We start from the raw sequence: 72,089 nt of genomic DNA on the forward strand, positions 1-72,089 counted from the left end.
GGATGAAGCCGAAGGGCAAGAGAAGGAGGGAGGGTCACCCAATGTCTCTCCTATAAAAGGCCACACCTTCCAGGAGGCATCGTCAAGTTGTGACCTGATTGACAGGTTGGGCTTCACCCCTACCCAAGTGAAAATTGACATAAACTCTTAACTGCCACACACCATAACCCATGTTTATTGGAGGCTTAATTGTGAATCACATATATGGAGTACAGAGTCTTATTCAAAAGACTTGTTTTCAAATTACACTGCCCCCAGGCATTCTTTTGGGCTACAATAAATGAAAAACAAACCAAAAAAAGCCAACCCAGTTGCTACTATATCCATTCAGACTCATATCGACCCCATGTGGGCCACAGTAGGTCTGTGCTCCATCGAGTTCTCAGTGACTGGTTTTTCTCCAGGGAGCCCTGGTGGCATAGTGGCTACTCATTAGGCTGCTAATTGCAAGGTCAGCAGTTCGAAACCACCTAGAGAGAGAAAGACTAGGCTCTCTACTCCTGTAAAGTTACAGTCTCATCAGGGGCTCAAGTAGAAAGCAAATGCTTTGAGAAGGATGAGGGAAACAAATGTACGAAAGTGCTTGCTTGACACAATGGACGTATGTGTGGATTGTGATAAGAGTTGTACAAGCCCCCAATAACATGATTTAAAAATAATAAAAAACAATAGGAAATGTATGTAATAATATCCATTGTTATCTAATATCTTGATACTTGAACTAAGTAAATATAGATGATAGAGTCCAAAACAAATAAAGAGAGTCTCTGAAACCAGTGGTCTACCCTGTGCTATAGAGTCCCTGTGCGTTGGCATCAGCAGGATGGGCGTGATCCTCTTTCTTATTTGTTTGTTTTTCTTCTAAGACACTTGGAGGTGGACTTGAACCTCCAACCTCTTGTTTGTCAGTGGAGCATGGTAACTGCACACTCAGGCACTCCATGATAAATAAGAAAATCATAATGCCCTCACCCACCCACACTGCTTGCCTCATGAAGGCTTTGCCTCTCTCCAAGCCCCCTCCTCCCATTCAAGGAGGGCCTAGAGAGGCTCAGTTCCCTTAGGGTGGCTCCAGGGGTCTGCTCTGTCCCGTGGCTCCTAGCCCTGTCTCCCTGTTTCTGCTCATCCCCTTTATAAGACAGCAGTGATGCAGGACCTACTCTAGTCCAGTATGACCACATGTCAACCTTAACTGATAACATCGACAAAGACTCTGTTTCCAAACAAGGTCCTAATCCCAGGTTCAGGAGTTTCAACTCCAACATGTCCTTCTTGGGAGACACAATGGAAACCATGTTACGTTTTTAGTTAGGTGCCACCGAGGAGTCAGTTCCCACACATAGTGACCTTATGCTCAATGAAGGAAGCACTGCCCAGGTCTGCGCCATCCCTGCCATTGTTCCTGTGCCTGGGCGCAGAGTGGCGGCCACTGTGTCCGTCCATCTCCTTGAGGGCCGTCCTCTTTTTAGCTGCTCCTCTACTTGATCAAGCAGGATGTCCTTCTCCAGGGACTGGTCTCTCCTGACAGCATGTCCCAAGTGAGTAAGACACATTCTCACTCTCCTTGTCTCTAAGAAGCCTTCTAGCCGGACTTCTTCCAAGATGATCCTTTCAGCAGTCCACGGGACTTTCAACATTTTCCTCCAGCCCCACACTTCAAATGCATCGATTCTTCTTTGGTCTTCTCTATTCAATGTCCAACTTTCACACGCATATGAGGAACAGAAAATACCATGGCTTGGATCTACCCATAGCAGTGAACAATATCAGTGGACTTTTATGAGTGAAGGTGTGATTTTGAGCGTATAAAGTACAGCTACAAGGATCACCCGATTGTCCTTGCCATGGGTCCCCAAGGGCGTCCGGTTTATAGGCTGGGAAACGGACCCTCTTAGGAGGTGGCAGGCTCATCCTTCCGTCCTGGCTCCCGCCCATGTCCAAGCCCTGCTGTCTTGAATGCAGTGCGTAGCATCTCTGAGATGCTGCGTCCTCACCTCACCTGCAAACGAGAAGTGTGATAACCACGCCTTGCAGTGAAGATGGCACACGATACTATAAGAAGGGCTCAATAAATGTAGCCGTCATTGTAGCTGTTTCTACAGGGCGCTGCAGGAGCTCACATGGACGTTTGGCAGCCTCATTCCCAGTCAGAGATGGAAATAGGCCGTGGGTCTATAACATGGGGGATGATCTGTATATTCCTTCTGCCGATGTCACGGAAACAGGACAGGACTCTTCTACGGGAGCTTCCCCTGGGTCCTGTCCTGCTGCACAGATAGTCCTGGTGGAATTAGAGAACTGTCGACACACCTCTAGGGCCAATGTGACAACACTTCTCTCTGGGTCAATTTTCTCTCAGATGAACCCTAACTCTGTTCCACCGTCTGTATGTGTTGGTGAAGTAAATGGGTCTGGTCCCTGCACATGTTCTGCGGTTTTGCGGCCCAGGAAGTTAGCAGATGTGGTGACTCTTTTCTCAAAAGGCGTGTCCTCTGTCCACGTTGTACCTCGAGTTGTATCAACATCGATGGGTCAGACGCCTCTTTTCTGTGGGCTCTCTATTTTCATTGACTCCCCAGCCCCTCAGGTCTTTATTATTTCTCTCTCCTTTTTAATGTCTCAGAATCAACTTTCTCTCCTCCTCCCCTCAAGTTCCTTTAGGTCAGTGGTTCTCAACCTTCCTAATGTCAGTCCCCTTTCATACAGTCCCTCGTGTTTTGCTGACCCTCCCCAACCATAAAATTATTTTCATTGCTACTTGTGATAGACTTGTTGTGCCAACATGGCCAATGAACACATATGGGATTGGTTGAAGGGTGGAGAGATAAATAGCTCGGTGAGCCTCTCCTGTCTCTCTCTTGGTCTTTGATCATCTGACAAGTATGCAGCTGCCTTGCTTGTTCTGTGCCTCCATTTGCAAGCTACACTGCCTGTCGGATGCCTACCTGTGGACTGTGTCACTGTAACTTGAGGTTCCTTCAAGGCCTGCTTTGCCACGCCACTAGAAGGTACAGCTCTTGAGCTGAGGACTGTCAGACCCTGTCATCTGGCCAACTCTTGGTGACCTGCTTGCTTTTTGCTGCCTGTGGCCGGATAGCCTGAACTAGTCCATGGAGGACTGTCCCACAGCCCACAAGACTTGAAGGACTGTCGGTGTATTAGCTGTCTCATGGGAATGAGTTGCACTGAGCCATTTGCACTGCTTTATAGATTACTTAATGGTTTATTTCTTATATTATCTATCTATCTATCTATCTATCTATCTAAATATATACAAAATGATTAGTGTCCTGGTTTGTTTCTCTAGAGAAACCCATCTAACACACTACTTCATCGTGGTAATTTTGCTACTGTTATGAATCGGGCAACCCCTGAGAAAGGGTCATTTGACCCCAAAGGGGTTGTGACCCACAGATTGAGAACCCTGCTTTAGGTGAAGACAAACATCATTTTTGGGTGTTCTTTTGGTAAATTTCCTGCTTGAGACTGTTTGTCAGCCACTTCTCGCAAATGCTGAAGGTTTACTTTTCATTTTCATTCAACACAAAATACTACTTTCATTTTGTTCCATCACTGATCCATGTCCTATTTAGAAATGTGATTTTTTAAATGAATTTATTTACAATCATTCCATTGAGGGCTCTTACAGCTCTTATAAAAATCCACACATCAGTTGTCTCAAGCACATTTATACATATGTTGCCATCATTATTTTCTAGATATTTACTTAAAAAATCCTTTTATTGGGGACTCATATAACTCCTATCAATCCATCCATCCATCCATCTAATGTGTCAAACACATTTGTACATTTGCTGCCCTTATCATTTTCAAAACATTTGCTTTCTACTTGAGCCCTTGGTATCAGCTCCTCATTTTCCCCTCCCTCCTCCTCCCTCATGAACCCTTGATAATTTATAAATTATTATTATTTTGTCATATCTTACACTGTCCGACATCTCCCTTCACCCACTTTTCTGTTGTCCATCACCCAGGGAAGGGGTTATATGTAGATCCTTGTAATTGATTCCTCCTTCCTACCCCACCTATCCGGTATCACCACTCTCACCACTGGTCCTGAGGGGATCATCTGTCCTGGATTCCCTGTGTTTCCAGTTCCTATCTGTACCAGTGTACATCCTCTGGTCTAGCCAGATTTGTAAGGTAGAATTGGGATCATGATTGTGGAGGGGAGGAAGCAGTTAAGAACTAGAGGAAAGTTGCATGTTTCATTGTTGATAGACTGCACCCTGACTGGCTTGTCTCTGCCCCGAGACCCTTCTGTAAGGGGATGTCCAGTTTTCTAAAGATAGGCTTTGGGTCCCCATTCCACACTGCCCCTCATCCTCAATGATGTGATTTTTTGTTCTTTGATGCCTGATACCTGAACCCTTCGACACCTCGTGATCACACAGGTTGGTGTGCCTTTTCCATGTGGGATTTGTTGCTTCTGAGCTAGATGATCGCTTGTTTACCTTCAAGCCTTTAAGACCCCAGACGCATATCTTTTGATAGCTGGTCTCCATCAGATTTCTTTACCACATTTGCTTAAGAACCCGCTTTGTCTTCAGCAATCGTGTCGGGAACGTGAGCATCATGGAATGCCAGTTTAATAGAACAAAGTGTTCTTTCATTGAGGGAGTAACTGAGTGGAGCCCCAATGTCCATCTGCTACCTTAATACTAAACCTATAAATATATGCACATAGATCTATTTCCCCATCACAATATAAAAATATATTTATATATATACATGTATTTAGATCTCTATAAATGCCCTTTGCCTCCTAGTTTTTTCCTCTATTTCCTTTTACTTTCCTCTTGTCCCACTATCATGCTCAACCTTCATTTGGGTTTCAGTAGTTCCTCTGGGTTACATTGCCCTTGATCAAGCCCTAGCAGGCCTCCTACACCCTCCTCACCACCGATTTTGTATCACTTGGTGTTCCTTTGTCCCTGGGTTTATTAAAATCTCTTCCTTCCCCGCCACCTTCCCCTCTCCCATGGTCCTCTGAAACTGTCAGTCCTGTTTTTTTCTTCTCCAGATTGTTTATCCAGACTATCTTATTTAGATGGACCTGCAGAGATAATAATATGCACAAACAAGACAAAGCAACAAAACAAAACAACAACGACAAAAAAGAAAAAGAAAGCCTGCAAGTAGTTCAGGGTCTGTTTGTTGACATTTACGAGTGTTTTCCAGTTGAGTCTGATGAGGTCCCATGCCCTGACCCCAAAGTCTATTTTTGATACTCCTTCGGGACTTCCTTGCTCTGCTCCCTTTGCTGTTCTGTTGCACGCCCTTAGTGCTTTGCCTCGGTTTGGTGGGGTCAGATTGGGGGCAATTCCCACACTGTGTCTCTAGTGTTGTCCCCTGTAGGGCTATGGGTCAGTGAGAAATGTCGTGTCTCATAGTGGGGCTGGCCATATGGTCTTCTCTGTGGATTGGCTGCTGTGAGCAGGAATATCATCCTCAAGGTTTGGTGGGCCAGGATGTGCTCCACTCTCTCTTCCTTCCCCTTCATTTGCTCTCATGTGCTCTGATCAGACATGTCCCTCTCCCTGAGCTGTAGCTTCAGTGCTGTCCTCTGAAGTAAATTCTTCTGGGGCGGCTTAGACATTTACTTTCTATTGAGCTCTTGGTGTCAGCTCCTCTTTTTTCCTTTCTTCCCTTCCCCCCACCCTCATGGAAACTTGATAAATTATACATTATTATTATTTTCTTATCTTACACTGACTGCTGTCTCCCTTTCCCATGGTTTCTGTTGTTCACCTCCCTGGTACAGGGATACAGATATGTGTCGATCATCATGATCGACTCCCCCTTCCCGCCCTCCTCTCCCCACCTTCCCTCTACCCTCCTGATATCACTACTTTCATTCCTGTTCTTGGATTCCATGTGTCGTGTACTCTTATGTCTTATCTGGACCTGTGCACATGCTCCGTTCTAGCCCACAGTGAAATGCAGGACTGGGGTCAGGGTAGTGGGAGAGTGAGTCTTTGGAGATTCTACCCCCCAGCCCCCTGAGGATGTTCCGTTATTTGTTTGTGATTTAAATCCGTGGTGGCCAGAGAACACACTTTGTATGCCTTGAATCATTTCAAGTGTACTGATTTTTTTTTTCAGGTCCAGAATGTGATCGATCTTGGTAAATGTTCCACGCTCCCTTGGAAAGAGGATGTGTTATGTGCGATTGGATGATGCGTTCCCTTAAGTGCAAACCAGGTCGGGTTGGTTGCTAGTGTTGGTGACGTCTTCTCTACCCTCACTGATTTTCTGTCAGCTTGCTGTCTCTGTTTTGGAGAGTGAAGGGGATTGAAATCTCAGGCTGTATTTGTGGAGAGTCTCTAGTCCCTCTTTGGGATGCCCAATCAGTTTTTGCTTCACATGTTTTGAAATTCTGCCATTATTGAAGATTATTATGTCTGAAGGAAGAATTGGTATTTGTATCATTGTCAAATGGCCTTCATCCTTCCAGGTAGCAGTCTTTGCTCTGAAGCGGACTTTTTGTGAGTTTAATCTCGCCACATCGGCTTTGTTTTCACCAGTGTGAGCCGACTTTCTTGTATTTAATCTTGCAGCCATCTTCAACAGTTTATCGTGGGTGAAAGTTTGCAAGGGGAATTCTGTTCACATTGAACGGTGCTTTATGAAAATGGGTGGTGGCAGAGGGTGAGGCTGCTGCTCTCTAATCTCCCCTCTGCTACTCTGCTGTGAGCTCACACTCCAAGGACAGGTGGGTGCCCAGACTCAGACTCGAGGCCACTGAGTCCATTCCGAATCACAGTGACTTGGTAGAAAAGAGTGGAACTGGCCCCAGGGCTGATAGACACTGTGCATCTTCACGGGCGCAGATCCCTCATCTTTTCCCAGTGGAATGGCTGGTGGTTGGTGCTGCGGCCTTTGTTGTGAGCAGCCCCATGGAGCCTGCTAGGCCACCAGAGTTCCTGGTGTGTGTCCAGGACAGACTTCATCGCAAAGTAGGGTCCAGTCCCCGGTTGTCCCCACAGTGGCACTACCCACATCCTGTCTGGGGAGAGATGAAGTGTGCAGGTCCGAGAGGCGGCCACCTGGCACTGGATAAAGGATGGGGAGGTATTCCCAGTGGTCCTGTGCATTGAAACTCACCACAAATGCCTCTTGGGTCACGGGCTCTAGGGAACAGAGAGAGCTAGCCAGTGGGGCAGAGGGTCCACAGCCCACAAAAGGGGGAGAGGAGCCATATGTGGGCCCGGATGAGGCCCCCTCTGCCCACCCTACTGGACCCCAGTGCTTCTGCCACTCAGCATCTCAGAACCACAGGGGGCTGACTTTCTGCCTGCAACTCCGAGTAGTGGTTTGTGGGCTTGTGGAGCCGAGACAGGGTGAGTGGCCAGGCAGGGTTTCGAGCATGGAGGCAGGAGGTGTTCTAGCAGATTGAAGTGCTGAGTTTCTTCATGGCATGAGTGCTGGGACTGGTGCCATTTCCCCCAGACAAAGGCCCCCTCACCCCCACTACAAGCAAGAACCCAACCAGAGTCAGAGTCGGGATGGCGGGGACACGGTGATGTGTCTGTCTTGTGGGGCTTCCTAGGCCCCGTGTGAGGTCCCATGTGTGGTATGAGGTGGCCTCCCCTCCAGACATGCTCCAGGTCCGGGGTTCTGTGACACATAGTGTGGGGGCTTCCAGGGTGTCCTGGCACAGGTACCTCCCTGGCTGGGTGGTCTGAGCCTCCTCAATCCCCAGCTTGGCCACTGCTCCTTGAACCTGCCACTCACCCAGTGTGAGGTTTCCCGGGGCCTTCATGGAGACCTCCTCCCAGCAGACCAGGCCATCAACACACAGGGCTCCTCCCAAAAATCCATGGAAAAATTCCGTGATCTATTAATTCTACTTGCCCCCCATGAACTTTTTGAAGCTCCCACCTTCCTCTATTATCTATCTCATCTCGCCCTCTCTCATTATTAAATTCTCTCTTGCCACCCAGACGCTGGGCAAGATTTATTCTCTCAGGATGACAAGCCTCATCCTTTGGGGAACACTGGCTGACAGATAGATGACCGGCTGAATGAATACAAACAGCTCTTTGCGATCACTTTATTCATGGAATTGAGATTTACTGAAAATATCCTGGTGCTACGGGCCAAGAACTGTCCCTGGAGAGGGATAGCTGAAGTCTAGACCCTCAGGGCACATTTGGCCTCAGGGGTCTGTGTGCCTGCGATAACAGTTTCCCAAGAGCAGGTCTGATGGGGGCCGAGGCTGGGCTGGGGTGGGAGGGCGATTGTTTGAAGAATCATAGACTGGAACAGCTTGTGGGCAGTGCAGCCCAGTGTCAGCTGCCCGGGGGCATTTTTCCCTCTTTGCAGTACACCCCAAGTCTCCCCGCTATGTCAGGGAGGCAGTGTGCAAAACTTCCCGGGGGCAGGGTGTGTGTGTGTGTGTGTGTGTGTGTGTGTGACCATCTCTTATTAATACTCGCTTGACTCTGTTTCAAACATCTTTACTTAGCACTTAGCGAGAGCCCAGCTTTTCCCATCAAGGCCATTAGTTATATCAGTGGGCTCTCTGTGCACTCTGTGCCAGAATAAGCCCCTCCCTCTGCCCCCTGAGTCAGGGGCAATAGATCCTGGGCTGCATCATTGATGGCCTATAAATTAAAGGATGGCTGGGACACCTGGCTGCGGGGTCTGGCTGCTGGCTCAGTAGATACACAGTGTCCCTCCTATTGGGTGATGGAGGGGGAGGGGGGAGGGAGGGGGTTTGCTCTCCTTCGGAAGCCCCTGATAGATAGTACTTACTGGTTGTGGACATGCCTCTACCACATGTCTATTTCTCTGAGGCCCTCTGCCCCAAGCTCCTTGGTTCCTTGTTCCCGTCTCTGGCCCGTGCTGTCTGGGCATTTAATGACTTGGGTGGTACACCGCCCACATGTCTCAGGCTGTTCAGTGGCAGCAGAGCCTGCTTTCAAAGGGCCTCCACCCCCAGAGCGTTTGGGGTTTCATCACGGCACAGAGCGGCAGTCTTCCAGAGACAGGGTGTTGCTCTCGCTCCTCCAAGGCCACAGAGCTGCATTGAGGCCTGATTCCATCCCACCCAGGTTTTCCGGGAGACTTGGCGCCACTGCTGGGGCTCCCGCCTCCCCACAGCCAGTCACATCTCCTCTGAAAGCCAACAGGGCCTGGGCAGAGCTCCCGATGGGAGAGTCGTCACTGCATTTACAAGGAGGACTGTCCTTCAGGCCATCTTGGCCAGCTTTCCATCCAGAGCCTTGTGCTGTCCCCATCTTTGAAATGACACTCTTGCCAACTGTCCCAGGGCGTCTCCCTCTGGCCACAAGCACTCCATGATGAGCTGGGAGGGCATGGGGGTGGCACAGGAGTGACTCGGCTGCGGTACACAGGAAGGGTCACCTGCCCGTCCCTTTACCGGGCACAGGTGACCACAGCATCCTGACACTGCTGCTCCAACTGGAGTCTGATTGAGTCAGGCCAAGCTGCGGGAACCCCGCAGCTGGACCTGCTCAGTCTCATCTATGCCTGATGCCAGGCCAAGCTCTCAGGACCCCTGGCCAACTTAAAGGCGTGCCAGATGAGTCGAGTGAATCTCAACGTAGGGTGGGCCCTTCTGGGCAGCCAGTCTAGTCCTTATCCCATTCCCCATTTCTGGCAACCAGAACCCACTCCTTTCGTACCCACTGGGGACAAGTCCTTGCTTCCAGACCATCCCTGTCCTCATTCTTGCCTTTAGTAAGACCCTTCCCCCTGGTTGGACAGGCTTGTGCCTGAAGTCCAGCCCCTGATGCAGGTCTTGCTGATAATAACGCCTCTCCTCGGTCACTCACTCACTCATTCACTCATTCATTCATTCACTTACTCATTCACTCACTCATTCATTCACTCACTCACTCATTCATTCATTCACTCATTCACTCACTCACTCATTCACTCACTCATTCATTCACTCACTCACTCATTCACTCACTCACTCATTCACTCACTCACTCACTCATTCACTCACTCATTCATTCATTCACTCCCTCACTCATTCACTCACTCACTCACTCATTCACTTACTCACTCATTCACTCACTCACTCATTCACTCACTCACTCACTCACTCATTCATTCACTCACTCTCTCACTCACTCACTCATTCACTCACTCACGCACTCATTCACTCACTCACTCTCTCACTCACTGACTGACTCACTCATTCACTCACTCTCTCACTCATTCACTCACTCATTCATTCACTCACTCACTCACTCATTCACTCACTCACTCATTCACTCACTCACTCATTCACTCACTCACTCACTCATTCACTCACTCTCTCACTCATTCACTCACTCACTCTCTCACTCACTCACTCATTCACTCACTCATTCATTCACTCACTCACTCACTCATTCACTTACTCACTCATTCACTCACTCACTCTCACTCACTCACTCATTCACTCACTCACTCACTCACTCATTCATTCACTTACTCACTCATTCACTCACTCACTCACTCATTCACTCACTCACTCACTCATTCACTCACTCTCTCACTCATTCACTCACTCACTCTCTCACTCATTCACTCACTCATTCACTCACTCACTTACTCATTCACTTACTCACTCATTCACTCACTCACTCATTCACTCACTCACTCATTCACTCATTCACTCACTCACTCATTCACTCACTCACTCATTCACTCACTCACTCATTCACTCACTCACTCATTCACTCACTCACTCATTCACTCACTCACTCACTCACTCATTCACTCACTCACTCACTCATTTACTCACTCACTCACTCTCTCACTCACTCACTCACTCATTCACTCACTCACTCACTCACTCACTCACTCACTCACTCACTCACTGCTGCCCAGTCAATTCTGCTGCATAGTGACTCTCTAGGACAGGCTCTCACTGCTCTTGTGGGAATCTTCAACGCATCCTTGTGTAGAAAGCCTTGCCTGTCTCCAGTGGAGTGGCTACTGTTTTTGAACTGCTCATCGTATGTTAGCTGCGACTGCATAACTACTGCACCATGGGGCATACATGCATTTTGGAGCATGACTTGGTTGTCACTCTTGTTACCTAGCTTTGTCTGCTGTGGTTGGTACTAATCCTGAGCTAGAACCCACTGCTAATTAACAGGCTTTGATCTGGAAAACAATATGCTGGCCTAGTTGCCTCCCTAGCACCTGGAACAGGGTCAATCCACACTGTGGAACACGGAACTTTGCACTGTGCAGGGCCATCAGGCTGTGCCACCCCGCTGCAGCGCATCTGGATCTTCCTAAACACCTACTAAACAGCGAAGACCAACTTGGGAGGTGAGAAATTGAATGAAGAATACTATATGCCCAATGTATTGGATGCAAGCATATTGAATATGGATCAGATAAAAAACATCTGCTAGACACTTAGCTGTGCACTTGACATAATGGGACCCCAAATCCCATCAAGGGAGGTGACTTTATCATCAGCATCAGCATTATCATCATTACTGTTCCAGCTGCCCAGACTCAGGGCTGGATGACCTGCACTGAAATCTCCATGCTGCCTCTGGCTGGCTGGGTGTCTTGGATGAGTGCACAGTATATATATGTATATGTATATATATAACTGTACATTAGGAGGGTGGGGGTTTACATCTCACACCATCAGCTTTATAGTCCACAGTTTGAACTGCTCATCAAGCCCCACCCTCCCCACAGTATACCCTCACCCAATCCTTGATTTCTCTTCTCCCCTTGGTGGACGACTACCTCCCCTTTCACCCAAGTTGACACCCCCCCACAGTCTAGCCTGCTGCTCTACCGTCCTCTCTGCGTCGCTCTCGTTCATGAATGAGGCTGCGCATGCCCGCTTCGCGCACGCGTTTTGAGTTCCAAAACAGTGGGTGCCGTGGAGTGCATGGAGCGGCACCTGACACGCCTTGGGGATGTCAAGCGACTTGCACAGCAGCACAGAGCTGTAAGGGGCCGGGCTGGCACCTGTCACGAGGACCGTTCACTCTTAGCCCATCTCCTCCTCCTCTGCCTGCCACTGACCCCCTTTCTCAGCCTGGAGAACCTGGGGTGAAGCCTGGACCCCCGTTAGGTGGCAGCTCTTTGCAAGACCCAAGCTTGACTTTGACTGGCCTGTGCCTGCCCCCCTTCCTCTACGAGGGCTATGCTGTTGCCCTGCCTGTCAAGAATAGCTTGTGTCCCCGGTGTCTTGTTAAGAGACTGGCATCGCCTTTCAGAAGCACTGGCGCCGCGACTGCCAGCTGGGCGCCCCTGAGCCGGGCAGCACGGCTCATGCAGCTGTGGGTTACTCGTCAGTAACAGAGAAGGAGGAGACTCACTTCACAGGCTGTGGTGGCTATGGTTACGGAGCAGAACAAAAGGAAACTCACTGCCATCGAGTCGATGCTGACCCACAGCAGCTCTATAGGACAGGGGAGAACTGCCCCATGGGGTTTTCGAGATTGTGACTCTTGACGGACAGAGAAAGCCTCGTCTTTCTCCCACCGAGTGGCTGGTGGTTTTGAACTGCTAACCACCGAGGAGTATATATGAGAACATGCCCTTAACCTTTCTCAGAGTGCATTTTCATGTTTTCAAAGTGACCTGGCGATGCCCAATTGCACAGATTGAGAGAGAATCCCTGTAAGGTGCTCCGCAGCAGCCTGGCACCAAGCAGTCACTCAAGGCAGGCTGGTCACCATCAGTACCATCACCACCTTGAATGTCCTGTGCAGGTGCCAACCCGTGCTCTTCTGTTTTACCAGGTTAAAAGGCATGTGTGCAGCCACCCAGAGATTCTCTACTCTGGACAAACAGCGGGGATTTGCAAGATGGTTGCCCGGTGACAGGGCAAGGTGTGTCACAAAGCAGATTTCTCCTCTGTGTGCAGCTAACTAGTCCCCAGGGGGCCTCGAACCCGTGACCCTGTCTTCATTAGCCATGTGAACTTGCTGGCCCAGGCTGCCCTGGGTAATAATTCTTGCCCGCTCACAAAGAGTATCTTCCCCCACTGAACCCCAGGTTCATACCAACCTCTGACCCCACTCACTTACAAGGTAATAAGCAACAGAGGCCGTCGTTCATTTCTCCAGCCCGCATTTGTCAGGGGACGTGCTTGGGTTTCCGCGTTCACCGTGATGCCATGTGCCTGCGCCAACACTGTGGGGCCGTGGCATCCTGCCCCAGAGAAGAACAAAGTCAGGTACCCAAGAGCCCTTGGGTTTGGGCCATTCATCACCTGTCCTCTTCTCTCCACACCTGATCTTGTTAGGGACTTACATTCAGAGGGCTTGGAGCCGATGACTCTGAGAAAGCCCAGGCCCCGGGTCCCCCTTGCTTTATGAGCCCATTAGTCTGCTGATGGGTGACAGCCCGGCGAGGGAGCCCCACCGACAGATGCAGAACACATGCTTGCTGTCGTTAGGGGTGCCACTTCTGCTGCACACCCAGCATTGCTCAGCCTGGTATAGTGCCCCATGCTCATTCATTCATTCGCTACGCCAGGTCTTTTTGAAGGCCGTGTACAAGCAATGTTCTGTGTATACACTGGAGACAAGAGCAATCTCTGATGCCCGTATCATCCCCCCGCCTGCATTCTCACTGCAAGGCTCACCATTGCCAAGCAATAGGAGAAGAGCAACTGGCCTGGGAAGAGAATGGAAGACAGGCTTTCTTCCATTGGACAATCATGCATGCATTTATTCACTAAACAAATGCTGCTTACTTACCCACTGGGCCATGCACCCACTGATACTGGTGCCCAGAAATGGGTAACAATGACAGGTGCTCCATCAGCAGAGCTGAGGAGACTGCCATAGACGATGACTGAGAACACCTCCCTGCAGACGTCTCAGGTGTCATCTAGGTTGGCCGGGCCCAACGTGGTGAGACTGCATTCCAGACTGAGGGAACAGTATGGGTTAAGCTATCGCGTGGGAGAGAGATGGGCGTTTAAACATTGTTAACGACCAACCTATTGTGTTTTAGGTGAAAGTTTACCCAGCAAGCTGGCTCTCCATTGGGTAACTTTTGTATCCATTGAGTGACGGATATTGTTGAGGTGACTTTTGAAAAGGCCCACCTTGTGGGAGAGTAGACAGGGACGAGCAGAGTGACAGGAGGTGCCGTTGGGGACGTTTGAAGGGTTGAGAGATGTAGAGTCTCTGTGAGCCTTGATAAGAGATTTTCGTTTTTCTTAAAAAAAATTAATTCTACTGCATGTCTCTTACGTGGCAGCCTGTATGCCTGAGGTTACTCAGGAAAACAAGCATGTCTGATGAGATGAACTGACCTTAGCGTCCTGTCCAGGGCCACCATTCCCGCTCCCCGGTAGCCAGTGTGGGGGAGAGGAAATCTGAAGGGGACATTGTCTGGGGCTGGAGACATCTCTCAAACACAGAGACTGGGGCAAGGTCTTCTTGGGCAGAGACGAGACTAAGCAGAGGGCAAGGGGATTTTCAGAGTTTTCACAGGGCTTCTAACACACACACACACACACACACACACACACACACACACACACACACACACACGGTGAGAAGTTCAAACCAGGCCTTGGCTCTAGGGGAGGGCCCTTCTTGATCAGTGGCCTCACAATCTCCTGGTCACTTCTTGGCTTAAAAGAGGATCTTCCCCTGAGGTCTGTGCTCCCTTGTGTCTCCTCTACTCTTTTTATAAGACACCACTCAGAGGGGGTTAGGTTTTGGACCTTCCCAACTCCTGTATGACCCCATGAACATATAATAAATAATAACAACAAAAATAGTAGTTTTAAAAACTCACTGCCCCGGAGCCAATGCTAACTTTTAGGTAGAACTGAGCTTCAGCGGAGAGGGCACCATGCAGGGGGAGCACGCAGCAGTGGCACCGGGTGCCTGGGAAGAAAATGAGTCCTAGTTCACTGTTTCCCAACAGCCTGGGGCACAGTGAATGCTCAGTATGTGTTTGATGAATGAATACATGATGGCAGGAACCCACACACCGTGCAGAGTTCAGAGTGCTCTAGCAATAGGAAGGTGATCACTGTGAGGGGGGGAGTGCGGCGACAGAGAGGACACAGCCCCTCACAGGTCAGCAAGCATGTGATTCCTTCTCTGCCACCCTCCCAGTTTCCACTGACCTTTGTGCTCACCGGTACAGTTTTGTCTTGCTTCTGTGTCTCTCCAGATGAATTCTTCTCCCGGCGATGAACACATAGAAAGGGCACATGGACATTTCTCCCACTAATAGCCATTAGGCACCTGCTAAATTCCCAGCTCCACTTATGGACTGGGGACCCTGAACCCCCTAACTATGCAAAGAAAGGTCCTCAAGTTCCATGAGTCCCAAAACTTGGACCCTCAACTGATGCCAGTCAGTGATGTTTGCTCTGAAGATAGGGGTTGGGGTGCGGGGTTGATAGACCAAGGTTTGAGAAGGCAAGTTGTGTGAATTTTCAGGATTTTCTTTAATCTGAGTTGTGTCTTTCTCTCCCTTTAAGACAGGCTTTCCCCAACAAAACTCAATCACATCGAGCCAATTTCTGGAAAGTATTTGTGCTGCCCAATTCCAAATCTTTTTTTATCTATCTATCTATCTATCCATCTATCTATCCTTGCCTTTTTGGTATATTTGTTTTTGTGAGCTCCAGCAGTTTAATCTGGGCACTATTTACCAGGTTACCAGGTTCTATCTTTTTTTTGAAACCATTTTATTAGGGGCTCATACAACTCTTATCATAATCCGTACATACATCAATTGTGTAAAGCACATCTGTACATTCATTGCCCTCATCATTCTCAAAACAGTTGCTCTCCCCTTAAGCCCCTGGCATCAGCTTCTCATTTTTTCCCCTTCCTCCCTGCTCCCCCTACCTCATGAACCCTTGATAACTTATAAATTATTATTTTGTCTTATCTTACTCTGTCTGATGTCTCCCTTGACCCACTTTTCTGTTGTCCTTCCCCCAGGAAGGAGCTTATATGTAGATCCTTGTAATCGGTTCCCCCTTTCCACCCACCCTCCCTCCACCCTCCAGGTATCGCCACTCTCACCACTGGTCCTGAAGGGATTATCTGCCCTGGATTCCCTGTGTTTCCAGTTCCTATCTGTACCAGTGTACATCCCCTGGTCTAGCCAGATATTTAAGGTAGATCATGATAGTGGGGCGAGGGGGAGGAGAATGAAGCATTTAGGAATTAGAGGAAAGTTGTATGTTTTATCACTGCAACACTGCACCTTGACTGGCTCATCTCCCTGAAACCCTTCCGTAAGGGGATGTCCAGTGGCCTACAAATGGGCTTTGGTCTCCACTCCATAGTCCTCCTTATTCACAGAGATAGGATTTTTTGTTCTGATGATGCATGACACCTGACTCCTTCCACACCTTGTGATCGCACAGGCTGGTGTGCTTCTTCCATGTGGGCTTTGTTGCTTCTGAGCTCGATGGCCACTTGTTTACCTTTAAGCCTTTAGACTCCAGACACTATATCTTTTGATAGCTGGGCACCATCAGCGTTCTTCACCACATTTGCTTATGCACTCATTTTGTCTTCAGCGATCCTATCGGGGAGGTGAGCACCCAATGATATGTTTTTTTTGTTCTTTGATGTCTGATACCTGATCCCTTCTATACCTCATTATCACACAGGCTGGTCTGCTCCTTCCACGTGGGCTTTGCCTCTCTCCTCCACCACATTCCTGTTCTGCTCATCATGAGTGGAACACCGCAGTCAACCTTGTAAGTGGTCACAGGAACGCCAATGCTAATTTGTATTTTATTTTCCTGGAATTTGTCCCTTTTAGTTTCCGTCCCTCAGGACTCTTCAGATCTGACCCATATAGATCCATTGTTGGATTGATCACGTGACTGACTCCTCAGTCATGCTAACATTTATTCAGCAAGATCTAAGTACCAAGCATCCTTTCAGGGGTGGAGAGCACAAAGGGGAGATGATAAAATAGGCCTCTACACATTAGGGGGGCAAACCTGTGTCCCCACGCTTTCGCTCCACTCCTTTATCTCATCAATTTCTCCTTCAAGGATGAACCACCTCCAGTTTTCAACACCTTTACATACACGAAGACATTATATGTCTGCATTGTTTGGGCCGTACTCTCTGAACGATCTTTGGCTTATTTGAGTTTCTTAATGTATTTCCCTAAACCTGAGATCCACCCTGTGTGGTCTGATCAGCGAGGGTTACACCAGGGCTGTCACCTCCACCATCCTATGCATTAGAGTCCCATGAATGCAAGCTAAGATCCTGTGCCAGTTACATCATCTGTCAACTTGAGCGGTTGACCACTGGAAGGGGAGGAGTCTAGCCTGTCCATAAGGTCATAGTCAACGGTGCCTCTGTGTGCACATAGACTTCTGAGGATTCTGGGGACTTTGTGTTGCTCCCTGGAGGCTGGGCACACACTCTCCCTGTGAGACATTCCTGTTGACAAGCCACTGCCACTTGGAGACACACTGATGGAGCCAGAGCCCTGGGACTGGAGGAGCCACATGGAGATCCATGCCAGTGCTGAGATGCTTCTACCACCACTGGATCCACAAGACTGTCCACCCACTGGCCTGTGGTTTTCCTGAATTCAGCATAATTGCATGTGCTGTGTGAGTCTGAAGAAGAATTTATAGACTGGTATGGGACATACAGCCTAATATAGAACTTCTAGACTTGATCTGGACCGGGCTGGGATGTTTTCTTAATATACAATTGCTCTTTGATATAAAGCTCTTTCTTATACACATATGAGTGTCTATGAATTTGTTTCTCTAGTCAACCGGACTAATCCAGATCCCATTGGCTTTTGGACAGCTGTAGGCCACCAATGACCATAATAGTGATTGCCCACATGGTGTTTCCTAGATGTCAGTCAGTGTTCTAAATATGTCACATGGACTAAGTCACGTCCTTCTCCCAATAATTGTGTGAACACATACTAACATTTTATGGAAGGAGAAACTGAGGTGCAGAGAAGCTAAATCACTAGCCATAGGCATTGGTCCTTAAGTGAAAGTGTATTCAGGAATGGACAAAGGAGAGACAATGGAAGTGCTTGGTGTGGCTCCCAACTCCAGGATGAGGGGAGAAGTCTGTGCGCCCCAGAACAGCAAAGACCCTGGGAGCACATCCGGGCGGTGGCAAGACTCACCTAGGGAGGGCAGGGTGGTTCCATCGAATCATATGGAACCCAAGACAGCCTAGCAAGGAACTCCCTCAGCTTGGACTTGTCCCAGAAGCAGCAGCAAGCTGGCGTAGTTGGGTAGCTTTGGGACTGGGGCATTTCTGTAGCTTCTGATGTGAACAGGAGACGGTGACCATGCTGCCCTCCAAGTACTTCCAGACTACAGAGGTAGATGTCTCTGAATTGTCTTGTCACCCTATGAAGGGACCTTCCAAATGGCCCCGATGGTTGAATTAGGCTTTAATGCAGATGTGATTATATTTCTAGTGGGCTACATCACGGAAGAAGGGACAAAGGCAGGGACAGAAGAGGCAAGCAGAGGAGGCAAGAAGGAGGGAGAGAGGAAGCCCAATGCATTTGTTTCCCTTTGATCTCTCCTTTCTCCTGGCTCCCACCTCCTCAAGGCACCAAGTGGTCTCAGCTGGTTTTCTTTCCCGGGTGAGTGAGAACAGGGCTGTCTGCAGTTAGTCATGGGGAGCAAGAAGACCATTAGCTGCAGTGATTGATTGCAGGTCAACCCAATGCACTTCTTGCCTATCACTGAAGCCCTTGAAGCCGCGTGATGAATGAGAAGCCAGGTATGGGAAGGGGAGGCTCAGAGGGCCTGGGAACCACATTGAACAGAGTGAGGCTGAGCACAGGACACGGTGGCTCCGACCTGGGCTCCCCACTAATGGCCACTGTGTTTGGGTGGATGCTTCTCTCTGGGTCTCAGGTTTCCCATTTGTCCAGTGAAGGGAGTGGGCAAGATTCTGTTCATTTGTTTTTTAATGATCAGACTTAATTTTGATTAAAAAAAAGACTTTTAGGCTTATAGAAAGATTAAACAGAATGTATAGAGAACTCCCCACATGCTGTCCTTCCCTGTTCACAGTTTATCTACTCGTGACAACGTGCACTGGTTGGGATGCTTGTTTTAGCTGCAGCAATAGTGTTGATCCTACTACAGTAGCAGCCAAGCCCTGGTACTTATCCTGCTGCATCTGTGCTCTCCCTGGGGACCCATGAGAGAAGGCCATGATGTCACCTTGATGGCTTGCTTTCAGTTCCCTTTCTTGTCAAACCCCATGTCCCTCCTGGAGCTGCTGAGAGACACTGGCTCACTGCATGCTCTGGGTCCCTGCCTCTCACCCTGCCACTGCATTGACTGTTGTTATTGATCAGGGCCCTCGAGTCTGTTCTGAATCAGCGACCCTGTGAATAACAGCTTGGGACACTTCCCTGTCTCGCTCCCTTCCTACGACTGTTGCCCCTTGTTGGAGTCCCTGTGTCACTCCATCTCACGGAGAGCCTCCCTCTTTCCTCTGACCTTCTGTTTTACCAAGTGTGATGCTCTTCTTTAGGGATGGGGCCTTTCTGATAGCGTGTCCAATGGACACAGACTTGTTTCTATGGTGCATTCTGGTCAACGCAGACTTGCTATTCTTCCAGGACTCCTTGCAATTCTCAATTCTTGTTCTTCAGCAGCACGCCCAGGCAGCCATTCTTCTCTGCCCTTCCTTGTTCTCTGTCCAGATGTGGTGTACAGATGATGCCATCGAGTCAGTGCTGACTCAGTGTGACCCCTGCGGTGGGTTTCTGAGACTGGAACTGTTAACGGGAGTAGAGAGTCCAGTCTTTCTTTCTACGAGCTGCCAGTGGTTTCAAACTGCCAACCATGCAGATCACAGCCCGATACATACCCATTACGCCATAGATAACTGGATGTACCTCACCTCACGCTTTCTGGTCACCTCTGAGTCACAGATTACAATGATAGTTGCTGATGAGCTGACTCCCATGCCTGGCAACTCCCCCATCTCCTGGTAGATCTGCATTTTATAGGTTACTCATGACTAAGTGTTTGGAAGTAAATCACAGGCCTTTCTTGTGTGGCACCTCTAGGTGGACTTGAACTGTGAACCTTTTGGTTCATAGCTGATCATGTTAACCATTTGCCCCACCCAGGGACTCTGAGCAGTGCATTAGAGCATGTTGGATTATGGAAACCTTAACTTCTAACATGGAGGTCAATGATGAACAGAGTCACAGGTGAATCATGACAAGAATTTCCTAGTGTCTTAGTGTTAATTTGAAACATGACTCTTGTATGAAAAGTTTACACAGCCCTAGGGACGAGTGGAATACAAGATTCAGAGGACTGAATTCAGAGGACCAACTAAGGCTCCCATGTTAGACTTCCAGGATGACCTGTTCATTTTTGCCCGCCACTAGGCAAACTGTGAACAGCACTTCTTTCTGCCTCTCCTTTTGTCCAGGCCACGCATTTGCACTCCATCGGAGACCTTCTGGAGAGCCGAGGGCCTCTCTCTCTGCCATAAAGCCTTGGTTAGTAAGGAGCTACCTTAAATGATGACGTTCTTTGGGGCCCAGGTTGGAGCAGGAGAGGGTAGGATGGAGTAGGGAAAGAGATTTGAATTCAGTGGAGGAAGGAGGGAGAGGTTGGGGAACCCACCAAGGAAGACAAATGTCGAAAAGGAAGCTCTTCCTGCCGGCAGATGTGCCAGTGGGGCAGAGCATGCTCTTGGAGCACTGGCTAGATCCCCCCAGTCAGGGGCCCTGGGGGCACAGAAGCTACCCACCAGACACAGGGACGCTGGCAGTGGGATGTGGAGCTAAAGAGGCTGGAAACTGGGCAGCAGTAGCCTGAGAGCAGGGCATTAATGTAATCCGTGAAGACAAAAAGGAAGGTTTTACAGAATGTGATCTACAGAAGAAAAGATGCTTCCGGTGCGGGGTTTGGGGATCCTCTAGGGGTGTTTGTTAACTAGACAGATCCCCAGCTCACAAAGTAGGTCTGCAAAATTCAATGAGTCAATGTACACTTAAGTGATAAACCAGATGTGACCCTAGGAGGAGCAGGATCAAGTAGGTGTCTTTAGGACGGTGTGGCCCAACTAGGTTGAAGGAAGAAAGCTCAGACCTCTACAGAAGCCTTGGTCGAGACTGGAACACTGGTGACATTTAGGATCAGTGTTGGCTCACTCACATCAAAATCAGGGGTTCCAGAGAAAGACGGGCTGTCTGCTCTAGCAACGCCACTGTGGAAAGCCTATGTAGGGTTGCGATGAGTTGAAATTGACGCAGTGGCAGTGGGTTTGGGAGGCAGATTGGGAAGGAAGATGCTTTGACTCTGAAGGACTCCTGGGCTGACTGAGGTTGTTAGTTGCTATTGCGTTGGGTCCAACCAATGGCCTTATGTAACAGACAAAATATCGCCTCGCCCTGCACCATCTTCATGACAACTGACATGTTCGGGTCCCGTCTTGTGGATATTGTGTTCATTCATCTCCCGGAAGCTTTACCTGATTTTTCACTGTCTCTCAACCAAATATGAAATGATTTTGATAGAAATTGGTTTTCCCTGATGATAAGTCAGAAGTGAGAGAGATAACACCTTGCTATCTTTTCTTCTAAGGAACATTTTAGTTATATTTCTGCTAAAACCAATCTGCTCCTTCTTTGGGAATCCATGGCATAGTCAACATTTTCCATGAACATCACACTTTGGGTATTCAGTAGAACCCCAGACCTTGAGGCTAAACCCTTCTAGAAGGAGCATTGAGATGTGATGCAGTTGAATTCCGAATCCATTCTTTCCATAAGAAATAATTGACTGAAAATGGATTGATACGATCTTGACTACCAAGTTTTTACCTTAAGCCTGCCTTTTTATACAAAACATTATACAGGCATTTCAAAGTAAATACATTCAGAGTTAAATAATATAATTTAAATAAGAAACACAACATTAAAAAAGATGTTATCCACAGCAGTATGGCCCATACCTGGAAATTGATGAGGATCTGGATCTGTGGACATGGATATGGAGAGGAGGGATGGAGAGAGTCATTGTTTGGAAAGGGAATCCCTTTTTTTCACTAGGACCTGGTTGGCTTTCTTTAAAATAATAAAAAAAAATCTGTCTGCTGTGGTCTGCTGTTCATGTTTCCTTAACTATTTTCTAGAGGGGTTTACTAAATTATCATCAACAATATCGATAACACAGTAACACAGTTCCTTATCACGACGATTCTTTTCAAAAACCTCTTTCTCAGGACCTGTGGTTTTTATCTAAAAACAGTACAAAAAGCCACAAAAACTAGGGAAATGATAGCAAAACGCTTGGAATACAGCTGCAAAAGGTTTAAACAACGCGTACTAACAACGCCAACAAACACTGAGTGACCAAAACACAAAACTGCTTTTGTTTACACAAATCATGCGTCGGCTTGGATTCTGGCGTTTTGTTCGAACTCCGACGCACAATTTTATCGACATTTCTTGCTGAAATCTGATTATGTCACGGACTGATGTACTGGGGTTCTACTGTCGTCCTCTCCAGCAGCACTGTGAAGGCACCTGTTGTGGTAACCGCCGGGCCTGCCAGGTGTTCCAGGAACACGAGCACCTTTCCTTCCTTTGCTTTCCCTTTGGGTGGATCCCGACCCATCTCCCATAGGTAGGAAGTGAGGATTTGCATCTTGGTTTGATGTCTAGTTGTCCTCAAAGCCCAGCCGTGTTTTGACGGTCTACCAGCCTCAGGACAGCCACACCTCCGCACTGATGCAGATCATTGGGTATTCTCTCAGCAAGCATTTCTGGTCTACTTCCAAGGCCCTGCAAGAGGCTTCCTCTTGAAAGAAGGTTCCATGTGGAGAGGTGATTTTGTCCTGATCCTCAGCTGGGACCAGCTGTTTCCAGCTTAGGACAGACCTTCCCTTCCAGTTCTTTATTTATTTCAGGAAAACCTTCATGTTGGGGGTCAAGGTTTCTGGGCTATCCAGGGATCTGTGTCTTATTGGAAGGGACCTTGGAAATGGTCTTGGCTCCGAATGCTGTTTCAGGGATAGGGAAGTAGAGAGCAGTGGTGGGAAGGAAGTCCCTGCAAAGAGCACAGACTCATTCTGGGAATAATGCATTGTTTCTACAGGTTGTTCAGGAAGGATTCTTTGAAAGGACGGATATGCACGCAGCATCTGTAGTACGTGGAATGACGGGAGGTGATATCTCACTACCAGAATAAGAACCAGACTGTGAGATGACCAAACCCCAAGAGAGAAGAGTGATAGGGTCCTGAGAAGGACAGGAGAGGCCTTGTCCTTCCCTGCTGGCGTGACTCTCAGGTGCTCCTTTCTCCTTCATGTTCTTCCTTCCCCCCTCCCTTCCTTGGTGCACCCCCCTGCCTTCTCCTTAGTCCCTGCCAGGAGTTCTTGCTCAGGTCCTGTGATTACCATCTTGTTGTTCTTTGAGAGTGGTCAGCAGAACTGGTGACCTTAACCCTTACATGCTTTCTGTCTGAGTATCAGGCAGCTATGAAGCAGAGGGCATGGTGCAGTGGACCCAGGCTCTAGTCTAAGATGACAACATCTACAAGATGATTTTGGGGGGATATGTATTAGATAATACTGACAACCTCACTCCCCTACCGCATAATTCCAGTAGGTTATACATCCAGAGCTTGCAGTGACTCCTTCGGAAGCTTTTCCCCAGGAGAATACCAGAGATGAAAGCCCATCACCTTTACCAACTCCCTAATATAGGGCCTGGTCGTCAACATCCCTAGCCTACTTGAGTGTTGCTTGTTTGGATCAGAGCAGTACTGGCCTTGTTCCTCTAGTGCTACCGACAGGGCTGAGGTCCTGTGGGGAAGTAGGGTGCTGAAGACAACGGGGTCTCAATCAGAGGAGAGTCTCTTAGTCAGAGGGCTCTCTGATGCTTATACATTGGGAACTGGAGACACAGGGCTGGGTGGAGCTCAGCTCTCGGAAGGGAATGTCGTCTCTGGCAAACACAGTCATATGTAAGCGATCATTCCTGACCTCCATCTGCAAAGAGGAGTCCAGTACTCAGAAACAGACAAAACCAACTTAAGCTCACAGCCATCCAGTTGATCCTGACTCATAGCATCCCTATAGAACAGCATAGAACTGCCCCTGTGAGTGTCTGAGACTGCTGAGTGACTGATGGTTTTGAACTGATGACCTTGAGGATCACAGCCTAAGGTGTAACCACCACGCCACCAGCATTGACTAGAAACAGGCAGGGCCTATGAATAAGTGAATACGACTAACCAGAGAGCTCAGAAAAGCTGGCTTGTTTTTATAAATAAGCTTTTTTAAAATGTGTGTACAAATGTGTATGCGTGTGTGGAATTCTCATTGCGATTTTACTGGAAAGAATGCCAAAACTATTGAGTGCCCACTGTGCACAGGTGTAGTGGATCTTTGAGATAAATGTGTTTGTCTCCATTTCAGAGATGGAATCCTGAGGTTCAGAGAGGTTCATCAATGGGCCCCAGGAACAGAATATTTTAGTGAGAGAGGATGCTCAGCACTCTTTCGAGCCCCCCCACGGGCCAGTCATAAGGCAATGAGCTCGGGGGCACAGTCAAACCCATCTGTGTTTCCTATTATTCATTGTCACAAGTCAGCCTGGATGAAGTGTTTTCCGTTCACTGACAATCCTGGAGGGCAGAGGCTTGAGCTGAGTCTGATGGAGAGAAAATCAAGGTGTTGGCAGGCTGGCTCCTTCCAGAGGCTCCGGTGGAAGACCCTGTTCCTCCTCCACCTTCTGGACGCAGCCTATGTTTGTGGGCTCCTGGCCCCTCCTCATGTCCTTCCAACCTCTTGCTTTCCTCGACCCATTGACTGCTCACTCTGGCCTATCCTCCCTCCTCCCTCTGAGTAAGGCCCTTATGATTATATTGGGGCCACCTGGGAAATTCAGGCTCAGAATGCTTTTAACCCAACCAGAGCTGCAAAATGAACTGAGTTCACAGATTCCAGGGAAGGGGATCCCGTCGGTGTTGTTGTAGGTCATTGTCAACCCGACCATAACATGCAAGTGATATTTGGAGTCAGTGCACTACCAGGGGATCCTGCCCTTTGGAAACCTGCCTCTTGCACAGAGGTCCCTGTGTCATGAAGACCCACAGGACTGGCTGGCGGGGAAGGCTAATGAGTCCTGACCTGAAGGACGCGCTATTCGGGCGGTTTTAACTTCCAGCTCTGCACCGTGATCTCACGAAGCCTTGTCACACTCGCTGGGTTTTATTCGGTCAATACTCTTATCATCTCCATTGTGCAGACGAGGAAAACACAGCACAGACCGGTTAAGCAGCCTGCCTCAGATCTCTTAGGGAGGAAGTGGCCCACGGGGAAGCCTGGCTGTCTGCAGCGGCCTTCACCCCGCTGGCCACCGCCTCCCTGGGGTGTGAGCCCCAAGGGGACAGAGCGGTCTCTGTTTTGCTGAGCCTGGCATCTGCAGTGTGGGTCTGTCCATAAGGTATTTGACCAAGGTAGACACTTAATCACCATGGGATGCTAATGAGCGCATGAGGCATCAAAACCCAGCAACGTGACCATGACCATTTCTTCTGAGCAGAACCTTTTAGCCAGAGAAGAGGGATGCAGGATTTGAGAGCGTGCCCTAGGGAGCCCTCTTAGCAGAGCGGGGATGGTTGGCCTGTGAGCCACCAAGTCGGTGGTTGGAGATCACCAGCCGCTTCTCAGGAGAAAGACAGGGCTCTCTGCTTCCTCAAACAAGAAATGTCTCAGCAACCCACAGGGGGCACTTCTACCTTGTCCTCGTGAGTCTCTCTGAGTTGGCTTTGAATTCATTTCGACAGTGAGTTCTAGGCGGATGGCCACTTGGAGCTTGGGACTTGCCCTGTCAGCTGGGGGGGGGGTCTGTCTTTTCCATGTTCATCCTTGTGTTTCACCACTGCTTCTTGTCAAGGCCACCTCTCCCTTGTCCTTGTCCTTCCCCCCACCGCCCATGCCCCCCAATCAGCATTTTTTGGGTTGTTGTTGCTGGAGGCAGCTGTTAGGCATACATCTGTTTACTCGTCTGCAGTTTGCCCTTGAGAACCATATCAGTCTTCTATGCTTCTATGAAACCAACCCCAGGGCTTGGGCACTGACGTTCCTTGTCTGTTTGAGAGTGTCTCAGCCTCGTGTATCGCTGGCTAGGAGAGGGCCACCCAGCGAGAAAGACAGCACAGCAGGTCCTGTCTTAGAGCCAGGGTCCAAGGGCCCACACATGACTTGGGTGTAAGGAGATTGGTGGTCTCATCTGTGGGTGATGGGAAGGGCAAGGAAACACCTCTCACTCCAAAGGGCTTCTCCCTGTGGGCCTGGGGGGTTCCTTCCTTTACATGATAGGCTTTACTCCCTGGGGAGGGACAAGCTTTGAACTTGATCATGATACTCCTTTTTGTCACTCCAGTAAGAACTCATTAAGCAAGTGACTGAGGAATCAGGCACTTGAAGGTATTAAGGGAATCAGCAGTAAGACCATCTTGGAGACCCTGTCTTTGATGGTAGATTCTCTAGGAACCCAATTGTAGGCAAAGCCCAGGATCTGGCTTGGTGATCTCCACATCTTACCACGTTGCTGGCAGAGCCAAGTCTGGGGACTTGTGATTCCCATTTCCTTATCAATGTCCATCACCAACCCTGTTGCTGTTCGTTGTATTGGGTCAGCTCTGACTCTGGCGACAGAGTGAAACCTTGCCCTGTCCTGTGACATCTTCATGTCCTGGGGAGCTCATCTTCCAGCACGGAATCTGACACTATTCTGTTTTCATTGGCCAATTATCATGGCTAGCAGTGTTAGAAATACTGGTGACATAGCTTCCCACATCATGGTAACATAGAAGCCACCAGAGTACAACAGACTGGCAGACAGCTGGTGGCCTTTTAGCCATCATCGAACTAAGATTCTGCCATTGAGCTGATTGTGACTCATAGTGACATGTCCACTTGATAAATGGAATGAAAGGGTGCAGCCTAGTCTAGTCTGTCAATCAGGTCACAATACCCACCAGGAGAATCCTGGGAGCTTCCTCTCAGCTACACATTCCTGTGGACAAGCCACATGGAGCCACGCTGATGGAGCCAGAGCCCTGGAGATGCTTCCTCCACCACTGGAGCCACAGACTTTCCACCCACCAGCCTGTGATCTTCCTGCATTCAGCATCATTGCATGTGCTGTGTGAGGAGTTTATGAACTAGTATCAGACACATGGGCTAATATTGAATTTATGGGCTTGATCTGGCCTGGGCTGGGGAGTTTTATTGATGCATAATTACTTCTTGATATAAGATTTTCTCTTGTGCACATATGAGTGGCTCTGGATTTGTTTCTCTAGTCAACTTGGACTAACACAGTGACCTTACAGGACAAATAGAACTGCTCCACATTTTCTGACACTATAAATCTTATCTTTTTCCTGCAGAGCGGCTGGTGGGTTCGAACTACTAATCTTGCCATTAACAGCTCAACTTGTAACCCACTATGCCAGCAAGGCTCCCTCCCAATAACCCAAACCAAACTCGCTGCCCTCGAGTCAATTCTGACCCTCTAAGAAGGCTTAGATCACGTCCGACTTCTTTTGTATCCAGCATGGTTCACATCCCTGTGTTCTTTAGTAATATGTTTGATGCTCAATTCTTTGTGGTCCGAGAGGTGGCACAGTACGCGCTGGGGTGCGGTGCTGTAAAGGTATGCCTGCCTTTGGTTGCTAGGTGAGCCTCCACAATCTCTCTATTGATTGGATTTGTGGCTTTGCCAACTTCCTTTTAAAGGCTTGTCTTCTGCGGCTATACCATCTATGTCCAGCAGGTGGAGGTGTTGCTGCATGGAAGTGGAGTTCCGCATCCAGCAATGCAGACATCTCTCTTTGCAGGGGGAAAAAAAAAAGAAAAGAAAATGGTGTTTTTTTCCTTCTTTAAAAAATGAGGAGAGAGCTTTCTAACAGAGTATGTCCTTCTAAGCTTTCGGTAAGTGCTAAAGTGAATTTTAAAGAAGCCATGACTTTTCCTGGGTTTATACTCTCCTTTTCTCTCTGGGCTCTGAGTACTATCCCCCCCTTCTCCTCCCTCTTTCCATCCCTGTTCCTGCCTCTCTCTCATTCCTCCCTCCCTCCCTTTCCTGTGTTGGCATCACTTCCTTACCGCAAACACAAGGACTTTCAAAACAATGCAGTGTAGTGTAGTGGCGGTTAGGTTGTATTTGTTAACTGCACGTACAAATCCATCTTTAAAAAACAATGCACCGGGGTTGGGGGTGAGGTGCGAGGTTGGGGTGGGGGAGGAGGAGAAAAAAGACTAGAAGGAAATATGCCAGAACATTAACAGTGGTTGTCTAGGTTGATCTGGTAGGATCACAAGTGACTATTTCTTTGGCATCTTATGAATGTCATTTTAAAAATGACCAGACAGACATCGACTTTGTTTTCGGCAAACTCATATTTCTTCTAGGAACCGTACTATCTGTCTAGCTTTGTGCCACCCTGGCAATGTGGCATTTCTGAGAGATGCTTTTGTCTGTGCATCCTCACCTCGCCCTCCTGGCTTCTCCTCTCTCTCCTCCGGCCTCTCTGGCCATTACTTCTCTCTGGTCTCCTTAGCTGGCTTCTCTTTCCGGAAGTGCCCCGGACAAGCTGCTGCTTCTGCTCTGTCTCAGGATCAGGACCCTGCCCTGGTGTGAATCTCATCCACTTCCATGAGAGTGGCCTAGGTGCCCATGGCCCCAAGCTGTACCCCAAACTTGAGTGGTTGGGTTCTGCCCCAGGCCCTTCTGTTCATGGCCTGGATGTGCCCTGCTATTGGATTCCCTCCGGTTAATTCCAACTCATAGCGACCTTGTGAAATCATAGAACTGCCCATAGTGTTTCCAGGCTGTCATCTGCAACGAGATTGCCAGGCCTTTTCCCCACAGAGGTCACTGGGTGGACTGGAACCACCAACCTTCCAGTTAGCAGGCAATTGTTGAATTGTTTGCACCACTAGTGCTCCTTAGATGCACTATAAACAAACAGCGACAACCCAAAGACCTCATGGCCACAGAGCCAATAGCAACCCTATATGATAGCGTAGACCTGCCCTTGTGGGTTTCTGAGGCGGTAATAGACAGACTCTTTTACGGAATAGACAGCCTCATCTTTCTTCTGCAGAGCAGCTGGTGGTTTTGAACTGCGGACCTTGTGGTTAGCGGCCCAGTGTGTAACCCACTGTGCCACCATGGCTTCAGTGCATGCGCCATGTGCTCCTCAAACACTGACCGCCACAGCGACACTCATGGTCTGTTCCTGGTATGTGTCTCTCTCTCCCATTCCAGCTTTCTGTTCCAGGTGCCATTGAACACCTGGCCTCTGAAGTCCGAAAACCTCCTAGGTATTTTTATCTTGTCCTTCTTTCGTCGTCTGCATGAGTCGCTTGCCAAACCCTGACGAAGCAAAAGGGCTGAGTCTCAAAATTGCTGTAGGTCAGATGAGAACTTTACTGTTTGCCCCCAAACTGTAGGCTTACTGAGAGTTGGGTCTTTATGATAGGCACATATATATCAGTCTCCCTCAGGAGCTGGCGGACTCCTAGAGAACAAAGAGCTGCCTTTTTTTCAGTTCCAGATTTTTTTTACAAGAATATCCACATTCCCTGGAGCCCTGGTGGCCTAGGTTGCCATCTGAAAGGTCTACAGGTAGAAGCCACCATCCACTACACAGGGAAAGACAGTTCTTCCTACGGTTATACACGGTGACAGTCTCAGCAGGACTGCCATAGGGCAGCCCTACCTCCCCCTCTGGGATTCTATGAGTTGACCTTGACGCGATGGCATTGAGAGTGCGGTGCATCGACAGTCGAGGCTCCTTGTGTATTAAGGATTTCACCATGCAAGTTGCCTTGAGTCCATTCTTACGGTTGCTTGGGTGGTGGTGAACAGAACTGCACTTTAGAGCTTTCTGTGGCTGATCTTTTCAGCACATCACCATACCAAGCCTTCCTCCCAAGACTCCCTGGGTTGCTTTGAACCTCCAATTTACCTCTAATATGTCTTTTCTCCCATTGAACTCAGACTGTGACACCAGGTGAGATGTGGCTTCTTAGTAGACAACAGGGAACAAGATCGACTGTACCCCTGCCATCTTGGATTGTCCAGTGCCTACTTGGGAGGCCCTCATGGCGCCCGCCCACGTGCATGCGCGCGCGCGCACACACACACACACACACACACACACACACACACAAACACCTACACGTCGAGTGAGTTCCAGGGGAGACCCAGGAGTCGGGAGTATAGATGAAGGTGCGGGGAGGAGGGATTGCCCAGAGATGGAAGCAAAGCGGAGACCTGAGACAAAGGAGGAGGCCCACCTGCCGAGCCCCCCCCCTCAACACACACACACACACACACACACACACACACACACACACACGCTAATGTGTATCTGGCTTGCATTCCACTCAGGAAGACCCCTTGTGGAATTACCTTTCCATCAGGGAATTTCCCAGCATGGCGCCTACCAGAGAGGCTCCAGGCCACACACAGTGAGAAGCCACCGGGTCTGAAGTCATTACACAAGGTTCTCTGCATTAAGGCAACTGATGTCAGGGCCCCCAGGGGCCCAGGGAGGGAGAAGTCTCTGTGAAGAGACTTGGGTCCTATCCAGGAGCTGCCAATGACAAAGAGACTTTTCTCACCAGCCTGCCCCCAACCCTGGCCTAGAGGCAGGCCTCTCAGTTGACCCTCCTGCTGAGCCCCTGTGGAGACCCCCTCATCAAGCAACTTTCAAGGCAGGAGGCAGTAGGACAGCTGGGAGCCGCTGTTAGCTTCTGGCAATGGCCCAGCATGTCTTCCTATGGCCTGGAGTGGCTGGGGGCCCCTGAGTTGACCTGACATTGAACTTCGCTCTGGAGTCCAGGGCTAGGAGTTGCCTCTATGTCAGCCCCGATAGCAGCATGTGATTGTACAATCTTTCCAAGCCGTTCTGGGGATGGGAGCACTATCAGGGGCCGGCCATTCTGCAAATCCATTCAGGTTTTCCCAGGGCGGGATGGTGCAGGAGAGAGCAACTAGATAAGACACTTGCTTTTGTTCACAAACAGCTCAGGAGGTCCCATCTGTGATAGCCAAGCTCAGGGGGCTGGGGGTGGGGCACTGAGGCCCAGAAGGGTGGCTTTAGATAAGACGCTGGTTGAGGATAATCGGTGTTTCAAAGGCAAGAGGGACAAAACATCCGTTACTGGGGTTTGTCCAGAGGTGAACTTTTCATTCACAGAATTGCAGAGTGGAGAGCTGCATCGGTCCCAGTGTAACCCTTTCTCTTTAAAAAAGGAACCAATTACAAGGATCTACATGTGGCCTCCTCCCTGGGGGACGGACAGTAGAAAAGTGGGTAAAGGGAGATGTCAGACAGGGCAAGATATGACAAAATAATAATTTATAAATTGTCAAGGGTTCATGAGGGAGGGGAGAGCAGGCAGAGAGGGGAAAAAATGAGGACCTGATGCCAGGGGCTTAAGTGGAAAGCAAATGTTTTGAGAATGATGAGGGCAATGAATGTTAAGATGTGCTTTACACAATTGATGTCTGTATGGATTGTGATAAGAGTTGCATGAGCTCCTAATCAAATGATTAAAAAATACGAGTAAGAAGAGGCCTGGAGAGGCCAAAACAACACATCCCAGGTCACCCCGCGAGTCGGGAGCAAAGCTCTCTGCAGAGCTTGGCGCTTCTGATGGGTAACTCAGGTCTTTATTGCACCGCACAAGCACAGAGCCCATCCTGAGTCCGATATTTGTCTCTCCACTCGTCCCTCTCTCTGTGTCCTCTGTCCTCCCTCCCTGATGAAGCCATCTGTGCCTCCGTTCCTTTCGTTGGCCTATCCACCAGGATGCAGGAGACGAGGATACCTCTTTCGGGAAGGGCTCAGGGGAGGGAAGAGGCATGTGAGCGCCTAGTGGAGGCTTTGGCCAGGCAGCCAGGAGAGGCACAGATGGGGCAGGTTGTTATGAGCAGGTACAAGGCTTCCCAGAGAGGAGGGCATTGCAGCGAGCCTGCAGGAGGGAGAGGATTGCATGTGCTGAGGGGGAGGAGGAGGAGGAGGAGGAGAATCCCCTTAGTACCATGCCTGTATCAGCGTGAAGGATGGTTTGAAGAAGTGAAATGTGGGCCCTGGGTATGTTCATGACCATCGAGTCGATTTCAACTCGTCGCCACCCTCTAGGACAGGGAAGAACTGCCCCTGTGGGTTTGAGACTGAATCTCGGAGTAGAAAGCCTTGTCTTTTCCCCTCAGAGCAGCTGGTGGTTTTGAACAGCTGACTTTGGGTTAGGAGCCCAGTGCATAACCACTGTCACCAGGGTTCCTTGTTGGTCCCAGAGGATCTAGCTGTGACAATCAATCCAGATAGCAAACTAGCAATCATACCGGCTTCCTGTGTTGCTAGAGGGCCTGGCTGCTGTCGGGCACTGTAGGAATGGAAGCATGGAGAGATCCCACCCCTTTCCTGAAACAACCGTCCACCCAATGAGAGAAAACCGCTTATATGCAAATTCCGCCATAAAAGGCAACCTGAAACCTGAACTCAAGACTGTGGTCTCTAGTCTAGTCTGGCCACTGAGGTGGGGTGCTGTTTGGGGCAATGGTGAAAGTATAGTTGTCCTCCTGCCCCAGTGAAGAGGGGAGGGACAGTCCCGGGAGACCTTCCTGTCTTACCTTGAACCTACTTCAAACTAGCTTGTAACATGGTGGTGGTGGGTGGGGGGCAACATCAGCCCCATGCCCTAGGGTGAGTATGAAGCTCTCAGAAGGTAGTCTGTGGACAGGACTGGGTGCTGTCCCTGGATAAAGAGTCTGTCTGAACACATGCTTATTCTTGGCTCCTGTGTTCCCAGATTTCCAGTTTTTTTTTTTGGCGGCGGGGGGGGGGGGGGGGGGCGGTGTTGAGGCGGGTAGTGGTGGGTGAAATCCAGAACTGTACAGGCAGTCATGTTACCAACATGGACTTCACCCTCAGTGTCATGCGTCCATGCTGACTCGTAGTGACCCTACAGGACAGGTAGGACTGGCCCTGTGAGTTTCCCAGACTGACACTCGGTCCCGGGGTAGACGCCATCTTTCTCCCGCAGAAGGGCTGATGCTGGCCAACACTCACCTTGTGGGTCACAGTCCAGCATGGAAGCATTCCGCCGCCAGGGCTTCTTCAGACAACTCCTGTTTGTCCTGTAACGGTGCTTCAAGTTACCCCTGCCCTGAGAGAACTGACTCACTCTCTCACCCCAGGCTCACTGCTACCGTCCTCCTTACCCGCAACAACATGTGCGCTTTTGCCTTATGAAGTTCTCCAAGCCCAAGTCCAAACTCACCACCATCGAGTCAATGCTGGCTCCTAGCAAGCCTCTAGAACAGGCAGAACTGGCCCTGAGAGGCTTGGAGATGGTAACGCGTCACGGGAGTGGGCAGCCCTCTCTCCCTCCTGTATAAAGGCTGGTTATTTCCAACTGCTAAACTTGCACTTGGCAGCTCAACACTAAGGTGAATCTACAGGGATGGCAACTGGATGAATAGCTTCTTAGGTTTAGGGCCTAGTTTGGGGGGTGGGGGAGCTAACAATAAAAGAGCACAGAATTGAAGAAATTGTCCCTAAATTAATTGTGCTGATCGTCACCTGACTATTTGTAATAGCTTTAAACCACTGAGTTGTATGGTAGATGAAATACACGTCAACAAAACTGTTAAAGTGAAATAAATAAATAGGGATAAAAAGAAGAGAAGGGGGGGTGTCATTGTGAGTCGGACTTGAGACTTGATGGCAGTGGGTCTGGGTTCCTGGTGACCCACGCTCCATGGCGTCTCTGGGAATATCTCAGGACCTGGAGCCGGACAAAACCTCACTGTGCACTGGTCTAGACCCCCATGCTGTCCCCGGTTCTCTGACCTTCACGCTTCCTCTCAGGAGATAACGCCCCCCACTTGGTGCCATGCCTGCTGCCACGTAGAAGGCTCAGATTCCAGTCTGTGGAAGGAGCTTGTCATCCAGGTGTCTTGCGCCCTTCCTGCCTGCTCTTCCCGTGGGCCCTTCCACAACGTATGGATTCTGCCAGTTATGGATGGGGTCAGTCACTGAGCAAACAATGTTGGAGCCCTCTCTTTATTTAACCCCTTTCTCCCCCTCCCCTTGTTCCTGCTTGGGACTACTTCGGGAATCTTAGTGTGACTTCAATTTTCAAACGCACGAGGGAACGTCAAACAGAGGGTGGAGAAGTGGAGTGAGTACCTAATGGGCTCTTTTGGGGAACTTTTGGACATCCCCTGGGACACAGGACTCCCAGCTGCGGGACGGGCCCCTGGGAACACCCTGCACAGCCGTGTCCGACTGGCCGGCTGGGTGCGGTGCGTGGATTTCTCAGCCCTCCTTGTCTTTCCTATCGGGCCATCAGCAGGGTGAGGTGGACTTCCACCTTCGCTGCTCGTTCCCAGGCCGCGCGAGGATGACAGGGTCGCCTGCACCCAGCGCTGGGTCCCAGGAGATAAGGACTCCTTCTGCGAACCAGCTCAGGGATCCCCATTCGGGTGCCCCCCCTGCGGAGAAAACATGCGCCCTGCAGTTGTGTTCGGAGAACTGGCCAAACGGCCCGATGCCCTGCACATTTCCGAATCTGAGATAAAGCCGGGGGTCGTCCGAAGGAAGGGCTGAGCAGGAGGGGCGGTGTCCTGGCAATCAGCCCGTGGCCTGCAGCAGCGGCCTGAAAGTGGGTGGTCTCCGTGCAGGGAAAGGCCACGCCCACACCAGAAGAAGGGCTGGGCCCTGACCAGGCACTGGTCTCCCTCCTGCCGTCCCAGGCATGGCCTCCTGAGAAGTGCCGGCTACTGCTCGTGGAGAGGCCGTGGGAGCCGCAGGTTTGCACCAAGACTGAGGTTGAGGCTGGTGGGGCAGACAGGCCAACGTCCCAGATTCTGGGAACATCACATCACTCAACACCTGTACGCCTCAAACTCGGGCATAGAAAATGAGTAGACCTGACAGGTGGTTATAAAAATGGGGTTTAAGATGCCATCAGGATGCCTTGGATATTCATCCCCTCACCTCCCCCCACCCACACACAAAGACATCCCAGGAACCACATGCATATTTACAGCTTATAAAAAGATGGAGGTTGGATTTCCAGGGTCCTGGTCATTGAGCCCTCTGCCTGTCACCACCTGTAGCCCTTCAAGCCTGTCCATGAACACCCGGCGTCCCCAATACCATCTGAATCTCCTGCAGACCCATGTGCTCTGTGGCCTGTCCCTGGTCCACCAGGTGGTGTGAATGACTCCCTTGATGTCAGGAGCGCAATGGTAGTGTTCGGGGCTGATGGTCAAACTATCTGGCCACGAGCCACCCTCGCCTGCCCATCAGAAAGAGCTCTGGTTGGTTAGCATATACTGGTGAAATGTCAGTCTCGTCTATGATCAGAATCATCTCTGAAAAGTTTTCAAACTCTACTCCTTGCAAACAAACAAAATCTACTCCTCGGATCCCGTTTGAATGGAACAACATCAAAATTTGGGGCCACTCATTCTGAAAAATAGACACAGGCAACAGAAATGTGTGTGCTTCCCCCAAAGGAAGCAAACGGCTTTCTTATCAAAACAGACAACCTTCATTCTGGCTCTCTGGTGGGGTGGGTGGCCTCCAGGAGGAATGGGCACAATGAGAAAGATGGAAGTTTATTTCCAGCGCAGGACGGGCTAGAACACCACCAACAATATTCTGAAGACCTCGGTCAGAGACAGGCCCCTTGCTTAGCGTTCCACGAGGCAGGTGTGTCTGAGTCCCCCTGGGGCGGCTCTAATATCTTGCCCCAACATGATGCCTTAAAGTTGTGGGGGGTTATTTGTTTACTCCTCGGGAGTCTAAAGCCCAGAGTCAGCGTGCTGGCCGGGCTGTGCTCCTTTGGAAGGCTCCAGAGGTGACTCCCTCCTGCCTCTCCCAGCATCTAGAGGCTCCTGGGGTTTCCTGGCTTGTGGCTTCATAGTTCTGCCATGTCTGTCTCTGTAGCCACATGACCTTTTCTGCTTCTCTCTGGGTGTCTCCTCTGAGTGCGTTTTATATGGACACCTGTCACTGGATGTAGAGCCCATGGCCGTGATGGTTCAATGATGAAGTCCCCCTCCCTCAGGTGCTAGCCCCACCCCAGGTGCTAACCCACAAGTCAGTGGTTTGGACCCACCAGCCCCTTCACAGGAGCCTGATGAGGCAGTCCACTTGCTGAGAGGAAATTGGGTGTCTCCAAGGACACTCCGCCTCCCCAGGGAGTCCCTTTCCAGACAGCCTTGGAAACCCGAGGGGGACAGTTCTCCTCTGTTCTACAGGGTCATTACCGATTGGAATTGATTTTACAGCAGCAGGTGAATGGGTTAGGATAACGTAACAATGAACCCTGGGGGCAAAATGGCTAAATCCTAGGCTGCTAACTGAAAGGTTGGGTCATTTCGATTTGGCCTCATGGGTCATTAGGAGTTGGAATTGGTATGATTTTGTCTCAAGAATCTTAACTTAATGACAATAGAAAAAAACCCTCTTCCAGTAAAGATCACGTTCATCGGTCCTGGAAGACATGGGCATGTCTTTTTTGTGTGGGGAGGGGAAGGCACTATGATTGGGCTTTTAATCACAAGGCCAGCAGTTCCAAACCACCTGCTGCCTGCCCAGAGGGAGCAAGATGAGGCTTTCTACTCCATAAAGAGTGACAGTCTCAGACCCCACATGGGAAGTTGCACTTTGTCCTATGGGTTTGCAGTGAGTCAAGAGAGGAAGTTGCTCTCCGTCCCCTGAGATCATTGCTGATGGTCACACAGCTGCTGGGTGGTGAAGCGGAGCTGGGGTGCACACTTAAGGGTGTCTTCTGCTCCTTCCAGAGAGGGGTGGACCATGGCCAACGGGGACCCATCTTGCAAGGCTCGGCCTTGCCCCTAGGGGCGCTCCAGGCCCGTTCTTATGGAGGTGGTTCCTGGTTCTGAGGTGTTGATCTGAGCTTGTAGAGCCATCAAAACATTCTTCTCCTCTGTCACTAGCGCAGTGCACAGCACAGCTGACAGAAGGAATCCCATGCCTCTTAGAAGCTCCTGCCCACGTACCTGGACAGTGTCCATGTGTCAGTCTGGGTGAGGTGCTGTGGCAAAGGGCTCTTTTGGAGACAGTGTGCCTTTGGAGACGCCATGCTCCTGCCTCTGCCCTCTTGTTCCCACTAACTATTTGAGGCTTCAGAGAAGCTGTTCGGGATCATTTTTCTAGGATGCAATGTGGAGTTGGTAAGACGCACTCTTCCTGGTGATCTTGGAAAGCATCTGTCTTTGGTGGATTTATAGGGGTCCTATCTGAAGACATGGTGCCCTGGTGGTTACACATTGGGCTGCTACCTGCAAGGTCAGCATTTTGAAACCAGTAGCTGCTCCTTGGGAGAGAGATGGGGCTTTCTACTCCCGTAAAGAGCTGCCGTCTCAGAAACTCACAGCAGGAGTTTTATTCTGTCTTACAGGGTCGCTCTGAGTCAGCATCACCAACTTGATGGCAGAAAGGTTTTTTTTTTGTTTGTCTGAAGGCAAGGGAAAGAAAGTACATGACATTGTCTAGCCTCTTCCAGTCCAAAAATTTTAGAAAAAGAAACAAACAACAACCATCCTTTATAGGGCCAGGCGTTAGCCCGCATTCGAACTGCGAGGGCAACATGAGATACAGACAGTCATCTCAGTACAGAGTGCTTACGACTGAATACAGAGCAAGCAACGGTTTGCTAGAACATCAATTAGAAGTATGGACGTTATATATACATTTCTTTGTAATGTCAGGGTAGTGTATTTTACGGGGATCGGGAGTTAGCACAGATGAATGGGAGGAGACTTTTGGAAGTAAGAGGGAGGTGGGGTCCAGGAATTAAGAATGTGGGAATTAAAGGTGACACAACATTTTCACGTAGCATACTTTTCTGCCATGAGGGCTTGTGAATAGGAATGAGCCTGAAAGCAAGAGAGAAGACAGATCCTGCACTCTGGCTGACTGGCCGGCTTGGAGAAGGTATTGGTCCCTCAGGGGTAGAAGTCCTGCCCAGCATGTAGGAGGCCCAGGTTGAATTCCTGGCCAGTGCACCTTGTAGGCCATCACCACCTGTAGGTGTAGATGAACAGGTTTCAGCAGAACTTTCCATCTTGGATGGGCTAGGAGGAAAGGCCTGGCGATTCACTTCCAAAAATCACTCACGAAAACCCTACAACAGAAACGTGGGTGAAGGGAGACCGTGGATGGTGCAAGATATGAAAAAGAATAATAATAATTTATCAAAGGTTCATGAGACTGGGGGATGGGGAGAGGAAAAATAGGAGCTGATAACCAAAGGGCTCCAGTAGAAAGAAAATGTTTAGAAAATGATGATAGCAATATATGTACAAATGTGCTTGATACAATTTATACAATCTGTACTCTTGATGTATGGATTGTTATAAGAGCTCTAAAAGCACCCAGTAAAATGATTTATGTTAAAAAAAAAGGGAAAGAGAACTCTGTAGATCACAACGTCGATCTACATGCCCTGTGGGGAGGGTGCAGACCAAGGCACAAGTTGCTTCCTGGTGCCTGAGTTTGCCACGGGGCCAGGCCTGCTCGACAGCATCCTGCAGCTATGGCCTTGGAGCTCACTGGGCCTCAAGGCAGAGGGATGAGGGAGGCCCGAGCTGTCTGACTTTTGTAGAGCTGCCACTTGGAAGTCAGCCCTCGTTAAGCTCACTCGTGGTCATTTGCTAGTTGTTGACCTTGTCAGACCTAGTGGACCTGAGTCCCTGGGCTGTAGGAGGGCAGTCACGGTATCTCCCTCCTCAGGTTGTGCGTGAGGACAGGACATGAAGCTGGGCTCATGAAGCACTCGGCCTGCTGTTTGGTGCGTAGTAGGCATTTCGAGTTTCTGCCACACACTGGAGGAAGCCCAGCCAGCCAGCTCTTTTTTTGCAGTGGGAGTAGTTTGGGAGAGCTCCAGGTGGGCGCAGGAGTGTCGCTGTTCTGGGAAATGACAAATGCTCTCAATGTCTCAGCAGGAAGGCACATTGAAACTTGATCTTTTCCATCAAAAAATAAAAAATAAAAAAACCCAATGGTCCATCCAGGCAATGCTTGGTGGAGCATTGGAAAGCTCTCCTTTTCTGTGACCGTGGGTCCGGGGCTGGGCTGTTGGAATGCTCCTGGCCCCTGATTTCCTCTGACTGCCCTGGTGACCGCCCACAGACAGGCCAGCTCCCAGTCATCTGAAACACCACTCAGGGGGCAGGAATGTGCAGGCTGTGCCAAGCGGGAAGTGACTTTCATGTGACGGGCCGGGCCCTGCACCACTCTGGGACTCTGTAACTAATCCCCCCCAGCCTTGGCAGCCGGCCAAATTCCTAGGATGTGATCAATTGGCCAAACCACCTCAGGTCAGGAACAGGAGAACGCTGTATCTGCAATCCGGCGTGACAGTTCCCAGGCTGTGAACGGTCCCTGCCCCGAGTTCCGCTCTGCTTTCCCTTGTTCTCCCCAGCCAGAGCTGGCTGGGGAAGAATTACACAAAGAAACCTTGCAAGTCCAAAGAGGCGCAGGAGATGTCACCGGAGGTGGGACTCCATGACTGGGAGGTGATGGCCAATGGCAAGGGTTCAAGCTTGTTTTCATAGAATGCAAATCAAGTGACCGGAAGTCAAAGCCGTTGGCAAGGCTCTGTGGACACCTCTGGCACATTCTTCCCTGCTAAAAATCAAAGGCCACACCTGCTGTTGTCCAGCCATGATGGCTCCCTGGGTCACCCCCACCCCCTAACCAGGGCTTTCCAGGGGTTGACTTTTGGGAAGGAGATGAGCAGGACTTTCTTGCACGGTGCCTCTGGGGGGACCCAACCCTTCATTCAGCCTTTGGGCTAGCGGACAAGCATCCTGACACTGGCTTTTAGGACCAGCCAGGCTGCCAGCTCACTGGGACACCACAGCCCTGCTAACTTCTCAGGAAGTCAGTTTCTCCATTTCTAAAACGAGTTGGCCTCAGCATTTCCTTCCTTGTTTAACATTCCTTGCTGGGCTCGGTAAACTCACAGCGGAGGGACCCATGGAAGAGTTATGAAGGAGATCTTAATCTTATGTCTTGCTTCACGGCTCCTTTTGTGGTTGAGAACTTTCTAGACAGGTGGCTTGGCCATGGCTATTTTTGGCTGATGAGTGATTGGAGGTCTGAGTCCCACCCAAGGTGTCACAGAAGAAAGGGCCGGTGATCACTGCTGAAAAATCGTCCATTGAAAGGCCATGGAGCCCACATTCCACTCTTGACACGCGTGGGGTGGCTGGTTCGTGGACCCCTGTAGTGTAAGAGCTCATCATGGGTGTGTGTAAAAGAGATGATCGTAGGTGGAGACTCCGGGCTGCTTCCACCGGTATTTGCTGCAGGATCATTTACAATAGGAAGCAAACAAACAAAACAGGAAACAATAGAATTGCATCTTACCAGTAGAATACTCGTCACCCAGTGTAAATGATGTCACTCAGTTGATTCTGGGAGTCAGAAGCTTTGTCTTTCTCCCTTGGAGCAGCTGGTGGTTTTGAACTCCTGACCTTGTAACTAGCAGCCAAATGTATATCCACTACACCACTAGGAACATTTAATCAGGAGAAGGCGAGACTACTCCTGTAAAGAGTTACAGTCTCCAATTCTACCCTATGGTGTAATGAGTACCAATTCTGTCCTGTAAGGTCGCTATGAGTTTATTGACTCGCTGACAGTAAGAGAGCGAGGAACATTTAATAAAGGCAGGCACCATGCATTGCTCTGTGAAACAAATGAGACCAAGTAGTATGTTTTGTATGAATTCATTTTTGGTCCAAATTGATCATATATTCATTTTGTTCTGAGTTTTAAGAAGTGCTCTTTTGCACACGGGGTGTATGCGCAGGCGATAATTCCAGTGGCGGGAATGTCACGGAGCATCCGCTTTCTTCAAGGTGGTTGCTGAATAGACTACAGAGCATTTTCAAATGGACACAAACCGTGCCTTCTCCAGGAATAGCTAATTACCCCCTGGCTGTGCCGAGAATCCAACCACAGCCGAGCCTAGCTGCCTCAGGATGCCAGCTCGCTCCGCATCTGCTGGACACCCCTGCCAGGCCGCTGTGTTGGGAGCCAGCAACAGGGTGATGCTCACCTGCAGGAACCATAGCCTGCGGGCGTGGTCTGCCAGCTGGGACACAGGGAGCTGAGGAGTCTAACAGGTGGGCTGGTCAATCCAGGAAGGGGCAGAGCGGTGCAGCAAGAATGTCTGTTGCCCTTACTCCTGCGCGAGGGTGGCACCAGCTCTTGGGTAAGACTCTGGGCAGGATGCTTTGCAAGTTGCCTGAGAACCACAGTGCCTGGGCTCAGCACTCGGTCCCTCTTACAACACAGGCCTCCTAACCGGAGTTTACCGCAGGTTCCCACGTGGGGCTGGAGAGCGACGGAATCACATGCTCAGACGAAGGTGCGCAGCTGTGGAGGGCCGGAAGGAACGCATGTCTTCATGTTCAGAGGACGGCATTTGTTCCGTCTCTCCTGGCCTTGTCAGGGGTCCAGAAGAATATCAATAAACCAGGCCTCCTTACTGTTGGCGAGCGAGGTCAGTTTATTTCATACACAGAGTCGTGTTTTTTTCATTAGAATTTTCACATGTAAGTGGATTTTGTTTTGTGGTTGATAAGTATGTGTGCAAGTAATAGTGTTGATTTATATTTTAAAACTTCAATAGCAAGTTATTATTTATTTATTTAGTAAACACATTCAAGGAACAGACATGGCCAGTTAGTAGCAGCTCAGTTAGCCCATGGCCAAAGGCTTCCAAGGATGATGCCAAGGATGTGGCAGTCCAATTCTCCGCTGGCAAGAGTCAGGGCTTTCCGGGAAGAGACCAGCGGCTCCAGTGTCTCACCTACTGATGGAGTGACCACATCTCAGTGGCCCCTCAAACCCGTGTGGACATTGGCTTCATCTGGGGAACTGCAATCACAGCCCATGCTGCACCCGTGCCAAAGAGTCAAGTTGTATCCGGCCTGCGTGTGGGCGGGGCTTTAGCAGTGAGCCCCGTGATTCTGATGTGCAGGGGGCCCGGCCCTTTGTCTCCAAGCCACAGTGCCCTCGTTCTAAGATATGGATGCACGAGGAAGGTGGGTTGGACATGTCACCGGGAGGGACAGGTCCCATGCGAAGGACACTAGGTGTGGTAGAGGGTCAGAGAAAAAGGGGGAGACCCTTCGGGCAATGGACTGACACAGAAGCTCCAACATAGCAGCGAGTGTGAGGATGGGTAGGACGGGGCAACGCTAAGGCTCCTGACGCCAACCACAAGAATGTCTGCTAAACTTTGGTCCCCTGTGTCATTGAGAAGACAGCAAGAACAGCAAGAGAAACAGCCAGGACATTTGAGGGTAGGCTCATTTCTCCTTGAAAGGGCCTGCAGAGCCTGAGATCGCTGGGGTCCAGACACAGAAGAGAGTGTGGGCGCAGCGCCTGTCCGGGGCTGCTGGTGTCACAGGAGAACACGGAACAAAATGACAAGCAAAGGGTGCCCGGCAGAAACACGACCCTCCCAGTCCGGCTTCTCAGACAGCCCATGTTTTCAGAGAGGGTCAAGGGCTGGGAAAACACGGCCGAGCTGAGAACCGAATCCAGGAAGTGAGGGCCACAGCCATGGATTCCAGGCATGACCTCAGGCAAGTCCAGTCCCCTCTTTGGGGCTCAGTTTCCTCATCTGGAGGGTAAGGGCGGGCTGGTTGCCCCTCCGGCCCCCGTCCAGTACTAAAGTGGCCATGTGTGGGGGCATCTACAGAGGCTTCAGGAGCCCTGGTGGTGTAGTGTTTATGCATTGGGCTGCGAACTTCAAGGTCTACAGTTTGAAACTCTCAGCCTCTTGGTGTCTCAGAAACTTGCTGGGCAGTCTACCCTGCCCAGTAGGGTCACTGTGAGTCGACATTGACTTCATGGTAGTGACATTTTGAGACAGAGGCCTCTAAGTCCATTCTTGGCTTTTTGCCTACCAGGTCCCTGGAGGGTCGGTAGATGGCAGTAGAGTCATTTGGATTTGGATTTGGGGGGTTGTCTGGCCTACCTGATGCCCCCCTCCCACCCGGGGAGAAGCTGGGAAGGCTGCCCTGGAAGGAGCCGGCAGCTGCTTCCTGAATTGGCTCAGAAAGGGGCAGAAAGGGGCAACTCAAAAAGGAACAGCGTCTCGTAGGAGTTCGCAACCCGATGGGGTAAACTGCACATCAGGGCTAGGCTGGTGCCCAGGGCAGCTCCTCTGTCCCCTTTCACTGGGTCACAGGTTCCCATTTCTGGTGTTTGTCCTGGGTTCCTGCAGGGGCGCCTGTAAGGGAGGCTGGAGGATAGACTGTGGAATGTATCCATTATATAGAATATGTGTGTTACAGGCACAGTCAGACTGCTGGGGGACGAGAACAGACCAGGTCAGCAGACGGGAGGACTTATATTTGCACATCTTTTTTTATGGTTACTGGGTATCCTGGGCGTCATTTGTTTTTTTAATTACAAAGGAAGCCTAAGAGAAACAGCCAATGGTGTGGACACAGTTTGTACGTAAGGATACTCACAACAGTGTTGTTTCCAACAGAGAAGAAAGAGAAGGGAACAACATGGAATATCCTGCATTCGCTACTGAGGGCGTCAGGGTGGGATACTTTATAAAGGCAGTCTTAGCTTGCTTCTCTGGGAAACAAATGATATCAAGTTGTGAGCTCATTTTGTAGAAAAGTGCAAACCAGCAGCTACAATGAAGAGAGGCTCATTCCGATTGACAGATGGCAGCCGTCTGTAAGCGGCGGGAACACAGAGGTTGTAAAGTGTGTTCATGGAGGCGGATTCATGTTGGTCTTGAGACAACCCCTTGAGCTGCTAGAAGGGACAAGCATCACCTTTGGTTGTCAGATGAGATAGATGAATGGTGGGGACAAAATGGGAGCCTGGCATTCCCCAAGGAACTTGTCACTGGACTGAGTCCTGTCCTCTTTCTGTTCCTCAGGGTGTGTCAGCTGGAATGGTCCACTTTTGGATCCCCTCTGACATAATCGGTCTCATCATTCCCTCAGGATGAAGGCTCAACCTATGAAGATCCACTAAACCTTCATCATTCCCTCATGATGTTCCAGGCACTGCAACTTCAGTGCTTACGCAGGTGCTAAAGATAGAGGCGGACAACAACAACCAGTGACCCTAACCCACTGCTTTCTATGCTCGTTACACGCTTGTGCTTTGAAAAGAATCATTAATAAACTCCTTCACAACAGCCCAAGTAGGTAAGTAGTGCTTGAACCCTATTTTACAGATGAAGAAACAGAGGCTTAGAGAAAGGCTGTAACATGACTCAGATCTCTTGGTAAGGTGAAGCTGAGATGCAAAGGCAGGTACTACGGTTCCTTCTTGTTTAAAACAGCTTGATTGCGGGTAATTTCCATACTATGTAACCTCCCCCTACCCTTTTAGAGGTTATGATCCTTGAGTTTTGTTGTTTTCACAGAGATGTGAGACTATCCCCACGATCAACGTTAGAACAATTTTGATCACCTGCTCCCATGAACAGCCTGGACCACGTCATAGTCTGCTGTGTGTCCCATGTGGAGATGTCACTTCTGCCTTCCAGGAGTGAAGCAGAGCTTGGGAGACTGGAGCACAGGTCGATGACTACATGACAACACAGCCAATGGGAGGTTAGGTGCTGTCCAGAGAACACAGGATTGACAGTGCAAGGTACAGTGCATAGCCAGAGCTGCTGAGAGAGAGAGAGAGAGAGAGAGAGAGAGAGAGAGAGAGAGAGAGAGAGAGAGAGAGAGAGAGAGAGAGAGAGAGAGAGAGAGAGAGAGAGAGAGAGAGAGATCGGTCTTTTGTTCAGGGTCGGAGTTTTCTGTTGGTTAGAGCTGAGAATGGATGCATCTAGTGTTTCCAGCTTGGGAGAAAGACAGGGCTTTCTATTTCCACAAAGAGGTAGTCCCGGAAACCCACCGGGGCAGTTCTAACCTTCCCTGTAGGGTCGCTCTGAGTCAGCATTGACTTGGCGACAGTGAGGGAGAGGGAGCCTTCCTGGAAGTTAAAACAATGTCTACAGAGATGATACATACTTGTACACGAGAGGTCAGTGACTGTGCTGTTTACCAGATGGGCTAAAGACTCCTTTCAGGCCTTGTGGGAATTTGCTGGGTGGGCAAGGAGCATCGAGCACAATGCGGGACAAGCAGCGGCTACGTGATGAGGACACTTGGTTGACTCCATTACTATTCCCAGGGCCAACACTGACCCAGTGCTCAAGGCGAGCAGGCTCTTTCTTGGTGTAGAGGTTGCCCAGACTTCCCAGAAGGAGCGGAAGGACAGAGGAGCCCTCCACCTGTGTCGCCGCTTGCTTCTTATAAAGAGTTGTCTCAGCTTCTTTGGCTTTAGGGTGCTTAGCAAGACCGGTCACAGCTGGTTCCAAACCCAGCGGCTGGAGAGTTACTCTGGGAGAGCTCCGAAGACCGCGGTTAAGAAGGGAAGGCAGATTCAACGGGACCTTCTCATCTGTGCAGCATCCTGCTACACAGAAGCGCTATGGCATGCCTCTCTGCGTGCCAGATGGTATGTTGGGAATTTTCCACTTATTTTACGTAGGACTCACGAGAAACCGACCAGGGTCACATTCTCTTGCGTGGTGACGGGGGGCCAGAGAAGGACAAGGCAGCTGCTCAACGTTGACCCAGCTAGGAAGCGACAGGCCTGGCATGCTAATGTCTCCTTGGCTGGCTGAAGCCTTCCCCGGTTTTAACACGTTCCATCTGTGACCTCAGTCCTGGGCAAGCCAGGGCAGTCGGGTACCCCCAAACCCAGGTCTGCTGGCTTCTGTCTGAAGAGTCACGTACTTGTGGAGAAAGCAGCGCCTTCCCCAGCCTTCTCTTGGCAGCAGTAAGTAGGTCGTTGGGATCCCCTTCCTATCTGCTCCCAAGCGGCTGCCCTCTCACCCTGCTCCCGCCAGCCTTGTCTCCTCCCAGCTGTTTCCGGGTCCCCCTCATTTGCTGCCCTTCTGGGGGGTGATAGTTTCTCTTGTTTTTTTGGCAGGCCCTTTACCGTTTATCTGCTTGGCACTTCCCCACTGCTGGTTACAAAGGATCTGGATGCTGGGGCTTGGGTTCCAGCCCAGCCTCTTCCTGGCTGGGCCCTGGGGGAACCACCTTCCCTCCCCCTTCGCTTCCTCATCCATGACCAGGTTGCACACACATGCTCACCTCCCCACACGGTCAGACAGTTTGACTCCAGCGAGAGCCATGGGCACCGATTTCAAACCTGAAAGGCACTGCACTTGCTGGTTGGCGTGTCTTTCCACGGCTTCCCACTTTCCCTGCCCACCTTTGCAAGCACTCTGGCCCTGCCTCGCCTGGCTTAGTGTGGATACATTTGGAGCCTGTCGGCCGGCTGCCCATTGTCTAACGTTTCTTCTCTGTGTTCTGCGGACGTAAAAGTAGGGTTTTGTGAGCGTCTGGCATATTAATCTGTGAAATGGTTAGTTTGTTTAAATGGGTAAAATGGTTAATTTGTGAATGGTTCATCCTGTGTCTGGACTGCCCTTCTCACCTTGACAAGGGGATTGGAACCACATTTCCGGAGTCGACATTCTATCCACAACATCTGGAACACAGGCGTACGGTGTTGTCAGTAAGTATCCATGGCAAGGATGGATCAATCAATGGAGGCCACCCAGCAAGTGGAGAGAAGGTGATGGGGAAACATTAGAGCTGGTGGGAAGATTGCTTCGTCAAGTTAAAAATATTCTCCACACACAACCCGATTGCCCACAACTCACCTTAAATATATCCTAGAGCAAAGGGGCTTCTAAATAATGAGTGTGCTAATGAATGTGGTCCCCTCATCGCTCTACTTTTACTTCATTTACCCTCCGCCATCTTTTACATTAATTACTAGCCCATTCTGACTGGTCACCCCTTGTCCCCCACTGCGCACAGAAAATGCACCATTTCTGACTTGAATAGTTTAGAACCACCTGAGTCATTTCCCTCCTCTCTTCAAACCCATCCAGAACTCTTGGGCTTCTTCAATCCTATCTCACTGGTTCCTTCTTCCCAGCCTCCTCTGCGAGTTCTCCTTTCTCCCAAGGCCCCTTACACTGGGAAACAGCAGACTTCCAGCTTGGGTAGTTTCTTCTTCATCAACACTCCATCCCTGAATCGTCACAAGTGGAGCAGTAGGTAACATCAGGATAAATGGAGGAAAGGTTGAAGTTGTCAAGGGTTTTGTAATGCTTGGATCCATAATCAATACCAATGGAAGCAGCAGTCAAGAGATCAAAGGACACATTGCATTGGGTAAACCTGCTGTGCAAGACCCCTTTAAAATGTTGAAATGCAAGGATGCTGCTTTGAGGACTAAGGTGTGCCTGGCCCAAGCCATGGTATTTTCAATCACCACATATGCATGTGAAAGATGGGCATTGAATAAGGTAGACAGAAGAAGAATGGATACATTTGAATCATGGTCTGCCCCAAAGAATCGGACATTACCAGGGACTGCTCAAAGAGCCAACAAATCTATCTTGGACCAAGTATAGCTGGAATGCTCTGAGACAGAGGGATGGTGAGACTTTGTTTCATATACTTTGGACTGTTGTCAGGAGAGACCAGTCCCTGGAGAAGGACATCACGTTTGGACAAGTAGAGAGGCAGTGAAAAAGAAACAGGCCGCTGACGAGATGTACTGACAGAATGGCTGCAACAATGAGCTCAAGAAAAAGAACAATTGTGAGCACAGCACAGCACCCGGCCCGTGTTTCCCTGTTGCACTGTGAGTTTGAACCGATTTGATGGTGCCCAACAATAAAAACAGCAGCAGCAGCAGCAGACTCCATCTTTAGATGATCTCATTCGGTCTTTTGGCTGAACTATTATTTGTGTTCTCTTAAATCAATTCATTGACACTGAGCCAATTACGACTCACAAGGACCCTATAGGACAGAGTAGAACTGCCCCGATGGGGTTCTGAAATGAACTCTTTATGGGAGTAGAAAGCCTCATCTTTTTCTCTCAAAATGGCTGGTAGTTTTGAACTGCTGACCTTGAGGTTGGCAGGTCAACAGGTAACCCACCACACTACCAGGGCTCCTATTTATAGTTTAGGACCCTTAAATCTGTCTCTCTTCTTTACCCTTCTTCCCTGAGCTCATGTACTCAATTGCTTAGAGAGTATTCTCCCTTGTCCTTCTCATAGACCTTGACCCCAGTATGCCCCAAGCTGTGCTTCTGAACTTGGTCTTACTCAACTTGCTCCTCTACCACCTCTCCAATCTCACTTCAGGGAAGCTCTCTCCTTCCAGTTGCTCCAGCGTCAAACCTAGGAGACGCCTGTGATTCCACTCTGTCTCTCATCACCACTTCCAAATGGACAAGCCATTCTCCACTGCTTTTTGAACATTTCTTTTTAAACAATTTTTCTTATGGTTTCGGTGGAAGTTTATAGGACAAATTGGTGTTTCATCCAACAGTTCATACACATCATGTTTCCTGAGACATTGATTTCAATCTCTACACAATGACAACACTCTTCCCTGGTCCTCCCTCTGTTTTTCATTTCCTTTTCCCTTTCTTATCTCTTCCTGTCTGACGAGCTGTATCCCTGGGCAAATCCGGCTTGCGTGGTTGATACAGAGTCGGTACTTCCCTGGTGTTATTGTTTACTTTACAGGCCTGTCTATATTGTTTGGCTGAAAGTTGAGCCAAGGGCATCAGTTCAGTTCCAGGATTAAAAGGGTAAGTGGGGGCTCATAGTTTTGGGGTTCCACTAGTCTGTGTATCACTAGTAAGCCTGGCCTTTTTAACTGAGTTTTTCCACATATTTTTTCCTTCTACTCTCTCCAAGACTTTCTATTGTGATCCCTTTGAGAACAATTGATAGCAGTAGCCGGGCACCATCTAGTTCTTCTGGTCTCAGCGTGGAATAGCTGAGATTTGCCTGGTCCATTAGTCATTTGGACCAGTTGTTTCTTTCGTCTCTGTTATTGTCTTTACTCTTCTTTGTTCTGGATGGAGAGGGACAAATAGTTGCAAATTGATGGCCACTCACAAGCTGATATAATGCCAGTCACTCCTCACTAAGCAGGACGTTTTAAAACATGCTCTTTCCTCCATATAAAGATATGAATCATACCCCCATTTAAGTTCCCTGTATTAGATACATAAGTGTCATACAAACTGTGGAGATAAAATAGGATAGCTCAAGGATTAGGCCATTTTCCCCCAATTTGACTTCCCATTCCATTCTGAGGGCAAGTCGGTCCTCCCGGAATGCCTGGCAAGGCTGTTGTGGTCTGGCCCTTTCCTTTCTCTGACCTCATTTCACCCCTGCTTGCCCTCACCCTCACTTCTCCAGCCACAGTTGCTTTCTTGCTGTTCTTCATGCAATTCAGATATGAAGCTGCCTTCAGTTGTTTCCAGCCACGATTGACTCACTAGCAGTGATTATTTATTTAAAAATTTATTATTAATTGGGAGTTCATCCCTATATCATATCGTCCTAAAGTTCAATCACATCAGAAGTGTTGTACAATCGCTACCGCAATCTGTTTCCAAACATTCTTGTCCTTCCTGGACTCCTTGACGTCGTCTCCCTTTACACCCCATCCCAACCCCACACTGCAACCCCTCCCCACCCAAACCCTTTATTCTATTTGCTTTCCCTATAGGCTCATCAATCCTGGGTTTCATATACCAAAAAAAATAGAAAAAAAACATATAATACACATTCACGAGAGTGACCCCTAATGACGTAACACCTCTGAGATGGTCCCTATTATGAACAAACAAAAACAACAATGCAGAAAATGTTGAAAACCAAATCAGGTCCAGCATGCATCAACTAACAAAGTTTTAGCTGTTCAAGCCAGGTTTGTTCCTTTTTTATATTCTTAACCTCTAGAACACTCTTTTGCTCAGATATCCACGTGGTTAACCCCCACCCCTTGTTCAAGTTTTGCTCAAACATCGTCTTTAAATAAAATTTACTTTGTGCTCATGAAAATTGCCATTGACCCTTTACCTCAGTCTTCTTCTCCATTCTACACTTTAATCTTAGTCATATTGTCTTTAAATATATTCACAGAAGTTTCCATTTTTTACCATGTAAAGTGTACAATGTAACCACATTATTTACTTTTCCCATGTCGTGCGGTCATTGTCACTGTTGGTTTCCAATTTTTTTTCACTCTAACGGAAGTTCCAGTGGCCCCTGAGCGATGATGCTCTTTCCGCCCCCCTTCCCATCCCTGGTATCCATTAATAGACACCTGCCACTCTGCATTTGCTTATTCTCAATGTTTGCGATCTCACATCTTTTTTCCAAAGTGTTTTATTTTTTCGCCTGCAATGAATGAGCCAGCCCTCGTGGCACGGTGGCTAAGGACTGGGCAGCTCACTGAGAGGTCTGCGATTTGAAGCCCTCGGGTGCTCCGAGGGAGAAAGGTGTCGCAGTCAGCTTCTGGAAAGGTGTGCAGCCCTGCAAACCCGAGCGGGCCTGCTAGTCTGACCTCGCCTGCGCATGACTCTGAATGGACTTGATTGCAGTCGTTCTCTTCTTGCCTGTTTGCTTTATTATGATCTCAATGGAAGTCTAGTTTACAACTGACTTACAAAAACAGCCCCCCATTTCTAGATGGGGATCTCCAACCCAGCAGAGTCCTTTGGCTGTTTTTCTCACTCATCGAGCCCCACCTCCCAGAGTGGGCACTCATCAATATTTGTTGAACTCTTTAAAATTCCACAACAGCAAGAGCCACCAGCCAACAACACGTTGAGCACACAGCTTTTTCAGCGACGCTGGTGTGACTTGGCTAGCTACCACAATTGTTTTCATTCCCTCCCTCTGTAAACAAGATTCCCAAAGCCGATGCTGCTGTAGGAAGCTCCGGCTGGGCGAGGGATGGGGATGATGGTCCCAGGGAAATCGCCAAGTCAGCGACTTTTGTGAGCGTAGGTACCGTCAGAAGGCGGGCTGCCACGTGTGACTTCATTAATCATCCTCTTCACACAACATCAACACAAGTGACAACTTTTGTCCGTACCTCCTGCCTCCAGTGCCATGATATATGGCCTGCGGCGCAACCTGGGCATGGAGAGTTGCGGGGCCCATAAAGATGAATGTGCACGTCCTGGCCCGTGAAAGAAGAGTTAATCATGATGCAGGGTGGATGAGCCACTCCGACCCGCAGGCCTGGCCTGGCTGTTTCCCAGAGGGGCCTGACAGCAGTTCTCCTGGAACAAGGTATGGCATGTGTGCACAGCTTGTGGCCACTTGGTTTCCAGTCCCATGGTTCTCCAGAGGTCGGAGGTCCGATGGGGACACAGGAGGTCAGGCAAAGCAGTGAGCATCAGGACTTCTCCAGGTGCCTCATCTTACCCTCTGACTGTCTCCTCTTTTCTCTGCGAGAGGACCGCAGTGGAAAGGGGAGAATCATGGACAAGAAGGAGGACGTAGATGAGGAGCCCCATTTGAGATGTCCTAAACCCTCAGGCATGTGATTGCTTCTCTTTCAGCCTTTCCCCTGACTCACAAAGTGACAACCCACGGTAGCTGGATAGAATTCCAAACACCTCAAATGATTTTGACACAGCGGTTAATTTGATCCTCTCAGCTCCGAGAGGATGGGGCCGATGCCATTATCTCAATCTTACAGATGGCAGAATACTCCCACACCCCAAGATTCTGAGGACTCAAGCCATTTGTGGGAGATCGTAAGGCTTGTAAGCAGCAGGGACGAAATGCCGATTCCAGTCTTTTGCGCTCTACCCCTTCTAAAATGTCAAGAGTCTCTCTGTCATTCAATCTTACTCCTTAGCATTTAAGTATCGTCACCTGCCCAGGAGGGGTTTTCTTACAGACAGAAGGTACAAGGAGGGCATACAGCCCACAGCTCGCTAGAAGAGAATCTATTCAGCATAGAACCTGTGAGCGGGATCTGCTTCCCTTGTGTTCATTCATTCACTCGACGGGTTCTTTTGAACCTCTGCTTTGTGCTGTGAACTCTTCTAGGTTTTGGAGTTTTAGGCCCCTTCAGAGCTGAATCTTGAAATACCTTTGGGTGGTGGGGCAGAGCTTTCCAATCCTGCAGCGTCAACCAGCCAGACATGGCTATTCAATGTGGCTCGTGCATGAACCAGAGCCATTGTGCTTCCCAGGAAAAGATGCCGTTGTTCAGACTGGTCTTTCCATTTGGACGATCTTCCCTTACTTGGCTGCTACCGACTCTGTCTACCTTTTAAGAATGACGAACCCATTCTTCATGTCTTCAACCTCCCAGAGAATTGACCACTGCCAGGTTTCTGAAACTTGCCACCAATCTCACCTGCTTGCCACACACTTCCTGACACTGGTTTATGCATGAGTTCTTTCTACCTGGCTCTGAGCATCGCAAAGGAAAGGATTGTTTCCAGCCTTTCAAAAAGACTTTATAGATGGCAAAAGTATAGATGTAGCTAATCCAGGTATCACCCCATTGACAATTTCATGTATTTTCTTATATTGTCTGTAAGAAACTCCAAACTCACTGCCACCGAGTCGATGCTGACTCACACTAACACAAGTCTGTGCTGTGGTTGTTTGTTGTAAGGTGTTGTGATTGGGTCAAACTCCTAGTGATCCTGTGTTAACTGCAGGGAGCACTGCCTATACCTGCACCATTCTCTCAGCTGCTCCTGTTTGAGGCTCTGCCTCCTTTTCGCTGGCCCTCTACTTTACAGAGCATGACATCCTCCTCCAGGGGCTGGTCTCTTCTGAAAACATGTCCAAAATATCAGAAAAGAAGTATCACCATCCTTTCCTTTAAGGAGCATTCTGGCTCTACTTCTTCCAAGACAGATCTGGTTGTTCTTTGGGGCAGTCTATGGTACTTTCAATATTCTTTGGAGCGGACCATAATTCAAATGCATCAATTCTTTTTCTGTCTACCTTACTCAGTGTCCAACTTTCACATGCACATGAGGTGATTGGAAATATCCAGGTTGGCTCAGGCGCACCTTGGTCCTCACAGTGACATCCTTGCTTTTCAATGCTCTAAAGGGATCTTTACTTAATGCAATACGCCTTTTGATCTCTTGACTGCTGCTTCCATGAGCATTGGCTGTGGATCCAAGCAAGAAGAAATCCTTGACAAATTTAGCCTTTTACCCATTTTTCATGATGTCACCTAGTGGTCCAGTTGTGAAGATTTTGGTCTTCTAATTGAATTGTAACCCATACTGCAGTTTGTAATCCTTGATCGTCATCAGCAAGTGCCTCAAGCAAGGTTGTGTTTTCTGTATATCATAGGTTCTCTGTTGTTTTGCCCAGCATGCAGAGTGAGTAAGTACAGTGAGAAGATGCAACCCTGAAACGCATCTTTCCTGATTTTAGACTATTCAATATGCCCTCATTCTGTGGCACAACTGCCTCTTCCTCCATGTCCAGGTCCTGCTTGAACGCCATGCAGTGCTCTGCGATTTTCATCATTCTCAAGGCTAGCCATAGATTGCTGTGATCAAACCTGCAATCTAGATGTGCGGATCATTATTGTAAATCAGAATATAAAAGTTGGAAGTGAAGAGAAGGAACATTAGTTGGAAAACATGGACTTGGTGATATAAATGAAGTAGGGGATCACATGGTAGAATTTTCAAGGTCAGTAACTTCTTCATTGCAAATAACATTTTTTTTCCAGTAACACAAAAGGTCACTATCCACATGGTAACTAATACACTGTAATAAAATTGACAACATCTGTGGGAAGAAATGATGGAGAAGCTCAATATTAGCAGCTAAAGCCAGACGAGGGGCTGACTGTGGAACAGGCCATCAATTGCTCATGTGTAAGTTCAGGTGGCAGCCAAAGTAAATTGAAACAAGTCCACAAGAGTCAAAATAGGACCTTGAATATATCCCACCTGAATTTTGAGAAACTTTCAAGAACAGGTCTGATGTATTGAACACAAATTACAGAATACTTGATGACCTATGAATATGTTTAAATATATTATGTTTCTAAAACTTGAAATATAGCATCTTTCTTTTCTCCTTGCTATGAAGCATGAATCTCCCCCCATGTTATAGTGCTTCAGAAACTGGGTATATATTATGACTAATATAAAATTACTATATGTATCATAGTCTATACTTCACCTTAAATTTGAATGAAATGTTTGTTCATTCTTACAAATTTATAGCATTTAGAGTTTAGGAAATAATGTGTGTGTGTGTGTGTGTGTGTGTGTGTGTAGATGTGTTTAGCAAGCAGTGCATTTGTTTGATTTTGAATTGTTTGATTTGCAGAGACCAAGAAGGGGAAAGCAGGGGATGAATTGGTTGCAGATGAGAGGAGGGTTAGTAAAGACAATGTGATGCTCTGGCTGAGATTAGCATGATGAATGAGAGTCCGACCCAGTGTCAATGCTGAATTAAAAACATTTTTACTCCCTTCTTCATCATCAGTACTAAACTCTCCCTTCATAATTTTTACCCAAGATCCATTAAATTGTTTCCAAGGAGGACCCAGCTATATTCTTCATTATATTCACACTAGAACCTGCAGGGAAAAGTATGCCTTTTTGTCTTGGCCAATCAGAGTTTACACCTGGGCCAATCTCAAATGCTGGATGGCATTAAGAATGGATCTCTCTTGACAAACAGTGCTTCTTCCTTAGGATGTCTGCGTCTCGGAATGATTAGGTTTTGCAAATAAGGCACAAAGGGAGAGTTACCTCTGAGGTGGGAGAGCCGACATAAATGTTCTGCACAATTTACGGAGCCAGTGTTGGACACTGATATTAATTTCTTTATTCCTGTTCTCTTATCTCTTTGTCAATAGTCCCTTTATGAAACGTCACCACTTCACTTTGGAATGTGCCAGGACTCTGATCGATATAGATGTCATAGGGCTTGATTGACTATCTGGGACCAAATTCATGCTAATTGTTTGGGGGACCTGGATTTGTGTGTGTGTGCTTTCAATTACCATTACATCCACTGGATTAGAAATTTGTACAAAGTGTGCTAAATGCCACATTAAACCCAGTGCCCTTCTCCTTCATTTAAAATTATTATGCATAAGCTTTATTGAGGTAATTTTCATAGAACAAAATGCATCAAATTTAAATGTACCACCTGGTGCACTTAGAGAGCTGTATATCCCCACACAACCACCATGAAAATCAAGGTATAGAACATTTCCATCACTGCAAAAGGAGTCTGTGTCTATTTCTTGTCAATCCTGTCTCTAAACTCTGATCTCTTTGGTGTTTTTTGGTACCTATATGGTAGCTTTATCTGGGCTGGTGATTCATATTTCTAAAACCACACAGTCCTTAATCTTTTGTGTTTGATTATTTTTGGTGGGGGAAAAGGCATAGGATGATGTGTTACTCAGTTTTGTAGCCTGTGTTGGTAACCAAAACTCTCATTGCCATCCCGTCAATTCCAGCTCACTGCAATCCTATAGGGCAGGCTACAACTGCCTTTGAGGGTTTCTGAAGCAGTAAATCTTTATGGAAACAGAAGGCCTCATTTTTCTTCCAAAGAAAGATGGGCAGTTTTGAACTGCTGACTTGGAGAGCAGCCCATGGGGTAACTGCCCAATATATATAACCCACGATGCTGCCTGGGCTCCATTTAAGTGGTTTTTGTCTATTGTAAGTAACGTGGACACAAGCCTTTATGCACAAGTCTTTGGGTGATGTGCTTTCTTTTCTCTTGGGTAAATATCTAAAACTGGGTGCATGGCAAATTTATGTTTATTTTATAGGAAAACACTGAAGAATTCTCCAGTGTGATTGCATTACTTTATGGTCTTGCCAGCAATGTGTGAGACTTCCACTTGATTCACATCATTGCTGACTCCTAGTGCTGTTAGTCTTAGATATCCTCACGGATACATAAAGAACCCTGGTTGCGTAGTGGGTTATGCATTGGGCTGTGGACTACAAGGTCAGCAGTTCAAAATCACCAGCCTCTCCTCAGGAGAAACATAAGGCTTTCTGGTTCTGTAAAGATTTATAGCCTTGGAAATCCATAGCAACAACTTTACCCTGTCCTATCAGGTCATGGTTAGTTAGAATGGTCTCAATGGCAGTGAGTAAAGGTCTTGTGAGTCAGAATTGTTTGGACAAGAATGGGATTGGTTTATTTTAATGGTGGCACAGTGATATCACATTGGGATTTTATTTTGAATTTCTATGATGACAAATAGTTTTCAGCATTTTTCATGTATGTATTAGCCATCGATATATTTTATTTTGTGAAATATCCATTCAAATGTCTGTATTTACTATTGGACTTTCCCATGGGTTTCTGTGTCTATTTTAATGACAATGCCATCTGTCTCCATTACTGAAAATTTACAATAATTGTGTACCCATGTTTGGCAAATCCCCAGTGGTATTCTTCTTGTAAGAACTTATTCAAACTATTTCAGACTCCTTGGGCGTGCCAATGGCTAATATTCTTTGCTGCTAGTAGAGAGGTGAGTGGTTAGAATTCACTCAGAGGCACCTGGGAAGAAACACTGAGCACTCCACTCCTGAAAACCCTGCCATGGAAAACCCCAGGTGCGTAGCCCTGCCCGGGCACACGTGGTATTGCCAGGGGTGGGAATCAGCTTGGCAGTGACTGGGTTGTGTTGTTGATTATGCCAGCTCCTTCAAGGTTAGCATCAGCTCACCAATTTTACGAACAAAAAAACCTGCTAGGAAGATGATTGAAATTGTGTGAATCCCCAAATTGATCAACTTGGCGAGTCACCATCTGAACAAGGTTGAACGTTTCAATCGACAAAGCTAGCATAGCTATGTAGATTTTGTTTCATTTTTCTTGAGCATATTTCATAGTGTTCAGGAGCCCTGCAGGCGTAGTGGGTTATGGACCAGGCTACTAAGTGAAAGGTCAAAAGCTCAAAACTCCCAGCTAGTCTGAAGGGGAAAGATGAGACTTTCTACTCCTGAAAAGGTTTGTCAACTCGGAAACCCACCGAGGCTGTTCGATGACTCTGTCCTAGAGGATCGCTATGAGAGTCAGAATGTACTCAATGACAGTGACTTTCAGGTCTTACATGCATTTCAGAATTATTCCTATGCATTTCATGTTTACGATCCTATTGTAAATGATGCTCTTCAAAACCTGCAGTTGTTTGTTATTGGTATAGAAATTCCATATTTTATACTGATTTTTCTCCCCTCTGATATTTATAAGCTTGCTTATTAGTTTTAGTTAGCTGTTTTTTTTAAAAAAAGGAGTTTCTGTAAGGTTTTCTTCACATCTAATCCTGTTATATGTAAGAAAAGACCATTTAAAAAACTTAACTATTATTTGGAATTTATTTTAAATAACTTCTTAGTTCCCTAGTTCTCAGTATTTTATATCTTCTACTCCATTAATCACTATTGACAGGAAAAATTTCAAAGTATTACCGGTTTTATTGGCATATAATTCCCACATCATACGATTCAATAGTTCAGTTACATTTACATGAGTTGTATAATCATCATCACAATCAGCTTTAGAACATTTTTTTATTCTGTACTCATAGTTATTAGCTCTCAATTTCCCTTCAACCCCCCCCTGCAGTACCCCCAATGAACCATTAACCCAGTTACCATCTCGATAGATTTATCTATCCTGAATTTCATATACAGAAAACGTTAAAAAACTAACAAGAACAACAAAGTAAAACAGGTAAAACCTCAATCTAAAAGAAAGCAGAAAATATTAAAAATCAGAATAAATTTAAATGTCTTTTAAGGGAGATAGAATAATAGGGTACTAAATTTTAGCTGAAATGCATCTGCAACAATTAATTTTCCCATGCATGCTGCATGTAAGGCTGTTTACATCTCTTGTCTCTGATCAGAGGGGATTTCCAGTGATTTTAATCTATGTGTATTTCTCCAACATTAAAACAAACAAACAAACCCCAAACTGAAACAACTTTAAAATGGGTCAAGAGAGGGGTCCAATGATAAGATATTACGTTTTGACCTACGGAACTCCATCTGCCTAATTGACTTTACAATGCTCTCTGTCTGATAACAGGGTTATTGGGGGGGGGGGGATTCACTAGAGACTTAATCCAGGGGTGGATTTTGGGCATTCCCTGTCATTCATAGCCTTATGTAAGCCAGGTGTTGACAATGTAACCTCTGATACCATTCCCTCCTTTTTGGATTATGTTATTTACAGTCCTTGGATCACACAGGCTGGTGTGCTTCTTCCATGTAGGCTTAATTGATGTCTCACTGAGATTGTCTACTTGTTTGAAAATTAGCCGTTAGACCCCATTTGCTATTCTTTCTGGTAGGCTTATGATGCCAGTGAATACCCAGTGCACACAATTCAGTTGTGTTACAATTAGAGTTAAAAGACAACCATCTTCTAGCAAGCTCCTCCAGGAGTCTGAGCAGGGAGCAGGATGGCCATGCTTTGAGCAGTGGGAAGGGGCACAAACAGCCCAACTGACTATTGGTGGCTCTTGAGACACTTATTCAGTAACATGGTGATGGCCAGCAGGGATATTCTTTGACAGAAGGCACTTTTACTTTCTAATATATCTTCCTGAAAGGCCCCTTGGTTGCATAGTGGTTACACATTGGACTGCTAGCTGCATGATCAGCAGTTCAAACACAGCAGCTTCCCCACAGGAAAAAGATGGGGCTTTATACTCCAATAAAAGTTTACAGTCCCAGAAACTCCCAGGGAAGTCCTATTGGGTTGCTATGAGTTGGCATTGACTCGATAGCAATGAGAGATATTTGACTTTGGGTCTTTCCCTTAACCTTATCGCAATGACTTTGACCTGTAGTACAATGTTAAGTAGAAATACTGAGAGTAGACATTGTGCCCTGATCCCAGAAGTTAGGGTAAAGCATTCAGTGTTGATCACTGGAGGCAATTTGAGAGTGGGTTTTCCATAGATACTTGTTTTTTTTTTCATAACTGAGTTCCCATCTATTCCTAGTTTGTTGAAAACTTTTATCATTGTATGGTTTGACTTCCATCAAATATTTTCCTTCCTTCATTGGGTTGGTTATGTGGATGGCTTTTCTCCTTTATCTTTTTTATTTATTCTTATGTTTTATTGGATTCTTATATATTTTTCTTTTTTACCCCCTTCAAAAAATCTTATTATTGGGGGTTCACACAACTCTTATCACAATCCATTCATCGATCCATTGTGTCAAGCACATTTGTACACTTGTTGCCATCATCATTTTCAAAATGTTTTCCTTCTACTTGAGCCCTTAGTATCACCTCATTAACTTTTCCTCCTCCTTCCCCCACCCTTCATCTTATAAATTATTATTTTTTCATGTCTTACACTGACCCATGTCTCCCTTCACCCATTTTTCTGTTGTCCATCCCCCTGGGAGGGGGTTATATGTAGATCATTATGATCAGTTCCCCCTTTCTCCCTGTACCTTCCCTTTATCCTCCTGGTATGGCTTCTCTCAATATTGGTCTGAGGGCTTTATCTGTCCTGGATTCCCTGTGCTTCCAGTTCTTATCTGTACCAGTGTACATGCTCTGGTCTAGTCATATTTGTAAGGTAGACTTGGGGTCATGATAGTGGGGCAGGGGGTGGGGAGGGGAGAGGAAGCTTTTAAGAACTAGAAGAAAGTTGTATGTTTCTTCAGTGCTGTACTGCACCATGATGGCTCATCTCTTCATTGTGACCCTTCTGTAAGGGGATGTCCAATTCTACAGATGGGCTTTGGGTCTCTACTCTGCACTACCCTTCATTCACAATGATATGATTTTTGTTCTGGGTCTTTGATGCCCGATACTTGATCCTATTGACACTTCATGATCACACAGGTTGGTGTGCTTCGTCCATGTGGACTTTGTTGCTTCTCAGATAGATGGCTGCTTGTTTATCTTCAAGCCTTTAAGAACCCAGACATTGTATCTCTTGATAGCTGGGCACCATCAGCTTTCTTCACCACATTTGTTTATGCACCCATTTTGTCTTCAGTGATCATGTCAGGGAAGGTGAGTAGCACGGAATGCCAGGTTATTAGAACAGAGTGTTCTTAATTGAGGGAGTACTTGAGTAGAGGCCCTATGTCCATCTGCTACCTTAATACTAAACCTATAAATATATGTACATAGCTCTATTTCCCTATTGTCATTTATAAATATATTTACATATGTAAATGCCTGCATTCAGGCCTCTATAAATGCGCTTTGCCTTCTAGATTTTTCCTCTATTTCCTCTGACTTTCCTCTTGTCCCACTATCATGTTCAGCCTTCATTTGGGCTTCAGTCATTCCTCTCGGTTACATTTCCCTTGAGCACACCCTACCAAGTATCCTAAGTCCCTCTCACCATTGATTTTAGATCACTTGTTGTTCCCTTGTTCCTGGGTTTGTTAACACCCAGTTCCTTTCCCCCGCCTCACCCTCTCTTGTGTTCCCCAGAAACTGTTGTTCCCGTTCTTATTTTCTCCTCTGGATTGTTTATCCCACCCATCTTATCTGGATAGACATGCAGAGGCAATAATAAGCACAAAAGCAAGACAGAGCAAAACAACTAAAGAAAACAAAACAACAACAACAACAAAAACAAAACAATGACAAAAAAAGAGAAAAGCCTATAGATTGCTCCAGGTCTGTTTGTTGACCTTTAGGAGTGTTTTCTAGTCAAGTCTGATGGGGTATCATGCCCTGGTCCCAAAATCTATTTTTGGTATTCCCCAGGGACTTCATTGCTTTGCTCCCCTTGCTGCTCTGTTGCATGCCCTTAGCATTTTTCCTCAGTGTGATTGGGTCATATCAGGCACAATTCCTGCACTGTGCTTCCAGTGTTGTTCATCAGAGTGCTATGGGTCAGTGAGGGATATCGTGTCTTGTGTGGGGCTGGCCCTATGGTTCTTTCTGTGCATTGGCTGCTCTGAGCAGGAATATTGTCCTTAGGGCTTGGTGGGCCAGGATGCATTCTACTCTCTCCCTTCCCTCTTTGATTGCTCCTGTGTGCTCTGAGTGCTGTCCTCTGAAGTGAAGTCTTCTGGGGGTCAGGGAGTTGTCTCGGTAGATGGGTTGGGGCCAGCCTCTCAGACCTCTCCACTGGTTCCCTGATTCATGCCTGTATGTTGCCTTTATCTTGTTCATATAGTGAGTTGCATTTCTTAGTTTTTGAAACTTGAAACACTCTTGTATCCCTGGAATTGGGAGTTTGTACATCTTGTAAAAATACCCCATTAACATGAGGCTTTCCCCCCTTTTAATTCAGCTCTAAGATTGCTTATTTTGGGACCTGGTGGTGTATTTTTTATGCATTAGGCTGTTAACTGTAAGGTCAGCAGTTCAAAACCATCAACTGCTCCATGGGAGAAGGATGGAGCTTTCTACTCCTATAAAAAGTTACAGTGTTGGACACTCATGGGGGCAGTTCTGTCTTATCCTATGAGGTTGCTATGAGTTCGCATCAACTCAATGGCAGTGAGTTTTTGCAATTGCACATCACCACCCACCTGTCAGTTTGTCATGCTCTGGTGGCTTGTGTACTGCTATGGTGCTGGAAGCTCCCACACTAGAATTTCAAATACCAGTAGGTCACCCAGGGTGGACAGGTTTCAGTGGAGCTTTCCCACTAAGACAGACTAGGAAGAAGGGCTGGTGACCTACTTCTAACAATTAGCCAGGAACATCTTATGGCTTACAATAGAATGTCTTGTCTTCTGATATAGAGCTAGCAGGTGAAGCCCTAGATTAGAAGGTGCTCAGAACACACACCATGGTGTCCACATGACCCTGAGCAGACCAGTCATGGTACAGCTGACACGGGGCAACTCAATGTTTTTTTCTGCTGTGCATCGGGTCACCATGCATTGGAGTCAACTGGAAAGCCTCTAACAATAGCTGTAACGACCAGACATGAAACCTTACCATGTGCTATGGAAGGGACCCGGTTGCCTTTGGTACTCCTACTCCTTGTGCCCTGGTACCCTGTCCCATGTTTTAGCAATGCAGGCTGCACACCAAATGACAGTCCTCAATTTTCGTTTAACATGTCTTCCCCGTGACATTTAGGCTTTCTAACAGCTGGGACTCTGTCCTTTTCATTTTAGTAATCCAGGTGCCAAATGCCTGATAATCTCAAGCAGGAGAATAATATCTTTAACCCTCCCAAGACCCCCGCCAGATTGACCTCACTACTCATTACACAGGTGAGGCGCCCACTCTAAGTTCCTTTGACCCAGATCAGCTAGGCTGGAGGCACAGATCCAGTATTTGACGCTTACTCTTTTCCCAACCTGGTGCGTCATCCAGCATACAGTGCCCCATTCACTAATTGTTCCGTGATTGGCTGAACCTGTACACAGACGAGCGAATGAAAGTCGCCTTTCCCCAGGCTTTATCAATGGAACGGGTCCACCTAATGAGAAAAACGAACTCAGCTCGGAATCCGGCACGATGGCAAGGCTCGAGAGGGGAAAGGGGGCGGGGAGAACTTACTAAATAAAAAGCAAAGGAAGTGCACACTATAAATCTCCTTGACAAGGTTGCATCTCCTCTGCGGCTTGAACGTTGGCCACTTCATCTTGGCATAATTATTATATAACAGGAGGATGGAGAAATGGCCGGAAAGTATTGCTTCCTATTACATAACTCTTACTAGGTGCCTGACAGCATTTCTGATCATGAGGAGAACAGAGAGTATTCCCCTCTCTTAGTGACAGGTTTCAGACTTCTTGTAGAGGACTTAGCCTGGTCTTGGCCGTTAGAACATTAGGGGAGTGACTGATTTCCACAGAAAGCCCTGGAACCCTCTCCCAAGCCTCCTGTCCATGTACCCGGAAATGTGTCCTATTCACCTTCCTCATGAAACCCTTCAAAATCTAAATGCACGGTCCATCCAAGCCCGAAGAGGGATCTCTGGTTAAGAAAATGCAGGAGGGGGTGTCTGTGCTTTTGTCCGACGTCGATTCCCCCTCAGCTGAGCTGGCGCGTGCATTTTATTTCCTCACAGTTTAGTCTCTGGGTGATAAGAAAGTGGAACAATCTTAGAATGGTTCCCCCTGGTCTGTTTTTTTGGGGTATGTGTGTGTGTGTGTTTCAAAACCTGTGTGATACAATAGGCATTACCAGGCACGCTCTGCAGTGGCTTCTTATCAGAATTTCCTGAGCTGAACCATCTTGTCAGGTCAGTTTGGGTCACCTTCTGGGCATCCAAACCAAGAGTGCTTCTGATGGTGCCATGCTATTTTGACTCACACACCTTCTCATCGATTTGTTCTCAGGAACTGGTCCATGTTGGTACATTGAGCCACTTCAATACAAGTTGGAATCCACTTTTTGCTTCAGTCATTTTAGAGGGGGCTCAAACAGCTCTTACCACAATCCATCCATCCATCCACTGTGTCAAGCACATTTGTATATTTGTTGCCATCATCATTCTGAAAACATTTTCTTTCTACCTGAGCCCTTGCTATCAGCTTCTCATTTCCCCCTTCTTCCCCACCCTCCCTCCCTCATGAACCCTTGATAATTTATAAATTATTATTATTGTGTCATGCCTCACACTGACCGATGTCTCCCTTTACCCACTTTTCTGTTGTCTGTCCCCATGGGAGGGGGGCTATGTGTAGATCATTGTGATTGATTCCCCTTTCTCTCCCCACCTTCCCCTTACCCTCTGGTATGGCTACTCTCAATATTGGCCCTGAGGGGTTTATCTGTCCTGGATTCCCTGTGTTTCTAGGTCTTATCTGTACCTGTGTACATGCTCTGGTCTATCAGGATTTGTAAGGTAGAATTGGGGTCATAATAATGGGGGCAGGGGATGAAGCATTAAAGAACTAGAGGAAAGTTATGTGTTTCATCAGTGCTATACTTACTGCACCCTGACTGGTTCTTCTCCTGCCATGTGACCCTTTTGTAAGGGAATGTCCAGTTGCCTACAGATGGGCTTTGGATCTCCACTGCAGACCCCCCTTCATTCACAATGATATGATACTTTTTTCTGGGTCTTTGATGTCTAATACCTGATTCCATTGACACCTCATGATCACAAAGGGTGCTGTGCTTCTTCTATGTGGACTTTGTTCTTCTCAACTAGATGGCTGCTCATTTATCTTCAAACCTTTAAGGCCCCAGACACTATATCTTTTGATAGCTGGGCACCATAAACTTTTTCCCACCACATTTGCTTACACAATCATTTGTCTTCAGTGATCGTGTTGGGAAGGTGAACATCATGGAATGCAAAGTTATTAGAACAAAGTTTTCTTAATTGAGGGAGGACTTGAGTAGAGGCCCAATGTCCATCTGCTACCTTAATACTAAACCTATAAATATATGTACATAACTATTTTCCCTATCATCATCTATAAATATATTTACAAAAGTACATGCCTGTAATTAGATCTCTGTAATTCCTCTTTGCCTCCTAGTTCTTTCCTCTATTTCCTTTTCCTTTCCTCTTGTCCCACTAGCATGCTCAGCCTGCATTTGGGCTTGGTGTTGGAATCCTCTATTTTACTTTACTTCTACATTCAGTCCTCGAGGACCTCTTGGTCGTTCCGTTGTTTTTGCTGTTAGCTGCCATTGAACCAGCCACTAACTGACGTGGAGCCCATTTAGAACACAACAAAATGCTGCCTGGCTTTGCCCTACTAGCCCCATGACTGCCTGGAGAGCAGACCTATTGTGATTCATAAGGGATTTCACTGGCTGATGTTTGGAAGTAGATCTCCAGCTCTTTCTTCTTGGCATGTCTTACTCTGGAACTCGATCGAAACCTCTTCAGCAACATGACTAATATAGTTGAAGGTTATTGTGCCAACCTGGCCAATAAACACATGTGCGGTTAATTGAAGGGCAGAGAGATAAATGGCTCAGTGAGCCTTGCCTTTCTAGTTCTTGGGTCTTTTGTTTCCTAATGGTTGGACCAGGGTGCAGCTGCCTTAGCAAGTTTCCTGCCTCAGCAGGCAAGGCTCACTTCCTGCATGACATCTCTGAGGAGAAGCTGCATGGACCTACCCCGATGCAGCCCTGGGTGTTGGAGCAGCCATGTGGCGACTCCTGCCAGCGCTGAGATGTTTACATGCTCTCTGACTTGGCTTTTCTCCTGCAGTTGGTGTCATAGTGTGTGTTTTGTGAGTTGGAGGAGGCCTTTTGGAGGTGTCAGACATATGGGTTCATGTTGGACTTGTGAGCTTCCGCAGCACTGGATTGGGATGTTTTCTTGATGTGCACTTAACCTTTATATAAAACTCTCTCTTATACATGAGTTTCTATTGATTTGTTTCTCTAAAATATCCAGACTAACACAGCAACATAAAAGTCTCCACTGACAGATGGGCACATTGACCAGGAATTAAATCTGGCCCTTTTAGGAATGTAGAAGCTTCAAGATCATTAAGCTCTTTGGCACCTCGTAGGCACAAGGCCAAGTGCTGTCTTCTGGGGAATGTAGAGACAAGTAAGGCACAGTTTCACCCAGAGATCAGAGAAATTCACCTACTGCACCTTAATACCAGAAGGTTATAAGAACCACAAGAGAGATGCAAATGTCAAAGAGAATCTGATGAAGGGGATATGACCACATCAGGCTTATTTTTAGGTTCTGACAGAAAGGCCAGCAGTACTGTTAGGCTTCTTTCTTTACCTGATCTCTCGTGGTCTCTGATGTTACTTTTCATTGGAGATGATGTCATCACGAGTTGGGGCCAACTCATCAGCAGTTAAGAACTACAATTCCTCTATGTCCTTTTTTGGGATAGCTCAACTCTTAAAATGTCTTTCTAAGCAGCCAGACAAAAATATTACATTTAAAAAATAATTGTACAATGGTCTATTTTTTCTCCTCGACTGGAGGGAAAATAAGCAAAGATGAGTGTTGGTAGCCCATAAGGTTTTTTTTCCTCTCTTTCTTTCTTTTTTAAACTATCAAACTATGTAAGGGATAAACTAATGGTGAGTGTTAGTTTGGTTAGCCTTTCCTAAATCAATTAGGCAGGCTCCTCTGCCACTGGGTCTTTTACTTCTGATTTTATGTGTTAACTGAAGTTCTAATATGGTCACAGGCATAGAAACTACTCAAGAAATGTCCCCAATTCACTTTCTTTTGCGCTTATGCCACTATTTTGTAGATAACGTGCAGGGATGTGTAGACATAGATCTGGAGAGTCAATATCTTATAGATCTGAGTTCTAAGCTCACTAAATGCTGTATGCATTTCTTACACATTAAAAGAATTACAGAACCATACAGACAAAGCAGCTTTCATCGCCCACTCTTCATTTAGTACACACGACACAGATGTTGGAAAGGTATGCAATCAATTAAACAGGGCTCTTGACCTCTGGGAATTTATAGTTTAACGAAGGAAAATGATAGGTTAATAGTCAATTACTATAGACTTTCTTAAGTTTATCAAGTAAAGCCAATATATTTTCTGGTTTCAAATACCAGGCATACACCTGATCCATTATTTAACCATTGGCAAGTTATTTGTTCTTTGACTACCTCATCTGTAGTATGGAGATAATGATAATGTCAAACTCAGAGCATTGTTGAGGGTTTTGATGGGAAATCCATGCTTGGCATTCTGCAGATGATCACAAGTTATTACTGAAAATGGTAGAAAGGCCAGACCGTGCAAGCGCTAAAGGAATGCGTGTATCGTGTTTCTGTTACTGGGAGCAACTAAATCCATTTTCAACTCATAGTGACCCCAGGTAAGAAAGACTATTTTTTAAGACTGCATTATATGGGCCAAGAATGCCAGGCCTCTTCTCCTGTGGAGCTTTTGAGGGAGTTCAAGCCAGCAGACTTTGGGTGAAAATGTAGAGGGTAGAGGCTCAATCTTGTGATTCGTTCCTAAAAATGTCATTGGCAGTCCACACACGGTTGTTTATCCGCACACATGTGGGCCTGATCTCCTTCACTCTCATTCTCTCTTGCTTTTATGAAGAAGCCCAGGGCCTCTCTGGTTTTACCTAATGGATGGCGGCTGCTACACGGAGACAACAGTTCTTTAAACCAGCGAAAAACCAGTGCCACATTAGAAGATCTTGGAGAGAGGGGGAGAAAAATGTGGAACAAAACTCCAGGTCATGAAACAAACAAACAAACAAACAAACAAACAAACCCACAACCAGACTTCCTGTCTCGGTAGAGACTGGTGACACCCTTGGATTATGGGCCTTGGTTGCCGTTGACGTGTGGAATCGAACTCACACCTGTGGCTCAGTGTTCAGCAAGCAGTAGGTCTCTAAGGAGACAACACTAGTGATATGTGTTCACCTGAGAATGATCAACCATTTGAGATCAAAAGGGCATCATTGATCCAAGGATAAAGTTCAGAGGGTACGTGAACAAGAAGAATGGAAACAGGAAACACAGGGAGGATGTGGAATAAACGAGGCTGCGTCACCAGAATTGTCATGAAGGAGATGGCGTGTCTGAGTTGTTGAACGGAAAGCTGATCTGCTCTGTCAACTTTCACCCACTTGACCATGAACACTTTTGTAAAACAAAACAAACGTAGCCACGTGCCATTCCCTTTTCTTTCACAGGGTCACCTGGAAGCTTAGTATTTGTCCACATGGCAAAGTGTTTACAGGTAACCATCTGCACTTACTTTACCTTTACAACTGCTAGACAGTAACAGTGGATTTATAGACTCAGCTGTGAGGCACTGTGTTAGCCCTCACCTAGTTCATGAACTTCCGATTATGTCACAAACTGCATGTCTTATTACAAAAGTAATATCCACTTGAGAAAATTTTGAGAATTGAAAAATTTTAAATGCCAAGAAGTACACTATCCAGGGACAAGTGCAAATGAAGCTTAACAGAAATCCTTAAAAAATTGGAATACATTTCGAGTTATAGAAAATTCACCTAGATAATATGGAAAATGTGTGTATACCCTTTCACCTATCTTCCCCTTCTGTTACCATCGTACCTAGCCATGGAACGTGTGTCAAAAAAAGAAATGCCAATTCAACAGGGTAATATTGCTAACTAACTAAGCTTCAGATTTTACTCCAATTAGAAGTTTTCCCCCACTAATGGTCTCCTTTGGGTCCAGGATCCCATCCAGTATATCCCACTGTGTGTCTTTGTCATGTCTCCTTACTCCCCTTGGACCTGGGTCCCTTTCTCGATCTTCTTCCTTCCCCCCCCCCCAGGCCCTTGACAGACTTGGGGAGCACGAGTCGGGTGTTTTATAACACAATTCTCAGTCTGGGTTTGTCTGCTGTTTTCTCATGCTGAGGCTAGGACTCTGAGCTTTAAGGAGGAATACCAAAGAAGACATGCCCTCCGCCTCACATCATGCCAGGGGCACACGCTTGCCCCATGATTTATTCTTGTTCACTTGATAAGGGAGAGATCTGATAGCAGATTCCTCCACGGAGGAGCTAACGCTATTGTGGCTTCTGTGTTCTCCTCTTTGTAAGGGAACCACCAGACTCCCCCACACTGGAAGGGGGAGGTAGTTTTCAATATGAATTTTTTTTTAATTAAAAAGGAATCCCTACTCTATGAGCTTCTAAGTAATCTGCCTTTCCCCTTCTTCATAATGTAGTATGAATGGAGTTCACTGCTATCTATTTCTTTACAAGGGGACTTTTAATACCTTTTCACTATAAAACACACATAAAAATACATGAAAGCGGATACTAACTTAACCATTACATAGAATGTTGAAGAGAATACACAGGTAACTATATGCATACGAAAAGTATTAGGAAAAAGAAAGTCACTCTCTTTGTTGTTGTTTTGAAAGAAGCCATAGGTAGTATATTTACCATCACCATGGAAACCTCAGGCTACATGCCCCAGGTGGAACCTTAACAACAATTGTGTTTTTGGTGAAAGTTTACATAGTGCAGCAGATTCCCCTTTAACAATTTTAAAACGGTTTATTGTATGACCTTGGCTATATTTTCGTAATGAGAATGTCAACACTCTGATTACTTTCATCCTTATGTTTGCTTCCCATTAATCTATCTTTCCCACCCTGATTTAGCTTTCCATCTTGTGGTACTGTCCAGTAAGTGTTGGACTATTAGCCACAAAGTTACAGTTCAAACCCACCAGTCACTTCCCCAGAAAAAGATGAGGCTGTCTGCTACCAAAAAGATTTACAGCCTCAGAAACCCTTTAAAGTGTGACTATGAATTGGGTCAACTTGATGGCTGTGGGTTTTGGATTGGCTGTTTAGTTCTGTATAGTTGATAAATTTAAATAAGCACAGTGCTCACGGGTCATATTATTTTATAAGTCATTTTGTTATTTGGATCAAAGTTGACCATCAAGAGTGACTTTATCTTTATTTTAAAAATTATTATTAATTGGAGTCAATACATACATTAAATAATTCCATAGTTCAGAGCGCAGGGGCGCCTTCCGCGGAAGGGAACTCTCCGCGATTGTGGGCGAACGCTGCCTCCCCCACCGCCCCCACCCCTTTTCCTTTTCCTTGCTGCGCAGCCCTGTAAACACGAGTAAAGTCCCAGGGACGGAAAAAAAAAATAACTCCATAGTTCAATCACATCAAGAAAAATCATACAATTGCTACCACATTCAGTTTCCAAACATTCTTTTTCTTCCTGGACTCCTTGACATCGTCTCCCTTTTACTCCCCCACCTTCTACGACTGTTACCCCCCAAGTCCTGAAACCCTTATTCTACTGGCTGTCCTTATAGATTCATCAATCTTGGGTTTCATATACCAAAACAGAACAACATATAACACAACTTTCAGAGGGTGACCTCCCAAGACATAACACCTCTGTGATACACCCTAACACGAACGAACAAAAACAAACCGAAATACAAAGAATGTTAAAAAACAGATCAGATCCAGCATTCATCAGAGGGGGGATCAATTACAAAGTTTTAACTGTTCAAGTCAGAGTGAGGTCCAAGTTCACAGGGCAAAACCTTTGATAGTTTCCCTAGTTTCTGTAAGTCTAGGCCCCCCCTTGCCCCCCCCCCGCCCAGAAATTTGAAGTGTTTGATGGTGTTTTTAAACTTTTTATTGTGACTTGGGTGAGGGTTACATAGAGGATCCATTTTGCATTCTACATTTAATATGCATTTTATTTAATCTCATTGACTGAAATCCCCATGAAGTAGCATCATTTATCCCTCTTCTAATCTTTGTGTTTTCTGTTTCCATTCTTTTAAATATTATCTTTGGGTAAATGTTACTCTTTGATTCCAAAAGGTTGAATATCCTAAGGTGTGCATAACTCATTAGTGTTACTCTTCCCCTTATTGATTTGACGATTGTTTGGCTAAAAGTTGAGCCAGTTTACTACCAGACTTGAAGGTCAATTAAGAACCTTGGGAATTCTAGCCAACCAGTAAGCCTGACCTTTTAAAAACTGGTTTTGAGTTTTGGGCCATATTTGTTCAGCCTGCAAATCTATCCAAACATCTACTTGTAGACTACCACTATTGCAGAGTTGTGTTTTTGGTTCTCTTTAATATTTTTAGTAAAGTTGGTCTGGTATTTACAAATTCCATTAATGTTTGTTTCCCTTGGAATACCCTAGTTTTGCCATCATATTTGAAAAATAGTTGTGTTGGATATATGATTCTTGAAATTTCTTTTAGGGTTTTATACATGTCATTCCATTGCCTCCTTGCGTACCAAGAAACCAGTGCTTTGTCTTATTGAGGGCCCTTTGTGGAAACTATTTTATTTGCCATGAGCAGCTTTCAGAATTTTAGAATTTGACCTCTGCTTTGGAAAATTTGGTTAGATGTCTTGGTGACTTTCTTTTGAGTCCTTTGATGAAAACATCAGTTTTCATGATATTAGGGAAGTTTTCTATTGATAAATCTTCAAAAACTCCTTCTGGACCTTTCCGCTCTCTCCTTCACTTCTGGAATTCTAATTGCATGTAATGTAAATTACTCCCCTTAATCGTGCACCACACCACTTTTCATTGTTTTTTATTTTTAAAGTTGGGTGTCAAGGGCGTTGCTCGTTATTTCATTGATTATCTCTTTTATTACCTCCGTGGTCTCCTTGAGTTACCTATTTCTGATATTTCCTCTCTAATCTTCTGGATTTCTAGTTGTTTTCACATGCCTTCTAATTCTCTATTTTGTTGATTTGCTCTTTCATTGCTTTTCGGAATTCTTCCAGGGTTTTCTTTATGTATTTCTTCATCTCTTTGAGTATTTGATATCTAGCCTTTGAGTATTTGATATCTAGCCTGTTAAGTTCCATATAAGGTAGCTTTATGATCATTTCTTCCTAAGGAAGATTTTATGTCTCTGCATTTTACTTCCTGTTCTGACTGTCTTTTCCTGTTTTTTTTTTTGGGGGGGGGTACCATTTGTTATTGTCTGCTCTCTTCCACTACCAATTGTCTGTGAGCTTGTCACACTGTGGTGGTTGATGAGCTGTTGTGATGCTGGAAGCTAAACCACTAATATTTCAATATCAACAGGGTTACCCAAAGCGAATAGGTTTCCGTGGAGCTTCTGAATTAATCACAGGCTACAAAGAGGGAATAAACTGACAGCCCTGCTGGATTGCCACGTGCAAACCTTACAGAGACAAGCAGAACCCCGTCACATACCGCGTTGGCAGGTGTGCTTCTCAGGCTAGAAGGCGCTCAAAAGCTGACTGGGGGAGAACCGCTCCCTGAAAGTAGACTTGAACTTAAGATAGTGGATGGAGAAAAGCTTTGAGACCTTAATTGACGGAGGTGGCCTGACTCATGATGAGAAGAAACAGCTGAAAACATCCATGAATAATTAGAATGTGGGATGTGGAAAGTATAAATCTAGGAAAGCAGGAGATTGTCAACATTGAAATGGGATGTATAGGTACTTCAGGCATTCCTGAGCTAAATGGACTGGTGTTGGTAAGTTTGAATCAATAAGCATGTGGCTTACAGTGCCCCAAATGACAAATTCAGGAAGGATGGTATCAGATTCACCATCAGAAATAATATTTAAAAATCGATGTTAAAGTATAATGTTGTCTGTGCAGGGATAATACCTATACACCTATATAGAAGTCCAGCTAATACAACTATTAGTTAAATGTATGCACCAACCACTAAAGCTTGTGGTGAAGAAATTAA

Source organism: Tenrec ecaudatus, chromosome 5, assembly GCF_050624435.1.
Source record: "Tenrec ecaudatus isolate mTenEca1 chromosome 5, mTenEca1.hap1, whole genome shotgun sequence".
NCBI lineage: Eukaryota > Metazoa > Chordata > Mammalia > Afrosoricida > Tenrecidae > Tenrec > Tenrec ecaudatus.